Below are 72,089 nucleotides of genomic sequence, written 5' to 3' on the forward strand. Positions count from 1 at the left end.
ATTGAAGTTGGGATTGTTTGGAAAATTATTTGGAAGTGTTTTTAACAGGTTCCAAAGAACTGTTTTCTCCATTTTTAGCCGGTACTCCGCCGGATTTTCTTTAAAATTTTCGGAATCTCAAATAAATAATATTTTCGATAAATGGCTTAAATAAAGTATGTTTCATAAATTATATTCAAAGGCATGATATAAATTAATTAAGGTATATTAGAGTGTGCCGGTACACCGTGTGGCATTACTTACTCGGGTATACTGTACACGGGTAAGGGGTGTCACATTTAGTGGTATCAGAGCACGGTTTAGGCGTTTCTGGGCCTAGATTGAGTCCATACCATGCATTGCATTTGTAAGAGTCGAGGTAACACTAATGCAGATCTGTTTGTTTTTTTTTTCTTATTTTGAATAGGATATGGACCCTTCATCTCAAAGAGCAGTCGAGGAGGAAGTGGAGAGTCATACTCCACCTGCAGCAGCTGAGACTGGGGGCATGGGAGAACCTGCTCTGCCAGCTCAAGAAGAGCCTGCTCAGCCTCCACAGGCCATGTTCCAACAAATGGCCAACTTCTTTAGACAAATGGCCGGGGTAATGCCAGCACCACCACCACCACCACCAGCTCCACAGCAGAAATCACACCTGGAAAGGCTAAGAAAGTTTGGAGCAGTGGACTTTTTCGGTAAGAGAGAAGATGACTGCATTGCGGTAGGAATTGGTTGAGCAGGCAGGCGAGTTCTAAAACAACTCCACTGCACCCCAGAGCAAAACCTAGAGGCTGCCATATCTTTGTTGCAAGATGATGCCTACGAATGGTGGGACACGGTATCCAGTGCAGCCAAAAGCTATAACTTGGGACTTCTTTCTCTCAGAATTCAAGAAGAAATATGTGGGTACTGTATACCTGGAAGAGAGAAGAAGAGAGTTTATTAACCTGAGGCAGAGACAGCTGTTAGTGGCTGAGTATGAGAAGGAATTCGTCCGATTAAGCCGCTATGGAAGGGAGATAGTCCCTAATGAAGCTGAAAGATGTAAGAGATTTGAAGAGGGACTAAATGACAATATAAAGATTCAGCTCACTGCCTTGGGAATCACAGAATTTAGCAAGTTAGTGGAAGTTGCAATAAGGGTTGAAAAAGTGAGAATCAGTGAGCAGACCAGAAGGGATAGATAGCAGAAGAGGGGCCCGGGTCAGTCTAGCTCATCTCTTGCACACAGGAAGAAGTTCAGAGGTCCACCGCATAGAGTTCAGTCAGCCACATGGTCGAGTCGATCGAGGGCCCGAGCCACGATTCACCCCTAGGAGAGGTCGGTCCACACCATCGGTGGGCAGCTCTCGAGGATGGGGTTCGAGGACCAGCCCCAACATCTTCTGCATGTCCACACTGTCTGAAATGGCACAAGGGGGAGTGTTGGAGAGTAACTGGTGCCTGCTTGAGATGTGGGTCGACAGAACATCAGCTGAGGAACTGCCCACGCAGAACTACTACAGCTGCTCCAACACAAGCAGACAGACCTGCTCCTGCACCACAGAGGGGTAGAAAATCTGGCAAGTCTGAGGCTGTAGGACCATCGCAGAGGCCTGCATCTGAGCCAGCAAAGAGGCGGATAACGGACCACTGCCGTAAATTATGCCCCGAGATCTCGGGAGGAGCAAGATGCCCGGGCGTCATCGAGTGCGTTCTCCTCTACAATACTCCTGTGCATGCATTGGTGGATCCGGGATCCACTCACTCATACATCTGCATCAACCTACCGTAGAAAGGGGATCTTGGTAGGGAGAGTGACCAAGACATTCTAGTCACTAATCCATTGGGCCACGATGTAGTGGTGAACAAAGTATACAAGGGTTGCGTTAAGGATTCAGGGTATGAATTCTTGGCGACTGATTGAGTTACCCTTCCACGAGTTTGACGTGATTTTGGGAATGGACTGGTTGTCACGTCATCAGGCAATAGTTGATTGCAAATTGAAGAGAATTTCTCTAAAAACTTCAGAGGGTAATGAGATCACAGTTGTGGGGGAAAGGACAGATTTCTTGTCCAATGTCATCTCAGCCACCGTTGCAAGAAAAATGATGAAAAAAGGCTGTGAAGCCTACCTAGCACATGTGGTGGATACTAGGTAGGCTAAGCCAAACCTGAATGATATACCCACAGTAAGAGACTTCCCAGAGGTATTCCCTGAAGAGTTGCCTGGTTTGCCACCAGAAAGGGAAGTCGAATTTGCTATTGAGACACTGCCGGGTACAGCACCCATTTCTATTGCTCCTTATAGGATGGCACCCACTGAATTGAGGGAGTTGAAAACTCAGTTGCAAGAGTTGCTTGATAAAGGGTTCATTCACCCCAGTGTGTCACCGTGGGGAGCTCCAGTACTGTTTGTGAAAAAGAAGGATGGGACTTTGAGGCTATGCATCGATTACCGGCAGTTGAATAAAGTGACTGTGAAGAACAAATATCCGTTGCCTAGAATTGATGATCTGTTTGATCAGTTGAAGGGAGCAGGAGTATTTTCTAAGATTGATCTCAGATCAGGGTATCATCAGCTAAGGGTGAAGGATGTAGATGTGCCCAAGACTGCATTCAGGACCCGATATGGGCATTATGAGTTTCTGGTGATGCCCTTTGGCCTAACAAATGCACCAGCGGCATTCATGGACCTTATGAACCGTATCTTCCATCCATACCTAGATCGGTTTGTAGTGGTCTTTATTGATGATATTTTGGTGTATTCCAAGACCAGTGAAGAACATGATGAGCATTTGAGGATTGTTCTGCAAACCCTAAAGGAAAAGAAGCTGTATGCTAAGTTGTCCAAGTGTGACTTTTGGCTGAATGAGATTGCATTCCTTGGACACATAGTGTCAGCTGATGGGATTAGGGTGGATCCCAAGAAAATAGAAGCAGTGATGGAATGGAAGCCTCCCAGGAATACAACTGAGGTCAGAAGCTTCTTGGGGCTAGCTGGGTATTACAGAGATTTGTGAAGGATTTTCTTTAATATGCTCCAATGACCAAGTTGTTACACAAGAATGTTAGATTTGGTGGAATGACAAGTGTCGACCAGGTTTGAGAAGTTGAAGGCTATGTTAACAGAGGCACCAGGTGTTAACACAGCCGGTGTCGAGAAAAGACTTTGTGGTCTCTGGTGATGCCTCACATAATGGGCTAGGGTGTGTATTGATGCAAGAGGAAAGGTGGTCGCTTATGCTTCCAGCGACTAAGGCCACATGAGCAATTACCCTACCCATGATCTAGAGCTTGCGGCAATTATCTTCAGATGAAGATATGGAGGCATTACTTGTATGGTGAAAAGTGCTACATTTACACAGACCACAAAAGCCTGAAATATTTGCCAACTTAGAGGGAGCTCAACCTTAGACAGAGGCGATGGATTGAGTTCCTGAAGGATTATGATTGTGTGATTGACTACCATCATGGGAAGGCAAATGTAGTTCTTGATGCTTTGAGCGAAAAGTCCATCACGACTTTGAGATCATTGAATGCCAGTCTATCTTTGTTTCGAGATTGAGCTATTTTGGTGAGTTGCAAGTGAGGCCAAACACCTCTGCAGATTTTAGATGGGCAAAAAGTAGATGAAAAGTTACTGGCTATTATGAGCAAAATCCCAGAGGGAAAAGCAGCTGACTATGAGGTGAAAGCAGATGGGTGTCTGCACTACAAAGGAGGACTGTGTGTACCAGATGATGGGGAATTGAAGGACAGTATTCTAAAAGAGGCACACACCAGTGTATATGCTATGCACCCAGGAAGTACAAAGATGTATCATGATCTGAAGCTCCAGTATTGGTGGCCTGGTATGAAGAAGGACATAGCTGACTATGTGACTAAATGCTTGACATGTCAGCAAGTCAAAGCAGAACATCAAGTTCCATCAGGTTTGCTACAGCCTATGCACATACCTGAATGGAAATGGGATCGGGTCACCATGGATTTTGTAAGTGGTCTACCTCTCACTCAGAAGAAACATGATGCAGCATGGGTGATAGTTGATAGATTGTGAAGTCGGCACACTTTTCTGCCGATTAGGGTGACTACTCACTAGAGAAGTTAGCGCATTGTATATCGATGAGATAGTTAGCGCATGGAATTCCACTTTCCATCATATCTGATCGAGACCTAAGGTTTACATCGAGATTTTGGAAGAAGTTGCATGAATCCTTGGGTACCCAACTCCACTTCAGCACAGCTTTCCATCCTCAGACGGATGGGCAATCAGAAAGAGTAATCCAGGTAAACAATTGAACCAATTGAATTAATACAAATATTGAACTGAAATGATAACAATAACATGAAATATATGTCGAGTCCTTGAGGATATCTTTGAGGAGTTGTGTCATTGAATTTGAGGAAGTTGGGATAGATACCTCCCTTTGGCGAATTTGCATACAACAATAGCTACCAAGCTAGCATCCAAATGGCCCCATATGAAGCCTTTGTATGGGAGAAAATGTAGAACTCTAGTGTCTTTGGGTGAATTGGGCGAAGACAAGCGGTAGGGCTGCACCTAGTGAAACAGGCTGAGGAGAAGGTAAAATCAATCAAAGCCAACTTAAAGGTTGCCTCAGATAGACAGAAATCCTATGCCGACTTGAAGAGAAAAGAAATAGAATACACAGTTGGCGACAAAGTGTTCCTCAAGGTGTCACCGTGGAAGAAGGTATTGAGGTTTGGAAGGAAATGTAAGTTAAGCCCTAGGTTCATTGGCCCATATGAAGTCATTGAACGTGTGGGACCAGTGGCCTATAGGCTAGCTTTACCACCAGAGCTGGACAAGATCCACAATGTGTTCCACGTGTCTATGCTAAGAAGATAGCGCTCAGATCCTTCAAATGTCATCTCCAGGGAAGAAATTGAAATACAACCAGATTTGACATATGAAGAAGAACCTCTATGGATCCTGGCTCGGGAAGTAAAAGAGTTGAGAAATAAGCGGATTCCACTGGTGAAAGTGCTTTGGAGGCACCATAACACCGAAGAGGCAACTTGGGAAAATGAAGAGACGATGAGGCAACAGTTCCCTCAACTGTTTGCATCAGGTAAATTTTGAGGACGAAATTTAAATTAGAGGGGAAGAGTTGTAACACCCTCCCAGTAGCAATTCCGTACATTCTACTGTTCCGATGACCAGTATCGATCCGGACAGCTAGAATGTCCGGAAAAATATTTAAACTTAAGTGAGGGACCATAATCAATTCAAATATTAATAAGAAAAATTTAATAAAAATTTTAGAAATAAAATACAACCAAATTAAACGAGCGGTGCCTAGCGAGGGTAACGAGAGGAAGTTGCGGTTCATAACGAGGAGCCCTAGACAGGGAAAAATTATAAAATAATTTGTGGGACTCCAGATAATGGTCATTGAGTTTACTATGGCATTAGAATGCCAAGAAAATATTTAGGAAAATTTTTCAATCGGTACAGCCAATTTTGACCCGTTAAGCCAAATGGAGGGCATTTTGGTCATTTCGCCTTCAGAGGTGATTTTTGGCCGACTTGTCCAGTTAAGTAAATAATTAATATGACATAAAATATGAAGAAACATTACTAAAAATTAAATTAAAATTGAGTAGTGATGAAAAGAAAAGAAAAATCCATAAAAATGCCAAATATGACATCATTATGATATCATTTGAAAGTCTCCACCAATTATAATTAAACAACCATATTATTAACTAATAAAAGAGACTAAATGAAGACCAAATTAACCAAAAATACAGCAGCCACCTCCTTCAAACCAGCCAAAACGTAGAGAGAGAAGATAGGGTTTCCACCATAGCCATTCTTTGCAAGCTTTCATTCTCATGCTTCCTCACCATATTTCCTCAAGACCCCAACACTAAAATGAATCCTTGGACCTAGAGGAAGTGTTTGGCAGCCAAGAGAGTACAAGAAAAGTGAAGATTAAACTTGGGAAAAAAGTGCCACTTAAAGGTTAGTGCACCTATCTACTTAAAACTTTTATTTTCTATGTTAGGGACTTGAAATCAACAAGTATTTGTGAATGAAATGAACCAAACTCATGTGTATGTCCATTAGAGAATTCGGCAGCCCTATTGAAGGTATAGGAATAAGTGTTTTGTTGGTCTTAGAGTGGACTAAAAATGATGTTTAGGATATATATATATATATGGATGATGAATTGGTATGCTAACTAAGGCATCTTGTAGAAATTATAATGTGAAGCTAGGGTTTTGGGGAGTGAAAATTGGCTTGGCTTATGAAATTGTTAAAGAACATCCTAATGGTCAATTAGTGACCATTTGAAGGAATTTTACCTTAATTGGGACTGAAATAAAGCATGGCAAAGGGAATGAGTGTGCTGCCTAGAGGGTGCAGAATGATGACTGAAATTTCAGTCCACTTAGATAGCCATAACTTTGGCTGTATAGGTCCAATTGGTGTTTGGCCAATTGGACATGAAACTAGGCTTATAATGGCACATTTTTGTTGAAGAAACCATGCCCAAAAGACCAAAGAAAGAGGACCAAAATTTGGCCCCAATCCGGATACCCTGCAACTGATTCTGCAGAATGACCAAATGAACAGTAACTGTTCATTTGGCCATAACTCACTGTAGATGTGGTCAATTGACCTGAAATTTTTACAGCAACAAGTTAAGACATAGAAAAACAACTTTCATGAAGGAACCTACCCCAAATTATGGCCAGAACCCATCCAACCAAGTGATTCTAGTTACTGTTCATGTTACTGTAGATATGGTAATTTCTGCAGAATGGAAATCCGGCTAGCTGTGGTTTTTGGACCATATCTAGAGCTTCAAAACTCCAAATGGAGTGATTCAAAAAAGGAAATTCAACTAGACAAAATAAGGAACAACTTTCATGTTTGCCATTTCTTCAAATTCCCACTGAAACAGTGTCCAATGGAACAGTAAAGTTGAGTTCCAAAAACTGAAAATTCTGCTTCCCTTGGTTTAAACTTTGAAATGGTATAAATGCTTAATGCCAACAAGTTTTGAATGCCAAATGTGGTATGTTGGGAGTGCCAAAGTCAATGTACATATTTTCTATCTAAAAGTCAACATTTTTGTTGACCAATGAGGTGAATAGTGACACAAAAACTTGAAATTCACAAATTGAAGAATTTAAAAGTTTCAAATGCCCTAGTATACCTAACAAGATTGGTTTGGATAGTTTGGCATGCCAATAGGGTTCGATTAGCGATCGTACATAGCAATATGCCATTCTGTGATTTTATGGCTTTTAGCCATTCGACCTTGCATTGAGACTTGGCCTTGTGCACGATATTATTCTGACTTGTTAGCTATTACATTTGCACACCGGAGATGCATATGTGACCGATGGTGTGACGGCGAGGTACTCGATACGATGCCGGTTACCCGTTTATCCAGTCCAGTCATCTAGTGTAGGTTACTTGGGCAACCAAATGAATAAAAGTGGGCAAAGTTAATGAAATAATAGATATACCAATACCAAATAAAGAAATCATACACATTCTATACATACTTACATTCTGCTATTTTCTTTTATTATATTATTGCACCACTAAGCATTATTGCTTAGCGCGTTGCTTTTGCCACGCGTAGGTACTGGAGATACAGATCGTGAGCCTAGTAGACCGCAGACTGGGTGAGTCCATCCTGCGATTACGCACGATGTCCGTGTCACCTCAACTTCTGCGATTGCATTGGTAGGACACTAGGTGTCATTTTTGCATTCTGTATTAAATTTTGATTTTCTCATATGTAATTAAACTTGTGTAATGTATTTTGAGGTTCATGTAAATAATGAAGATTTATGGTTATGTATGGAAGTAATTTGAGTATTTATTTGTTGTTTATACATATGAGTACCCTGAGAAATGATGATTGAGAACTGAAATTGAAATGTTGTTGAGATCTTGATATTGAGACTTTGTTGATGAATTGAAGTTGGGATTGTTTGGAAAATTATTTGGAAGTGTTTTTAACAGGTTCCGAAGAACTGTTTTCTCCATTTTTAGCCGGTACTCCGCCAGATTTTCTTTAAAATTTTCGGAACCTCAAATAAATAATATTTTCGATAAATGGCTTAAATAAAGTATGTTTCATAAATTCTATTCAAAGGCATGATATAAATTAATTAAGGTATATTAGAGTGTGCCGGTACACCGTGTGGCATTACTTACTCGGGTATACTGTACACAGGTAAGGGGTGTCACAATGATTGTGAAATATTTGAACTATGAATTAATGATAAATGTTTTATATTTTGTATTTTATATTTATTGTGCACCACTAAGTATTTTTATACTCAGCGATAGCTTTTTTTGCTATCACAGATAGAGAAAAGGACATAGCAGCAGAGTGAGCTGCTACAGTCAGAGAGGAACACAGTTTGGAGATTTTGTACGGCTATTTGTTATTACCTTTGTAATTAATTTGATGTAAATGGTTTAGTGTCATATATATTAAGGTAGATTGAGCAGTTGTACAGTCAATATATAATAATATTATTTTTGAGATTTTGCGTCTGTAAATTAACTTATGAATGAAAATTAAATATTTAAAATGCAATGTGCATGAGTTTATGAAATGTTTTGAGATATCAATTCTTGATTTGAAATTTGGATTTTGAATTGAAGTGTTGCTATTGCTGTTGATTTGAAGCTTGGTGGTTGCAAATGGGGTTGAAATTAGTTATTTGGAAGTGTTTTTCACAAGTTTTGAAGAACTGTTTTTCCCAAATACAAACGGCATTCTGCCGAAATTTTTATAAAATTTGCAGAAAAATAAAAATGGACAAAAATCTTAACTAGCTTTTAAACTTCAATTAAATGTTTTTATTTCCTACCAAAATGCTCACCACTTCCAAAATGTAAGAAAATGGTTTTAAAATCCCTTGTAGTATATTTAATGGGTTACCTATAGGCGAAGTACAGTAAATCATTAGATGTACTACGGGATCATGTTACATCTTACTAAGCGATAGGGTGTGACAGTTTTCTTTGGAATTTTAATTCAGCAATTTTGAAGATGAATATTAGTGCTGCCCTTCTTGTCCACTAATGTTTAAATAGTCCACTTAGTGCTCCACTTAACCTTAATTAAGTATTTAAATAATCCTAAGTTTCCTAATTGTAATTAACACCCTAATTTCTCACTATTTACATTATATGTCAAGTTTCTCATTTTCATGGCATTTTTAAAATTTAATGCTACTTATTTTTAATGGACATTTAGATCAAAAGTCAACTCTTGGTGTCAAATGACCAAAATGCCTTTCTTCGGGTTGCATTCCGATCATGTCTGTTTATTATCACTGAAGTGTAGTTCCAGACATCCTGACTTGTCCGGACCAACATTAGATCACCGGAGTAGTCGAATGTACGGTGATGATACCTTTACCCTCAGCTGATGATACCTTGATCTGAGATCAATCTCAGAAAATACACCTGCTCCCTTCAATTGATCAAACATATCATCAATTTTGGGTAATGGGTACTTGTTCTTCACTATCACTTTGTTTAGTTGTTAGTAATCAATACATAACCTCAAAGTCCTGTCCTTCTTTTTCACAAATAGCACTGGAGCTCTCCATGGTGACACATTGGGGTGTATAAATCCCTTATCCGATAACTCCTGCAACTGGATTTTCAACTCGTTCAATTCAGTGGACGCCATCCTATAAAGAGAAATTGAGATCGGTGTTGTACCCGGCATTACCTCAATTGTAAATTCTACTTTCCTTTCTGGTGAAAAACTAGGCAACTCCTCAGGGAAGACATCGGGGAAGTCACATACAATGGGAATGTCACGGACACTAGACCTAGCCTTTTTGGTATTAACAACATGTATGAGATAGGCTTCACAACTCTTCCTAATTAGTCTCCTTACAGCAGTAGCTGAGATAACATTGGACAGGAAATCTATCCTTTCACCCACAACTATGATCTCTTCATTCTCAGGAGTTTTCAAAGTAATTCTCTTCAATTTACAATTGACTATTGCCTGATGATGTGACAACCAATCCATCCTAAGGATGACATCAAACTCATAGAAGGGCAATTTAATTAGGTCTGCCGAGAACTCATACTCCTGAATTCTCAATGGGCAACCTCTGTACACTTTATTTACCACCACACTGTGACCGAGTGGGTTAGTGACTAGAATGTCTTGGTCACTTTCCTCTACTTGAATTCTCCTTTCCATAGGTAACTTAATGCAAATGTAGGAATGAGAATGTGACACCCCTTTCTACAGGTAATTTAATGCAAATGTTTCAAATCTAAATAATAATTTCAATTGTGACACCCCCTTACCCGTCAACAGTGTAGCTGAGCAAGGCATATTACATTCAGTGCCAGAGCACCCTATCTTGTCTTGTCATGTACCTTATTAATTTAATGTCCATTTATTTATATTATCCCATATGTAGAAATTTTTTTATCATAATTTATTTTTATGGAGACCCGGATAGAATCTCCTATAATTCTATTAGCGTATGGTGGGTTCTACTATTTACCTGTTAAAATAATTTATATCAATTTCATATTTTCATATATCATTTCATTGCTCATATCAATTTTCCATACATCATATCATATCATAACTCATATAATTTTTAAGAAAATAAATTTCATTTCATTCATATAAAATTTAGATACAATAATTTACAAATTATTTACAATCACAAAATGATTTACATCATTTACTTATATACAATAACCAAAATATAAAATCTAAATATACATGAGCCCTATCAAAATGGACTATTGAGGTGACAACCTACACTGTAGTAGATCTAATCAAAATCCTATCTAAGCACTACTACTGCTGGTGCTGGTCTCCTGTACCTACGCGTGGTAAGAACCAATGCGCAAAGCATATTGCTTAGTGGTACATAAATTGAAATAAAAATAACCAAATAATTAAAATAATTATTCTACGTATAACTTTAGAAAGAAATATAGATTTCATGAATTTGAAGTCTTTTACATGTTTACAGAACTTTGGAAGCAATTAAGATAATCAGGATATTTTCTGTTCATTTATGCCATGTTCAATCTTATTAGATTCATATCAGTTATTTCTCCATATAAGTATAAATTTTTAAAGCATATTACTCATATCTGTGCCTAAGTAACCTATAACAAACTATAAAGACTGCATACACTGGAGAATACTAGTTAAACATCTGTATGTCTAACATGTATACATCTACCATGTCAATCACAAGGCCAGTGGGCAGGCATAAAGCCAGAAATAAAATCAGGCACAATGGCCAACGGGTAGGCATAAAGTCTGTAGAACAATCATATTAGACATATATTGTATATCAATGATCATTCATGTGGATAGTGCTGTAATCTATAGTCCCTAATTAGTGTACCAATCGATCCAAGCTATATACATAAGTTTAGGTATACTTTAGGCAAATTAGTATTATTAAGCATTTATCGTTTTATTATTTTATACTATGTACTATTAAGGGTTCATATCATGTTATTATCTCATTTCATACACTATCTATGCATTATACCATTTTCATGTCATTATAATGGGAACATAGGTCCCAAGTGTATTTTCATATGACTTATATGTTTAGCAAACCATTTAGGTAATTTACATGTTATGTATTAAATGATTTCATGAACCTTTCTTTAGGTTCAGAACTGGTGCCTTAATTTTACCTATCAAATTGGCTAATATGTAGACACTTTTTAGCCACACTTCCTTCATGGAATTTGTTCCTCTATGTCTTATCTTTGTTTTCCTTTTTGAATCATGTAATTTATAGTTTTAGAACTCAAGTTATGGTCAAATTACCATAACTGGTTCATTGGCTCTTTCTAGTTCCAAAATCAAGTAGATTCTAGAGTCAATTTTTGTCTATTCATTTAGGCATACTACAGTCAATTTTAGACCTAATGTTCTTCATATAAGTTGTTACCCTATGTCTTAAGATCACTCAGGTTCAAGAATTATAATTTTTCAGGCCATGTAGGGTGAGTTATAGCTAATTGACTGACCTAGACTCATGAACCCTGTGCCTTCAGGATTTCTGGTTTAGGTCAGTGTTTTTTGTTCTCATTTTAGGGTTCCTAAACTCAACATTTGAGGAAGGTTCCAAAATCAAAGTTGGAGCCCTATTCCTCAGGTTTCCAGAACAGTTTGGCTCATCCCAATTGGAGTTTTCTACTAAAATTTATACTATAAATACTGCTCTAGGGTCAAGTGGTTATTTAGTTCAATTATAGGTTTTGGCATGCTAATTTGTCCTAGCAATTTGACCACGTTCCATTAGGTTCTGGGTTTTGGTCAAAACACCAAAATTGTAGTTATAGGTCTTATAGAGATTTTGGCTTTAGTTTCACTCCATTTGCAGTTTTTTGGACCAAGTTATGGCATTTTTTCCAAAACTGGTCAGATAAGTTCACGTCCAGAATTTCTGGGCATACTTGGTTCTGGCAGTTTTGACAAGCTAAATTTGGTTAGCAATTTGATTTGGTTATGGTCAGAATTTAGGTTTCTGTTCTTTAAGAAAGTTGTTCTACTATGTTTAAGCTTTCTATGGGTTCAAGAATCAGGTCATTCTGACCTTTCTAGAGTAAGTTATGGCCATTTGAACATTTACTATTCATTTGGTCATTTTCCTAGGTCCATATTAGGGTTACCCGGATTCAAGCAATTTTTAGGTCAGGTTAGGGATAGTTTTTAGGCATGGTCTTTTCATGAAAAATGGAGAATTTTGACCCTAGTTTCATCTCCAATTGGCTCACACCAATTGGAGCAATACAACTCTACTTATGGCTCAAAAACTACACTAGACTCATAGGTCCTAAAACCTAAATGAAAATTCAACACTCCCAATTTCAATTCCACCCAACTTCCAAACTTCAATTCACATTCATGGCACTTCTAATAGCCAAAAATCCATTTCAACATCATCAATTTCAAGCCATACGCAAAATTCTCAAGGTTACGTCAAAAACCTAACTGAAAATCACAATCTCATGCATAACACATGCAAATCCATATACAACTCATATCTACTTGTTAATCAACACTACTAATCATAATTATATTCATGAATTCATCAAACCCCTATATTTCCCAAGGCTGCCAAATTTTAGGGTTCCCATTTTTCCATGGTTTTCTTTTAATTTCATGCAATTTCTACTTGATTTAACATGCTTACAATAATTAAAAAAGAAAAGGGTTTGTATAGTGCACTAAACTCACTTGTGTCCAACTTGCCCTTGCCTAAACTTAAATTTTTCTTCACTTCTTGGCTGCCACTATCTTCCTCAAGGTGTGGGATCAAGTTTTAGTGGAGGCACTTAGGGATTTTGAGGTGAGAAAGGGAGAGAAATTCAAGCTTGTGGTGAAAAAAAAAATGGTGAAAGAGAAGAGCCATGGTGGTTCGGCCTATGGTGGTTTAAGGGAGGAAGAAGAAGCTAAAATAATATAAGAAGGAATTAATTGAAGTTGACTTATATATACATATATGTCTAAGTTTAATTGGCTTAATATTTTAATTATGTTACTCCTATGTCATGCTCACATCATAATTTTATTTCTTTTTCCTTTCCCTTTTTCCATTACATAAATTTCTAATTTTAATTCATTTTTAATTATTTCATTCTCACTCATTTTGATTGACATTTAAGTCAAAATTTAACATTGAGGGTGAAATGACCAAAATGCCCTTCGTTGGACTTATAGAGTTATAATTGTCCTTATCGATTGGCTAAATTTTCTTATATTTTTCTTGGCATTTTTATTATCATTTAGACCTTATAATTCCTCTTATTAAGTTCCCATATTTATTTCACAGGGTTTTCCCACGAGTTTGGGGTTGACAACAGTCACACCTTACCCCTCTGTAAGGCATAACATGATCCCATAGAATACCTAATGAACTACCGAACTTCACCTACCGATAACTCATTAAGTACCCTATAAGTGATTTTAAAACCATTTTCTTACTTTTTGGAAGTGGTGAGCATTTTGATAGAAATTAAAAACATTTAATTGAAGTTTCAAAACTAGTAAAATTTTTTTGTCCCATTTTATTTTTCCGTAAATTTTATAAAAATTTTGGCAGAGTGCCGTCTGTATTTTGAGAAAACAGTTCTTCAAATACCTGGAAAAAAAAAAAAAAACACTTCCAATAATATTTTTTTTCACAACTCCCAACCTCCAAATAATCTCAATTCAACTCAAAATTTTCAGATCAAACCATTTCAAAATAATTCCATCAACATTTCATTCAATAAAGCTAATTTACGTTCACAAGTTAAATTTACAGATATAAAATCTAAAAATAATATTATTATAATTTATAAATACAACTGCTCAATTTTATATTAATACATATGAACAATATTTATTTACATCAAACTAAATTACATTGGGTATTGGGTATAAAATAATATCCGCACAAAAATTCAGTGAAGTCCTCGTCAATTCAGCAGCTCACCCTGCTGCTTTTTCCTTGCCATTATCTATGACAGCAAAATAAGCTATCATTGAGTATAAAAATACTCAGTGGTGCACAATAAAAATTTAAAATGCAATACATATAACATTCATTGATAAATCACAATTTAATTATTTCACAATCACATTTCACAAATTATCAAAACTCATTATTGCACAATTTTGGTCAAATAGTTTAATAAATAAAGTGTTGCCAATTCATACACAACTTAAGCCATGACACAAAATTTTTTATCAATGCCGTGTTATACACCATGACAAAGTGATCTATAACCCCACTAATCGAAATCAATGAAGGAGGTGGCTAGCTAGCTAATGAGTACTCATTCGATCTACAACCTCAACTGGTAAACCAGAGAGGGAGGAAAATAATCGATCTCAACCCCATAAATGGAGGAGGAATAATATGGCACTGTCATGCTAAGTGTGAATCCGAAATCAATTTAAAATAATTTATTCAAATATTGCATGCAAAATCAATTCAATTTCCAAAGTCACATTTTCATTCACAAAGTGGCAACACAAAAGTTCTTAAACTCATAATTAACGCGAAAATTTCATTATGCATACTAAATCAAATTTTCAATGAGAAAATACTTAAATAAGGTTTATTATGCACAAACCTGACGTGAGTCGCCTCTAGGCCTTGACTCAGTCTCTTAGACCTTCCGGGTCTTTTTCAGCTGAAACACAAAATTTATAGTGTCTCAGTATCTTTGTCTTACAATAATTCCAATAATTAATCCCAATATGCTTAAACTTCATTCTTGAAAATTTTCATGTTGAGGTTACTATTCATGTCAAAATATTGATTTCTTATGCTTAAATGGTATGGGAAATCCAATTATACCCACATACCACATTTTGGTTACCTAACTTGTTGGTTTGGTTCTTTTCTCAAAACTTCAGTCTTTTAGGCAAAATTTCAAATTTTCAGTTTTGGTGACTTATTTTTGCACTGCTCCATTGGTCATGTTGCTGTTAGAATTTGGCTAAGTTTTCTTCACAGAAATTGTTTCTTATTGTCTTAACTTTATTTCCCTTTTTGAATCACTCCATTTAGAGTTTTTTAGCTCAAGTTATAGCCATTTGAACATGGCTGGCCAGATTGGCCTAACTCAGATTTCTGGGTAAATTTCTGGGTTCTGGCAGTTTTAGGTCACTAAATTTGGGTGGCTAAATGACTTGGTTAAGAGCATAATTTGGATTTGTGTTCTTCATGACAGTTGTAGGGCTATATCTCACCTTTCTACTGGTAAAATTTCAGGTCATTTAGACCTGCCTAGCCCAAGATATGGCCAAATGAACAAACACTGTTCATTTGGTTATTTTTGTACAGGTCAGAACACTCAATTCCGGATTTGGTCAATTTGTTCACTATCCCATGGTCACTTTCTGGGCAGGATTCCTAAATAAAAAATGTGTCATTTTGTGTCTAGTTTCATTCCCAATTGGCCTCACACCAATTGGATTGGTAAATTTTCAATTTTGGTCCCTGAAAGGGACCTTGGTCATGCTGCCTACATAATGACCATATCCAATCCAAATCTCCACTTGATTCCCACACTTTCAATATACCACAATTGGTCACATATGACCATTTTTTAGCTTAAACAAGGTCAAACATATCATTTGACCAATTCTCAAAATTTTGTCTCCCAAACCCTAGGTCCAAAACCCTAACTCACAATTTTTGTTACATTTTATTAATTCAACACATATAAACATACTTCCTCAACTCATTAAAGCTTTCTAACATGTTTAATTCAATCAAACTCATGCATTCACAACTTAATCCCTAGCTGACCAAATTCATACATAGTCCTCCAAAGATGTTTTCTTTTCATTTTAATTATATTTCTAGGTTTATTCAACTATAAACACAATAATTCAACTAGAAATTCAAAGTTTAGATTACTAACCTCACTTTGAATTTCAAATCTTCAAATCTTTCACTCTTCTACCAAACTTTCTTTATCAGTCTTCTTTTCTAATTGTCCAAACAAGGTTTAATCTAAGGAGCTTGCAATTTATATGGCTAACTTTTGGTTTCTTCAAGCTCAAGAATGAGCTTTCATGGAGGATTTTGAGAGGGAGAGGGTGAGAGATGAGAGACCGCAAGATGGAAAGGAAGAAGGCTTTTTCTTTATTTTTTTTTCTTTTCCTTTTTGTGTTTTAATCCACTTTAATCCACAATTATCCAATGAAATTTTCAATTTTTTTTATTATTAAGTTTATTGCATCATGCATGATGTCATGCATGATGTAATAACTTTTTCACTTTTTCTTTTTCTTTTTTTTTCCATTTATTTTTCTATTAGTTCTTTAATTTAATTCCTGATACTGAAATTTATTTTCTCCGATTTTATTTGACAGTTAGATCAGGAGTCAGCTCCAAGGGTTAATTAACCAAATTGCCCCTCGCCGGTTCGACCCGATTTGCAAATAATTCAATATTTCTTCTGGATCTCTTACCTAATTATTTGACCTGTTTAACAATTCTTTTTTATGATTTTCTCTTTTCCACTGTGTTTGCAATAGTCCTAAGGACCGCAACGTCACATTTTACGGTTTGAAATTTGAGTTTAAATCGACCTCGCAGTCGTTCCCGAGAAGGTCACCCATCGCTGTGACTCTCGGCTCATTTAACTTCTCGTATTCTGTTTTTCTTATTTATACTTAACTAATTGACAATTACTAATTATTTGTGTTCAAGGCTTCTCTAGGTGTCTTAGACGTGATTCTACTTCTCTTAATTGTCTGGACTGACAACGGTCACTGGAACAGTGAAATATACTAGGCTATGCAAATAGGGGTGTTACAATTCTCCCCCCCTTAAAATAAATTTTGTCTCGAAATTTTACCTGGTATCAATTTCTGAACAGCTGTGGGTGCTGTCTTCTCATATCCTCCTCTCGTTCCCAAGTAGCCTCCTAGCCTGAATAATGGTTCCACAGCACTTTCACTAATGGTATCTGCTTGTTCCGTAGCTGCTTCACCTCATAAGCCAGAATCTCTATGGGTTCTTCCTCATATGTGAGGTCTAGATTCACTTCAATTTCTTCTACTGGTAGTACATGAGATGGGTCTGATCGATACCTCCTCAACATACACACATGGAAGACATTATGTATCTTCTCTAACTCTGGAGGTAGTGCCAAACGATATGCCAAAGGACCCACTCTGTCCAAAACCTCATATGGCCCGATGAAACGAGGACTCAGTTTCCCTTTTCTACCAAATCTCATAATTTTCTTCCAAGGGGAAACCTTGAGGAATACTGTCTCACCCACTAAATACTCAATATCTCGTCTCTTCAGATCAATATAAGACTTCTGATGGTCTGATGCAGTCTTAAGTCGATCTCTGATCACCCTGATTTTCTCCTCGATCTGCTGAACAATTTTGAGCCCAATCATTTTCTTTCACCTACCTCATTCCAACATAGGGGAGTTCTGCACTGTCTACCATACAAAGCTTCATATGGAGGCATCCCAATGCTTGATTGGTAGCAGTTGTTGTAAGCAAACTCAATCAAAGGCAAGTGTATGTCCCAACTTCCCTCAAACTCAATCACACAAGCCTGTAGGATGTCCTCCAAGATCTGAATTACCATCTCGGTGGCTATCATGCATGGGTGGAATCTTTGTCTTTGAAGTTCAATCTAGTTCCTAGGGCTCTCTGAAGACTACCCTGGAATCTAGAAGTAAACCTAGGATCTCTGTCAGATATGATGGATACTGGCACTCCATGCAGTCTTACTATCTCATCAATGTAAAACTTGGCCAATCTTTCTAAATTATAGTCCATCCGGACAGGCAGAAAGTGAGCAGACTTGGTTAGTCTGTCAATAATGACCCATACTGCATTATGACTTTTCTGTGTCCTCGGAAGTCCCATCACAAAATCCATTGTTATTCTCTCCCATTTCCATTCTGGTACTGATAGTGGATGTAACAAACCAGCGGGTACATGGTGCTCTGCCTTCACTTGCTGACAAGTTAGGCATTTGGAAATAAATTCTTCCACATCTCTTTTCATGCCCATCCACCAGTAATGCTCCTTTAGCCTTCTATACATTTTTATACCACTAGGGTGCATGGCAAAAGGAGACTCATGTGCTTCCTTCAAAATGATCTGCCTCAAATCAACCTTATTAGGAACACACATTCTGCTCTGGTGTAGTAGTAGACCATCATCTCTTATTGAGAATTCTGGTTTTTTGTGCTGCTGGACTTCTTCCAACAGCTTCTGATACTTTTGATCATTCTGAGCAGCCATTCTGATCTGATCAATCAACACTGGCTGTACATGCCATGTAACTGTTGTCTGCCCCTCATCATTAATCTCTAAGCTGGCATGTAATGATCTCAACTCATGTACCATAGACAAAGGAGTAACCTGTAGACTTGCCATAGTCTTGCGACTTAAAGCGTCAGCCATAACATTAGCTTTCCCTGGCTGATAGTCTATCAGACAATCATAGTCCTTTATTAACTCTAATCATCTCCTCTATCTAAAATTTAACTCTTTTTGGGTGCCCAAATACTTCAAACTCTTATGATCTATGTAGATGTAGCACTTCTCCCCATACAAATAGTGTCTCCAGATCTTAAGAGCAAACACTATAGCTACAAGCTCCAAATCATGTGTTGGATAATTTCTCTCATGCGGTTTCAACTAGCGTGATGCATAGGCAATGACATTCCGATCTTGCATCAGTACACAGCCTAACCCATTGTGAGAAGCATCACTATATACTGTGTATTCTTTACCCAGTGTAGGTAAATTCAATACTAAACACCTATTCAATTCATCAAAACTCTGCTGGCATTTATCCATCCACTGAAATTTCACATCTTTCCTAAGAAGCTTGGTCAATGGAGATGCCAACATGGAAAACCCTTTCACAAAACGACGATAGTATCCAGCTCACCCCAGAAAACTGCAAATCTCTGTGATATTTTTGGGTGGCCTCCAATTAAGGATAGCTTTTATCTTGCTAGGATCTACCTTAATACCTTCAGCTGATACTATGTGCCCCAAAAAGGATATCTCCTTCAGCCAAAATTCATACTTTGACAATTTGGCGTATAGCTATTCTCCCTCAAAGTTTACAGTACAATTCGCAGATGTCTATCATTGTGACACCTCTTACCCGTCTACAGTATAGACGAGTAAGATATGTCGCACAGTGTACCAAAACACCCTATTTTATTTCAATCATTTTTTTCCTTCCTAATTTATTTATTTCATAGTTATGAAGCAGAATTCACGAAATATCATTCATTAAAGTCATTTATTAAAATCATAAATTTATTTGAGGTTCCGCAAATTTTATAGAAAATCCGATAGAGTGCCGGCTAAAAATGGATAAAACAGTTCTTCGGAACCTGAGAAAAACACTTCCAAAATTTTCAATCAATCCAAAACTCCATTTCATCAACAAAATCTCAATATTACTCAAATATACTCCCATTTCTCATTCATTCATTTCATAGGATATTCATGTACAAGTCATAAATAAATATTCACTTTTTCATTCATAAACATAATTTCTACTATTTACATTGATAACAAAATATATTTTATGAGTCTCAATTTCATATGAGAAAATAAAAGTTAATTACAAAATACCCAAAATGAAACCTAGTGTCCTACCAATGCACTGATGTCGGTGAGGTGACACGGATACTATGCTGATCTACAGAAGGTCTCACCCAGTCTGGAGTCTACTGGGCTCTCGGTCGGTCTCTCCAGAACCTACGCGTGGCAAAAAGCAACACGCTAAGCAATAATGCTTAGTGGTGATAATAATAAAATAAAAAGAAATAACAGAAAATAAAGATGCAGTGCATGTTCTGATGTCTTATGCAGATAATTTTTCAATCATTATTGGAAATCTTATTTATTTTGTACTTATTATATTTATAATTTCATTAAATTTATCCACTTTCATTTTTTGTTGCCCAAGTAACCTATACTGGATGATCCGTATGGGTTCTTCTTCATATGTCAAGTCCGGTTGTACTTCAATTTCTTCCATGGAGATGACATGTGAAGGATCTGAGCGGTATCTTCTTAGCATAGATACGTGGAACACATTGTGGATCTTGTCCAGCTCTAGTGGTAAAGCTAGCCTGTAGGCTACTGGTCCCACACGTTCAATGACTTCATATGGGCCAATGAACATAGGGCTCAACTTACCTTTTCTTCCAAACCTCAGTACCTTCTTCCACGGTGACACCTTGAGGAATACTTTATCACTAACTACATATTCTATTTCTTTTCTCTTCAAGTCGGTATAAGATTTTTGTCTGTCTGAGGCAACCTTCAGATTGGCTTTGATTAGCTTTACTTTCTCCTCAGTCTGTTTCACCAGGTCTAGGCCTACCAGTTTGCCTTCGCCCAATTCAGTCCAGCACACTAGAGTTCTACATTTCCTCCCATATAGTGCTTCATACGGGGCCATTTGGATGCTAGCTTGGTAGCATTGTTGTATGCAAATTCTGCCAATGGGAGGTATCTATCCCAACTTCCCTCAAACTCAATGACACAACTCCTCAGCATATCCTCAAGGACCTAACATATATTTCATGTTATTATTTTCATTTTAGTTCAATATTTGTATTAGTTCAATTGGTTTTAATTGTTTACCTGGATTACTCTTTCTGATTGCCCATCCGTCTAAGGATGGAAAGCTGTGCTGAAGTGGAGTTGTGTACCCAAGGATTCATGCAGCTTCTTCCAAAATCTCGATGTAAACCTTGGGTCTCGATCAGATATGATGGAAAGTGGAATTCCATGCAGTCTAACTATCTCACTGATATACAATTCTGCTAACTTCTCCAGTGACTAGTCAGTCCTAACTGGCAGAAAGTGTGTTGACTTCATCAATCTATCTACTATCACCCATACTACATCATGCTTCTTTTGGGTGAGAGGTAGACCACTTACAAAATCCATGGTGACCCGATCCCATTTCCATTCAGGTATGCGTATAGGCTGTAGTAAACCCGATGGAACTTGATGTTCTGCCTTGACTTGCTGACATGTTAAGCATTTAGTTACATAGTCAGCTATGTCCTTCTTCATACCAGGCCACAAATACTGAAGCTTCAGATCATGATACATTTTTGTACTTCCCGGGTGCATAGCATAAACACCGGTGTGTGCTTCTTTTAGAATACTGGCCTTCAATTCCCCATCATCTGGTACACATAATCTTCCTTTGTAGTATAGACACCCATCTGTTTTCACTTCATAGTCAGTTGTTTTCCCTTCTGAGATTTTACTCACAGTAGTTATTAATTTCTCATCTACCTTCTGCCCATCTAAAATCTGCTATAGCAAGTTTGGCCTCACTTGCAACTCAGCCAAAATAGCTCCATCTCGAGCCAAGGATAGACGGGCATTCAATGATCTCAAAGCTGTGATGGATTTTCTGCTCAAAGCATTAGCAACTACATTTGCCTTCCCAGGATGGTAGTCAATCACACAATCATAGTCCTTCAGGAACTCAATCCATCGCCTCTATCTAAGGTTGAGCTCCTTCTGGGTTGGCAAGTATTTCAGGCTTTTATGGTCTATGTAAATGTAACACTTTTCACCATACAAGTAGTGCCTCTATATCTTCAGTGCAAAGATAATTGTTGCAAGTTCTAGATCATGGGTAGGGTAATTCTATTCATGTGGCCTTAGCTGCTTGGAAGCATAGGCGACCACCTTTCCCTCTTGCATCAATACACACCCTATCCCATTATGCGGGGCATCACTGTAGACCACAAAGTCATTTCCCGACACTAGCTGTGTTAACACTGGTGCCTCTGTTAACATAGCCTTTAACTTCTCAAAACTAGTCTGACACTTGTCATTCTAGTCAAATCTGATATTCTTGTGTAACAACTTGGTCATTGGAACAGCTATTAAGGAAAATACCTTCACAAATCTTCTGTAATACCCAGCTAGCCCCAAGAAACTTCTGACCTCAGTTGTATTCCTGGGAGGCTTCCATTCCATCACTACTTCTATTTTCTTGGGATCCACCCTAATCCCATCAGCTAACACTATGTGTCCAAGGAATGTAATCTCATTCAACCAAAAGTCGCACTTGGACAACTTAGCATACAGCTTCTTTTCTCTCAGGGTTCGCAGAATAATTCTTAAATGCTCATCATGTTCTTCACTGGTCTTGGAATACACCAAAATATTATCAATAAAGACTACTATGAACCGATCTAGGTATGGATAGAAGATACGGTTCATAAGGTCTGTGACACCCCTTACTCGGCTACAGTGTAGCCGAGCAAGTTATGCCACTCAGTGTGCCGGAGCTCTCTATTTTATCTTAATTCATTTTTATCATAGTTTTGAACATAACTTGTGAAATATAATCCATTTTAAACCATTTATCGAAATTATAATTTATTTAAGGTTCCGAAAATTTTAAAGAAAATCCGGCGGAGTACCGGCTAAAAATGGAGAAAACAGTTCTTCGGAACCTGTGAAAAACACTTCCAATATTCATATATTCGTATTCAATTACTCTCAAACTCCAATAATCATCATCTCAACATTTGTCAACCATTCATTTCTCAATTTCAATTTTTCAATCGTTCATCTCATTTGATAGTCATGTAACAATCACATATCAATATTCACTTTTCCATTTACAAACACAAATTTGCATTATTTACATGAAAATCAAAATACATTACATAAGTTTCATTACATATGAGAAAATCAAAATTTATTACAGAATGCCAAAATGACACCTAGTGTCCTACCAATGCTCTACTGAAGTTGAGGTGACACTGACACTATGCGTAATCGTGAACGCCTTACCGAATCTGTGGTCTCTGGGCCCTCTGTCCAAATCTTGATACCTACGCGTTGCAAAGCGGACGCTAAGCATAAAGCTTAGTGGTGCCAATAATACAAGAAAATATAATATGCAAATAAAAATAATAATTTCCTTGCTATTGTGTTCATAAGAAATGAAAAATTACTAACTTATTGTTTAGTCGAGGGCTAATAATGTTTTATGATATTAACTTTTTCATGCATTTCGTTAATTATTTTCTTCATGATCTTGAGCTTCTTTGTATTTTTGTAATCATTCCTGATACTTAATTTTCGTATTTTCTTTAATAATCAGTTCAATCACAGTTATACTTTTCCATGCCCAAGTAACCTATCTTTGGGCGATCGGATGGATAACGGTCGTTGGCTTTGGACACGCGGTGCCTCGGGCTGTCATACCATGGGACACAGAACGTCAACCACGTATGCAGTCAGTATGGCTAAAAAGCCATGATATCACATAATTGGCATACAAGCCATGAATACGGGCATAAAAGCCATGAATACGGGCATAAAGCCATGAATACAGGCATAAAGCCTTTCGCGATCGCTAAAACAATACCCTATTGGCATGCCAATCTATCCAAACCAATCACATTAGGCCTACTAGGGCATTTTGCACTTTTAAGTTTCACAATTTTTGAATTTCAAGTTTTCATGTCACTATTCATTTCATTAGTCAACTAAAATGTTGACTTTTGCATAAACAATAGGTACATTGGTTTTAGTACTCCCAACATACCACATTTTGTATTCAAAACTTGTTGGTTTTAGTCACTTTCTCAAAGCTTAGGTCATTTTGGCAAAATTGCCAATTTTTGGTTTTGGTGTCACTATTCACCTCATTGGTCAACAAAAATGTTGACTTTTGGATAGAAAATAGGTGTATTGGTTTTAACACCCCAAACATATCACATTTTGTATTTAAAACTTGTTGGAAGTGATTACCATTACCATTTCTAGGCTTAAACCAAGGGAAACAAAATTTTCGGTTTTTGAAGCTTAACTTTACTATTCCATTAAGCACTGTTACAGTGAGAATTTGAAGAAATGGTGAACATGAAAGTTGTTCCTTATTTTGTCTAGTTGAATTTCTTTTTTTGAATCACTCCATTTGGAGTTTTGTAGCTCAAGTTATGGCAAAAATAAGTTTACTGTTCACGCAGTCTTATTCTGCTGAAATTTTGGGTTTTGGCAGATTTTGGTCCAACTTTGGTCAGTAATTTGACCAAGTTAAGTTCATAATTTGGTCTAACTTTCTTCATATGAAATGTTCTACCATGCCTTATGTTTCCATCGGTTCACGAATCGCCTAAATCCGAGTTTTCTAGAGAGAGTTATAGCCATCCAAACATTACTGTTCAAATGTAAATCTGCAGAGTTGCAGGTTTGATAACTCAAATGTGTTCAATAATTTGAATGGGTTAATGGCATAATTTGGGGTAGGTTTCTTCATGAAAGTTGTTTGTCTATATCTTATCTTGTTGCTGTAAAAATTTCAGGTCAATTTGACCACTCTACAGTGAGTTATGGCTAAATGAACAGTTACTATTCATTTGGTCATTTCTACAGGGGCTGTTTGTAGGGTATCCGGATTGGGGCCAAGTTTTGGTCCTCTTGCTTTGGTCTTTTGGGCATGGTTTCTTCAGCAAAAATGTGCCATTATAAGCCTAGTTTCATGTCCAATTGGCCAAACATCAATTGGACCTACACAGCCAAAGTTATGGCAGTGCAAGTGGACTGAATTTTCAGTCCCTCTGCTGCTGTCCTAGGGCAGCCTACAACTTCACTTTGCAATCCTATTTTTCAGTCCATAATATGGTCAACTTACCTAAAATGGTCACTGATTGACCATTAAAATGTGCTCTAACAATTTCATAAGCCAAATCAATTTTTCACTTCTCAAAACCCTAATGTCCAATTCAATTTGCCCATAAACCTCAATTAGCACACTAGTTCAACATCCATGCATATTTATACCTTAAACATCATTTCTATCCACTCTAAATTCATTAAAACAATCAAACTCATCCTTCCTTAGGGCTGCCAAAAATTCAAGGGATGCATACACTTAACTTTTATTCATTTAATTTACAATTTCTCACTTATTTCAAGCTTCTAACATGGAATCAAAGAAGTATATATATAAGTAGGCACTAACCTCACTTTAACCTCTTGTACGGCAGATTTCTCCAAGTGAAATCTTCATTTTCTTGTACTCTCTTGGCTGCCAAACACTTCCTCTAGGTCCAAGGATTCATTTTAGTGTTGGGGTCTTGAGGAAATATGGTGAGGAAGCATGAGAAATGAAGCTTTTGTTTGAAAATCAATGGAGGGAAAAGAGGGAGAGATTCACGTTTTGGCTGAAGAAGAAGAAGGAAACAGCAGAATTTTGAGTCCATTTGTATATTTTAATTGTTTAAAAAGACTTATTGAATGGTGAGTGGTGGAGGGTATGTAAATGACATCATGAGATGTCATTATCCCTAATTTCCTTCATTTTTCTTTTCTTTTCTTTTCTACCACATTTCAATTTAATTTTTAGCAATATTTCTTCATATTTTATGTCATATTAATTATTTACTTAACTGGACAAGTCGGCCAAAAATCACCTCTGAAGGCGAAATGACCAAAATGCCCTCCGTTTGGCTTAACGGGTCAAAATTGTCTGTACCGATTGAAAAATTTTTCTAAATATTTTCTTGGCATTCTAATGCCATAGGAACCTCAATGACCCTTCTCTGGAGTCCCAAAATTATTTTATAATTTTTCCCAGTCTAGGGCTCCTCGTTGCGAACCGCAACTTACCTCTCAGTTACCCATCGCTTGGGCACCTCTTTTGACTTAAGCGTATTTTATTTCTAAAATTTTTACTAAATCTTTCTCATTAATATTTGAGTTAATTTTGGTTTCTCACTTAAGTTTAAATATTTTCTGGGCGTTCTAGGTATCGGACCGACCAGATCCAGGAGCAGTAGAATGTACGGAGTTGCTACCGGGAGGGTGTTACAAGGTCCATGAATATCACTGGTGCATTTGTTAGGCCAAAGGGCATCACTAAGAACTCATAATGCTCATACCGGGTCCTGAATGCAGTCTTTGGCACATCTGCATCCTTCACCCTCAACTGATGATACCCTAATCTGAGATCAATTTTAGAAAATACTCCTGCTCCCTTCAACTAATCAAACAGATCATCAATTCTAGGCAACGGATACTTATTCTTCACAGTCACTTTATGCAACTGCTGGTAATCAATGCATAACCTTAAAGTCCTATCCTTCTTCTTTACAAATAGCACTGGAGGTCCCCATGGTGACACACTGGGCTGTATGAACCCCTTATCCAGCAACTCTTATAACTGGATTTTCAGTTCCTTCAATTCTGTGGGTGCCATCCTATAAGGAGGAATAGAGATTGGTGCTGTACCCAGCAGTATCTCGATAGCAAATTCGACTTCTCTTTCTGGTGGCAAGCCAAGAAATTCTTCAAGGAACACATCTGGGAAGTCTCTTACTGTGGGTATGTCACATAGATCTGGCTTAACCTGTCACACCCTACCCCCCTGTAAGGCATAACATGATCCCGTAGTATACCTAATGACTTACCAACTTCGTCTACTGATAACCCATTAAATACACTACAAGGAATTTTATAACTTTTCTTACTTCTTTTTATAGTGGTGAGCACTATTTACAGGTGTTAAAAACCTTTTTGAACTGAAGTGAAACAGCTAACACATTTGGACTATTAATAATTTCTGTAAAAATTTTGGCAGAGTGCCATTTGTATTTTGGACAAAACAGTTCTTCAAAAACCTGTAGAAGCACTTCAATATTTTTCTCAATCTCAAACTCCAACATAATTCAACACAATATGTTTTTCAACTCAAATCCACAATAATTTTTCAAGGATTGAGATAAAAGAAACACAGTACAAATTTTACAAGCCAAAACAACTTATAATTTACTTTACAACTTCAATGTACCATTTTGATTTACAACTGCTCAAAACCAAGAACAATATATGCATACAGTGAACATACATTATAGTACAAAATGCAAAATGTGGTATACTCAATATACCCGATGATCTCTCGCTGAATCTACTAGCAGCCTAGTCTGCTGTCTGTCTGTCTGCACTACCCGCAATAAGAATGAAAAGCTATCACTGAGACAATGTCTCAGTGGTGCACAACATTAACCAAATACAACTTTAAATCACAGTTCATAAATCATATAAATGATGGATACATAAAACCATAGTTAAATTCAAGACAATGAATGTCATAAGGAATTTAACACAATATCACAATAAATCTCAGTAATCAAAACGTAGTTAAATTCAAAAGACAGTGAATATCAATAAGAATTTAAACTCCATTTCACAAATTATCAAAACTCATAATAACACAATTTAGTCAAATAATTTACGAACACAGTGTTGTCAATTCATACACAACTTAAGCCATGACATAAAATTTCCGATCAATGCCTCGTTGTACACCACGACAAAGCAATCACAACTCCACTAATCAAAATCAATGAGGAAGGGAGCTAGCTATATAATGAGTACTCATCCGATCACCTCAACTGGTAAACCAGAGAGGGAGAAAAATAAACGATCACGACTCCATAAATGGAGAAGGAAAATAAACAATCACAACCCCATAAATAGAGAAGGAATGATATGATACTGTCATGCTAAGTGTGAACACAAAATCAATTCCAAACATTTTATTTAAATGATTCGTGAGAATCCAATAAATTTCTAAAGTCATAAATTCATTCACAAAATGGCAACACAATTCATAATTAACTTCAAATTTTCACAAATCACACTAAATAAATTTTTTCACAGTTTCAAACTATTTACAATGCTTTTCAAGCAATAAGTATCTATTCAAACACATTTCCATAATTGAAAACAATAATATACAAATAGTCATAATTTATTTCAATTGAAAAATTCAAAAGAAATAATTGTTATGCACAAACCTCTGATAACTGTCTCCTGGTCTTGATTCAGTGTTTCCTTCCCCTTCCCTGAGTCTTTGCTAACTGAGAAACACAATTTGAAGTGTTTCAGTACTTAATTAAACTATCTCTAACGATAATGCTTGATAAGTAATTCACTGAATGCTATTATTTGCTTAATCAACCTAATATATCGACCCTCGATGCGTTCTAGGTAAATTAGGTTTTAATGTTATTAATATGTCACATTCGATAGTATTTTAGAGTTGGTACATGTTACCATGTTCATTTCCGTGTATACTGCATTTTCTTGCAATTTGCTGGATTCCGGGATAATAGTTTAACCTAGCCGGAAAACCTAGTTCCCTCGGTTTTCGAGTTTCGGTCAAAACTACAAACTTGTAGATCTATGTCTTATGGAACGCCGGGAAAAATTTTAGGTAATTCTGAGTTATGTAGACCAAGTTATGGTCATTTTACTATTGCTGGTCAAATTGCACCAAAATTTGTCATTTTAGGTCATTTTAGGTCATTTTAGGTTCGGCCAATTTTTGGACCCGAACTTGTGCAAGCTGTTTGACATGCTTTTGGTCATTTCTGGGCTTTGGTGTCTTCATAAGACTTGTAGATATGGGTCTTAGCTATTCATGGTCAAAATTTCAGGTCAATTGGACCTGTTTTGAGTGAGTTATGGCCTAAACACTAACTGCTGCCCAAATGGTCAATTTTCAGGCCTCAATTGCACTTAATCCGGATTTGGTCATTTTTCAAGCTACCTTAACAACTACTGCAATTCAACATTAATATTTAATCAATACTTTAATCCACCATTTACAAGCAAAAATAAACTGTCTTCAAAGAGTTTCCATGGCTGCCAAAAATACAGCTCTCCCTTTAAACATCAAACCTCCAAAATTCTTTCCACAATTCAAGTACCCATAACCTCCTTACTAACTTTAATGAAGCACTAACCAAAAACACAAACTTACTACTTTGGAAACTCTTCAAAATCTCTCCAAAACTTGGTCTTCTTGCTGCCAATCTACTGCCCAAGTGGTGTAGACTAACTTTAATGAAGGAACTTAGGAAGAAATTGGCTTACTTCATGCATGCATGGAGCTTGGCCATGGATGGTCATGGAGGAACTCTAGAGAAAAAGAAGAATTCGGCTGGTTCTGGTTTGGGAGGTTGAAGATGGTAGTTTCAGTCCACTAATGCTTAATATGGGTCCCTTAAGAGGTCACTAGTGGAGCACTAACTTGGTTAAATAAGTCATAAATCTAAATTTCCTTAATTTTGCTCATTTGCCACTAATCTTTTACTATTTACATAATGTATCTCAATTTAATTTTTCATGTCATTTCTAAAGTGTTATATCATTTATTTTTAATGGACATTGAGGTCAAAAGGCAGCTCGGGGTGTCAAATGACCACAATGCCCCTGTTTGGGTTGTATTCCCGATTTTTCGGTAACACCAGGTTTTGTCCGTTTTTCAATTTCTCACTTTTCTTTGTACTAATTAATTTTTTTTTTTGATATTTCTAATGGCATTTATACTTCAATTGATGTCTCTATAAGTCTTAAAAATGTTTTCCAGGGTTCCCCGCAGTCCAGAGCTAGTCAACGGTCCACGCCGTGACTTCCCGGTGCGGTCACCCATCGCTAGGGTTCTCGGCTCGCTTAACTTGATTACATTTCTTTAATATTATTTTTCTTTTATTTTTCTTGTGTTTTCTTTTCTTGTATTTCATTATTTTATGTCTCCTCAATCATAACGAAGTGTAGTTCTAGGCATCCTAGCTGTCCGGACAACTCTGATCACCGGAACAGTAGAACGCACTACCGAACATAGGGGTGTTACAATTCTCCCCCCTCCCCCCTCAAAATAAATTTCGTCCACGAAATTTTACCCAATAGCCATCTTACAATAGTCATACGCTTATTTTCTCCTTTCTATATGATCGTATAATCTTCTTTTCCTCAAATTTGTATAAGACTTTTAATAATCTAATACAGCGTTTAATTTGTTTGTATAACACCAATCTCCTCTTACTATTGTGCTGTCTAATATTTCGATTCATGTTCCTTCTTGAATGACCCTTGAGGTCATGTTAGAATCATTTATCTAGTCATTAGTCCTCTGACCATTCTAGTCATAGTCTTCCTCACATTCGTAACATTTCTTTATTATATTTGAACCAACAGTTCGAATTTTTACGTCCATAACTCTTTTTATCTTTCAATATTCTATAACTTACTTCCTTTTGTACTGAACTATAACCTTTCGATAATCTAACTTTTGAGTTTTAAATCCCTAAGTAGGATTTTCAAACTTATTTCGAGCAATAAAATTCTGTCCTGGCATAACTATACTAAAACAGATGCCATTGGCAACTATTCTCATCTTGGTGTACTATCGATTAGTACGTAGCTCTACACAATAATCTTAAGTCAATACTGTAATCTGCAGCTTACAGTATAAACATCAAGAACATTGCATAGTTACTACGATACATTCCAATAGATCAGACTTTCCTATCTTTTATCCTTTTCGAATTCACTGATATCCAAACTTATTCTAATTACAATATCCATTAGCAATTACTAACAATAACATCCTTGCCCTCATCTAGAGCAATTCCATTACTGCATCTTACTTTTACGTCCTCATGGCTTACATTAACTAGGCTCGCCAATTAGCTTTATAATTTATGGTGTGTCAGAAAATACTTTTCGCCGATAAACTCTTTCAAAACTAATTTCACTTATTATCACAATCCTTATCTTAAAGGACTAATCACTAATGCATCAAAATTTATTCCCCTGTAAAGGAATAACAACAGAACATATAGTTCTAACACTAACATAAAAGTATTCAGACTCCAGGTCAAACAATACATAAACGAAGAGTGCCATCCTTCTTCTTAACAAACAATACTGGCACTCCCCAAGGTGACACACTAGGGCGGATAAAGCCATTTTCAAGTAATTCTTGCAACTATATCTTCAACTCCTTCAACTCTGCTAGTGCAGCCAAAATGATGTTGGATGGCAATAGCTACCTCTCCCCATGTATTACCACATCATTGTACTAAGGGAGTCCAAAAGTGACTGTCTTTAGCCTACAGTCAATCATGGCATGATGCCTAGCTAACTAATCCATGCCCAAGATGATATCATAATCTCTGAAGGGCATTTCAATAAAATCAGATAGAAAAGTGTGTCCTTGGATCACCAAAGGACAATCTCTATACATTTTATTAACCCTCACCTCCTGTCCTAACGGACTTGTTACTAGCACCTCAAAGTCCATTTTTGTATATGGAACAGCAATGCAATCAATAATGCTAGCACTCACATAAGAATGGTTAGAACCCGGATCAAATTATACAAACACATCTTGATTAAAAGTTGAGAAGGTACCAGCCACAACATCAGATGTCTCGGCCTCTTCTCTCTGTCTCATTGCATAGATTCTGACTGGAGCACTATCTTGCTCTGAATGTTTCACTGTGCCTTGGTGGCCTGATGGGCTACCTCTACCCCTGCCTCTACCTCTGCTGGGTGGTTGTGAACTTCTGGTGACAGGACTCTGAACTGACCCTTCTACAGTAGTAGGAGGTGGTCCAACTCTGCGACTACTGGTGCAGTCCTTGGCAAAGTGTCCTATGCCTCCGCAGTTATAACAGGCTCCTATGGCCTTGTAGTATACCCCACCATGATTTCTACCACAAGTTTCGCATTGGCAGGGAGGGTAGGAACTTCTAGTTGTTTGACGACTGGACTTTGGTGGTCTCTGTCTTGATGATCCACCTCTGTTATATCCCTGAGCTTGGGGCTCCTCATATTCTTTTCTCTTTCTCAAATTACTGCTTGAGCTCTAACCCATAGGTTTCTCCCTCTTCTCTATTTCATGTTGCCCTTGTGGGGGTTGGGTCTGTACTTGGGCTTGGGCTGACAGATTATCAGCCATTTGCTGAAAGAAAATGGCCATTTGATGGGCTATTTGTGCAGTAATTTGTACTGGTAAAACTGGTACAGTTGGGCCTTCGACACTTTGTGGAACTGGGGCCTCAACTTGCACCTCAGCCTCTATTGATTGATCGACTGAACGATCACTCTCTTCCATAGTAAATTCGAGGATCTTAGACCTCCTGAATAATTAACACAAGGAGATTTCTTCCCGTTAGTGCATATTTATAATGTAATGTACTGTATGTATCAAATAATGATATTGAGCAGTTGTACTATGAAGAAAGAATATTCAAATTACAGGTGAAAACATAATTTAAAAACTTGCTCTGATACCACTAAAACATGTCACACCCTACCCCCCTGTAAGGCATAACATGATCTCGTAGTATACCTAATGAATTACCAACTTCGTCTACCGATAACCCATTAAACACACTACAAGGGATTTTAAAACTTTTCTTACTTCTTTTTATAGTGGTGAGCACTATTTACAGGTGTTAAAAACCTTTTGAATCAAGTGAAACAATGAACACATTTGGACTATTAATAATTTCTATAAAAATTTTGGCAGAGTGCCATCTATATTTTGGACAAAACAGTTCTTCAAAAACCTGTAAAAGCACTTCAATATTTTTCTCAATCTCAAACTCCAACATAATTCAACACAATATGTTTTTGAACTCAAATCCACAATAATTTTTCAAAGACTGAGATAAAACAAACACAGTACAAATTTTACAAGCCAAAACAACTCATAATTTACTTTACAACTTCAATGTACAATTTTGATTTACAACTGCTCAAAACCAAGAACAATATATACATATAGTGAACATACATTACAGTACAAAATGCAAAATGTGGTATACTCAATATACCCGATGATCTCTCGCTGAATGTACTAGCAGCCTAGTCTGCTGCCCTGTCCGTCTGTCTACCTGCGACAGCAATGAAAAGCTATCGCTGAGACAATGTCTCAGTGGTGCACAACATTAACCAAATACAACTTTAAATCACAGTTCATAAATTATATAAATGATGGATACGTAAAACCATAGTTAAATTCAAGACAATGAATGTCATAAGGAATTTAACACAATATCACAATAAATCTCAGTAATCAAAACGTAGTTAAATTCAAAAGACAGTGAATATCAATAAGAATTTAAACTCCATTTCACAAATTATCAAAGCTCATAATAACACAATTTAGTCAAATAATTTATGAACACAGTGTTGCCAATTCATACACCTTAAGCCATGACATAAAATTTCCGATCAATGCCGCGTTGTACACCACGACAAAGCAATCACAACCCCACTAATTGAAATCAATGAGGAAGGGAGCTAGCTATATAATGAGTACTCATCCGATCACCTCAACTGGTAAACCAGAGAGGGAGAAAAATAAACGATCACGACTCCATAAATGGAGAAGGAAAATAAACAATCACAACCCCATAAATGGAGAAGGAATGATATGATATCACATGCTAAGTGTGAACACAAAATCAATTCCAAACATTTTATTCAAATGATTCGTGAGAATCCAATAAATTTCTAAAGTCATAAATTCATTCACAAAATGGCAACACAATTCATAATTAACTTCAAATTTTCACAAATCACACTAAATCAATTTTTCCACAGTTTCAAACTATTTACAATGCTTTTCAAGCAATAAGTATCCATTCAAACACATTTCCATAATTGAAAACAATAATATACAAATAGTCATAATTTATTTCAATTGAAAAATTCAAAAGAAATAACTGTTATGCACAAACCTCTGATAACTGTCTCCTGGTCTTGACTCAGTGTTTCCTTCCCTTTCCCTGAGTTTTTGCGAACTGAGAAACACAATTTGAAGTGTTTCAGTGCTTAATTAAACTGTCTCTAACGATAATGCTTGATAAGTAATTCACTGAATGCTATTATTTGCTTAATCAACCTAATATATCGACCCTTAATGCGTTCTAGGTAAATTAGGTTTTAATGTTATTAATATGTCACATTCGATAGTATTTTAGAGTTGGTACATGTTACCAAGTTCATTTCTGTGTATACTACATTTTCTTGCAATTTGCTGGATTCTGGGATAATAGTTTGACCTAGCCGGACGACCTAGTTCCCTCGATTTTCGGATTTCAGTCAAAACTACAAACTTGTAGATCTATGTCTTATGGAACGCGGGGCAAAATTTCAGGTAATTCTGAGTTATGTAGACCATGTTATAGTCATTTTACTATTGCTGGTCAAATTACACCAAAATTGGTCATTTTAGGTCATTTTAGGTTCGGCCAGTTTTTTGGACCCGAACTTGTGCAAGCTGTTTGGCTTGCTTATGGTCATTTCTGGGCTTTTGTGTCTTCATAAGACTTGTAGATATGGGTCTTAACTATTCATGGTCAAAATTTCAGGTCAATTAGACCTGTTTTGAGTGAGTTATGGCCTAAAAACTAACTGCTGCCCAAATGGTCAATTTTCAGGCCTCAATTGCACTTAATCCGGATTTGGTCATTTTTCAAGCTACCTTAACAACTACTGCAATTCAACATTAATATTTAATCAATACTTTAATCCACCATTTACAAGCAAAAATAAACTGTCTTTAAAGAGTTTCCATGGCTGCCAAAAATACAGTTCTCCCTTTAAACATCAAACCTCCAAAATTCTTTCCACAATTCAAGTACCCATAACCTCCTTACTAACTTTAATGAAGCACTAACCAAAAACACAAACTTACCACTTTGGAAACTCTTCAAAATCTCTCCAAAACTTGGTCTTCTGGCTGCCAATCTACTGCCCAAGTGGTGTAGACTAACTTTAATGAAGGAACTTAGGAAGAAATTGGCTTACTTCATGCATGCATGGAGCTTGGCCATGGAGGAACTTGAGAGAAAAAGAAGAATTCGGCTGGTTCTGGTTTGGGAGGTTGAAGATGGTAGTTTCAGTCCACTAATGCTTAATATGGGTCCCTTAAGAGGTCACTAGTGGAGCACTAACTTGGTTAAATAAGTCATAAATCTAAATTTCCTTAATTTTGCTCATTTGCCACTAATCTTTTACTATTTACATAATTTATCTCAATTTAATTTTTCATGTCATTTCTAAAGTTTTATATCATTTATTTTTAATGGACATTGAGGTCAAAAGGCAACTCGGGGTGTCAAATGACCACAATGCCCCTGTTTGGGTTGTATTCCCGATTTTTCAGTAACACCGGGTTTTGTCCGTTTTTCGATTTCTCACTTTTCTTTGTACTAATTAATTAAATTTTTTTTGATATTTCTAATAGCATTTATGCTTCAATTGATGTCTCTATAAGTCTTAAAAATGTTTTCCAGGGTTTCCCGCAGTCCAGGGCTAGTCAACAGTCCACGCCGTGACTTCCCGGTGCGGTCACCCATCGCTAGGGTTCTCGGCTCGCTTAACTTGATTACATTTCTTTGATATTATTTTTCTTTTGTTTTTCTTGTGTTTTCTTTTCTTGTATTTCATTATTTTATGTCTCCTCAATCATAACGAAGTGTAGTTCTAGGCATCCTAGTTGTCCGGACAACTCTGATCACCAGAACAGTAGAACGCACTATCGAACATAGGGGTGTTACATAACCTGCCTAGTATCCACCACATGCGCTAGTAGGCTTCATAGCCTTTTCTCATCAGTTTTCTTACAACGGTGGCTGAGATGACATTGGATAAAAAATCTGTCCTTTTCCCCACAACTATGATCTCATTACCCTTAAGAGTTTTCAAAAAAATCCTCTTCAGTTTACAATCAACCATTGCCTGATGACGTGATAACTAATCCATTCCCAAAATCATGTCAAACTCATGGAAAGGTAACTCAATCAAGTCTGCCAAGAATTCATACCCTTGAATCCTTAACGGGCAACCTTTGTATTCTTTGTTCACCACTACACTGTGGCCCAATGGATTAGTGACCAGAATGTCTTGGTCACTCTCCCCTACTTGTATCCCCATTTCTACGGGTAGGTTAATACAGATGTATGAATGAGTGGATCCTGGATCCACCAATGCATGCACAGATGTATTGTAGAGGGAGAATGTACCCCTGATGATGTCTGGGGCATCTTGCTTCTTCTGAGCTCTTATGGCATAGGCTCTGGCAGGTGCTCTGTCCTCAGGCCTCTCTGCTGGCTCAGATGCAGGTCTCTATGATGGTCCCACTGCCTCAGATTTTCCAGATTTCCTACCCCTTTGTGGTGTAGGAGCAGGTCTGTCAGCTTGTGTTGGAGCAGCTATAGCAGTTCTACATGGACAGTTCCTCAACTGATGCTCTGTTGACCCACACCTTAAGCAGCACCAGTCACTCTCCAACACTCTCCCTTATGCCACTTCAGGCAATGTGGACATGCAGAAGATGCTGGGGCTGGTCCCTTGAACCCCATCCCTAAAAAACTGCCCACTGATGGTGTGGACTGACCTCTCCTAGGGGTGAACTGTGGCCTGGGCCCCTGAGACTGACCCTGACCTTGTGGTTGACCTAAACTCTGTGCAGGTGGACCTTTGAACTTCTTCCCAGGTACAGGTGATGAGCTAGACTGACCCGGGCCCCTCTTCTGTTGTCTCTCTCTTCTGGTCTGCTCACTTATTCTAACCTTTTCAACTTTTATAGCAGCTTCCACTAACTTGGTGAAGTCTGTGATTCCCAAGGCAGTAATCATGATCTTTATGTTGTCATTTAATCCCTCTTTAAATCTCTTATACCTTTCGGCTTCATTAGGGATTATCTCCCTTCCATATCGACTCAGTCTAACAATTTCCTTTTCATACTCGGCCACTTTCAGCTGTCTCTGCCTCAGGTTAATGAACTATCTTCTTCTCTCTTCTAGGTATACATTACCCACATATTTCTTCTTGAATTCTGAGAGGAAGAAGTCCCAAGTTATTACTTCTGGCTGCACTTCACTAGACATTGTATCCCACCATTGGTAGGCATCATCTTACAACAGAGATACAGCAGCTTCTAAATTTTTCTCTGGAGTGCAGTGGAGTTGTTTTGAAACTCTCCCTGTTCTGTTCAACCAGTTTTCGGCTGCAACAGAATCATCTTCTCTCTTGCCAAAGAAATCCATTGCTCCAAATTTTCTTAATCTTTCCAGATGTGATTTCTACTATGGAGGTGGTGGTGGTGGTGGTGGTGGCATTAGCCCAGCCATTTTTCTGAAGAATTCAGCCATTTGCTGAAACATGGCCTGTGGAGGCTGAGCAGGCTCTGCTGGAGCAGATGGAGCAAGTTCTCCTTACCCCCAGTCTCAACTGCTGCAGGTGGAGCATCACTCTCCACTTCCTCCTCAACTGCCCTCTGAGATGTGGGTCAATATCCTAATCAAAATAACAAAGACAAACAGATCTACATTAGTGTCACCTCGAATCTTACAAATGCAATGCATGGTATGGACTCAATCTAGGCCCAGAAACGCCTAAACCGTGCTCTGATACTACTAAATGTGACATCCCTTATCCGTCTACAGTATAGATTAGTACGATATGTCACACAGTGTACCGGAACACCCTATTTTATTTCAATCATTTTTATCCTTTCTAATTTATTTATTCATAGTTATGAAGTATAATTCGTGAAATATCATTCATTGAAGTCATTTATTGAAATCATAAATTTATTTGAGGTTCCACAAATTTTATAGAAAATTCGGCAGAGTGCCGGCTAAAAATGGATAAAACAATTCTTCGGAACCTGAGAAAAACACTTCCAAAATTTTCAATCAATCCAAAACTCCATTTCATCAACAAAATCTCAATATTTCTCAAATATACTCCCATTTCTCATTCATTCATTTCATAGGATATTCATATACAAGTCATAAATAAATACACTTTTTTATTCATAAATATAATTTCCACTATTTACATTGATAACAAAATACATTACATGAGTCTCAATTTAACATGAGAAAATAAAAGTTAATTACAAAATACCCAAAATAAAACCTAGTGTCCTACCAATGCACTGATGTTGGTGAGGTGACACAGACACTATGCTGATCTGCAGAAGGTCTCACCCAGTTTGTAGTCTACTGGGCTCTCGGTCGGTCTCTCCAAAACCTACGCATGGCAAAAAGCAATACACTAAGCAATAATGCTTAGTGGTGCCAATAATAAAATAAAAAGAAATAATAGAAAATAAAGATGCAGTGCATGTTCTGATGTCTTATGCAGATAATTTTTCGATCATTATTGGAAATCTTATTTACTTTGTACTTGTTATATTTATAATTTCATTAAATTTATCCACTTTCATTTTTGGTTGCCCAAGTAACCTATACTGGATGACTGGACTAGATAAACAGGTAAACTGGCACTAGGTATCAAGTACCTCGGGCCGTCACACCATCGGTCACATATGTGTCTCCCGGTGTGCAACAGAACAGCTAATAAGCTGTAATAACATCAGGCACAAGGCCAAGTATCAACATAATGACAGAATGGCTAAAAGCCATGAAATCATAGAATGGCATAATGCCATGTGCAGTACTGCTAACTGAACCCTATTTGCATGCCAATCTATCCAAACCAATCTTACTAGGTGTACTAGGGCATGCTGCACTTTTAAATTGTACAATTCTTGAAATTTAAGTTTAGGTATTACTATTCATTTCATTAGTCAACTAAAACGTTTAATTTTGCATAGGCAATAGGTACATTGGTTCTAATACTCTCAACATGCCACATTTTGCATTCTAAAGTTGTTGGCATTGGTTGCCAATACCATTTCTAAGCTTAGTGTTAGTTGTTCAAAATTTTCAGATTTCAAGCCTTGTGTTTACTGTTCCATTGGTCATTTTTACAGTAGGAATTTGGCAAAGTTGTCAACATAAAAGTTGTTCCTTATTGTGTCTAGTTACATTTCTTTTTTTGAATCACTCCATTTTGGAGTTTTGTAGCTCAAGTTATGGCCTAAACACCATAACTGGCTGGATTGCAAACTTTCCAGATTTTCTGGACTGACCAAATCTACAGTGTTTTGTGCAGTGACTGCAGGTCACTTTTTGAACATCTTATGATCAAAATTTGGGTTAGGTTTCATCATGAAAGTTGTAGGTCTATATCTCAGCTTGCTTTTGGTAAAATTTCAGGTCAATTGGACCTTTCTACACTGAGTTATAACCAAATGAATAAACACTATTCATTTGGTAATTTTGCCCAAGCAAAATGCAGGTCACCCGGATTAGGGCAATTTTTAGGTTAACTTGGTTTGGTTTTCTGGGCAGGATTTCTATACCAAAGTTGTGCCATTATGTGTCTAGTTTCATGTTCAATTGGCCTTACACCAATTGAACCTCTACAACTCAATTTATAACTACCCAAACCTGCTGGACTCATGCTCAATCCTGCAGGTCAGCCAAGGCAGCTCACCCATACACAAATGCCAAGCCTCAACTCACTTCATTTCCTCATCATGCATAGCCACATGGTCACTAATTGACCATTTAAACTTTCAATCACCAAGATATGAACAAAATCCAAGTTTTGTGCCTCAAACCCTAACTCCAACAACTAAAATTTTTATACACATACAATCCATGAATTTCAACACCAAAATCATGTTCAATGGCAGCCATACACAAAATTTTTAGAAGAAATTGGCACTAACCTTGACTTAGGCACTTTCCAAGGCTTCAAAACTTCACTTTCTTCCCTTCTTTTTGTTGTCCAAAGCTTGCTCTAGGTGTGAGGATGAGTTTTTGTGAAGGGAGGCTAGGGTTTTGAGGTAGTTTGATGGGTGAACCAAAGCTTGGAAAAGCTTTAATGGAGGAAGAGGATGGAGGTGCTGGTTCGGCCAAAGGAAGAAGATAAGGGAATTTTGATTTTTTTTTTCTTTCATCTGCTGCCTATTTATTTATTTTAAGTGAGTGCTAACCATGTGTCATCATGTGATTGGTTAAAATTGTTTTAATGACATTATAATGATGTCAAAATTCTCTTTTTTTTTATTTTCTTTCCTTTCATTTTTTACTCATTTTCAATTAAATTTTTAGCAATATTTATTCACATTTTATTTCAAAATAATTATTTACTTAATTGGACAAGTAGGCCAAAAATCATCTATGAAGATGAAATGACCAAGATGTCCTCCGTTTGGCTTATCGAGCCAAAATTGTCTGTACTGATTGAAAATTTTTTCTAAGCATTTTCTTGGCATTCTAATGCCATAGAAACCTCAATGATCCTTCTTTGGAGTCCCAAAAATTATTTTATGAATTTTCGCCCAGGTCTAAGGCTCCTAGTTGTGAGAACCGCAACTTTCCACTAGGTTACCCATCACTAGGGCACCGGCTCATTTAACTTGGTTGTATTTTATTTCTAAAATTTTTTCTAAATTTTTCTTATTAATATTTGAGTTAATTATGGTTCCTTACTTTAGTTTAAATATTTTTTCGGACGTTCTAGCTGTCTGAACCCACATTGGTCACCAAAATAGTAGAATGTACGGAGTTGCTACAGGGAGGGTGTTACAATCATGCTCTTCTGCACTCCTCGAATAGACCAATATATCATCTATGAATACAACTACAAGCTGATCGAGGTATGGTCTAAAGATAGTGTTCATCAGATCCATAAAAGCAGCCTGAGCATTAGTTAACTTGAATGGCATGACCAAGATCTCATAATGGCCATAGCGGGTTCTGAAGGCAGTTTTAGGAATACTTTGCTCTTGTACTTTCAGCTTATAATAACCTGATCTCAGGTCAATTTTGGATAACACAGTTGCACCCCCTCAACTGATCAAACAAATCATCAATGCGAGGCAATGGGTATCTATTCTTTATTGTCACCTTATTCAACTGTCGATAGTCAATGAATAACTAGAGAGTGCCATCCTTCTTCTTTACAAACAACACTGGCGCTCCCTAAGGTGACACACTAGGGCAGATGAAGCCTTTGTCAAGCAGCTCTTGCAACTGCACTTTTAACTCTTTTAATTCTGCTGGAGCCATTCTATATGGTGTTATGGAGAATGGGTCCACACCAAGCATAACATCAATCTCAAACTGTACCTCTCTTTTCGGAGGTAATCCTGGCAATTCATTAGGGAACACATCCAAAAAGTCACATACTGTGGGGATGTCCCTTAATGCTGGACTACCCATTTGGGTGTCTATCACATGTGCCAAGTATGTCTCACACCCCTTTCTAATCATTTTTCTGGCCAGTGCAGCTGAAATGATGTTTGACGGTAATAACTGCCTCTCCCTGTGTATTACTACATCACCATACTGAGGGAGACCAAAAGTGACTGTCTTCAGTCTACAGTCAATCATTGCATGATGCCTGGCTAACCAATCCATGCCCAAGATAATATCATAATCTCTGAAGGGCATTTCAATCAAATTTGATAGAAAAACATGTTCTTGAATCACCAAAGGACAATCTCTATAGATTTTGTTGACCCTAACCTCCTGACCTAATGGACTAGTTACTAGCACATCATAGTCCATTTATACACACTGAATAGCAGTAGAACACATCACACTAGCACTGATATATGAATGTGTGGAGCCAGGATCAAACAACACATATACATCTTGGTCAAGGATAGAGAAAATACCAGCTACTACGTCTGATGTTTCAGCCTCCTCCCTCTGACACATTGTATACACTCTGCCTGGTGTGCCACTGGGTACTGGATGGTTAACAGTGCTTTGACTTCCAAGAGTGTTACCAGGACCCCTACCTCTGCCTCTACCTCTACCCTCTAGGTGTAGAGACTTGGGCTGATCCCTCAGATGTAGCAGAAGGTCCAGATCACCGCAGACTAGTACAATCCTTAGCGAAATGTCTGCTCCCTCCACAGTGGAAACATGCACCTGTGGCCTTGAAACACACCCCCACCGTGTGTTCTACCACAAGTCTCACACTGCCGGACTGATAAAGCTCCTCGAGATGCCTGTTGGGTCTACTGACCAGACAGGGGTGGTCTTTGGCCAGAGTATCTGCCTCTGCCAGATCTGCGAGAACTGGATCCCCCAAACTGTTTCCTCTTCCCATAACCACTCTCAGTAGCTTGACCCGTAGCCTTTTCAGTCTTCTCTTTCTCTTGTGTACCCTTCTTCACCGCCCCTTCTAATTCTATCCTTTCCAGTTCCAGGGCTTGTGAAATCAGCTCAGAAAAATTCTGGTGTCTGAATCCCACCACTTGCATTCTTAAGCTAGGCCTCAACCCAACCTCAAACCTCTTACATCTATCTCTGGGGGTGGAGACTAAGCTTCCAGCATAATGACCTACCCTTGAAAAGTCCTGCTCATACTTTGCTATTGTTCTGTCTCCTTGCTTCAAACTCAGGAATTCTTGTAACTTCATATCCACATAAGCATCAGGGACCCACTTTTGTCGAAACTCCCTCAAAAAGTCTAACCAGGTCAGCACAGGTGGCTCAACCAGGCTGTGGGGGATGGTCTTCCACCATTCATATGCATCCCCTTGTAATAAAGAAACAGAGTACTCAAACTTCAGCTCTTCTACACACTACAACTTTCTGAAAACCCATTCCATTCTTTCTAACCATTGTTTCGCCTCCAGTGGATCCATAGTGCCCTTAAACTCGATGGCCCCAAATTTTATTAATTTTTCATATTGCCGAGCCGAGGGCTGTGGTTGTGCTGCAGGTGCTTACATCTGAGCTTTAGGTGGCACTTGTCCTGCCATTTGTTGGAAAAATGCAGCCATCTGCTGTGCAAACTGAGCAGGAAACTGTGGTGCTGGAGTAGGAGCTGGAGCGGTTGACCCACTCACATTCTGGAGTGCTGAGGCTTCCCCTTGGACCTCATCCTCGACAGATTGCTCCACGGAATGATCTCCCTCTTCCATTCTATTTCTTAAAAATTTCTACTTCCTAATATTAAACACAAGGAGGTTGACCTCCTTTAGTACATATTCATGTTGTAAATATATCATATGTATCAATTGAAGACACTTGAGTAGTTGTACTTATCAAAGAAATATTCACATACATAGTCAAAATTTATTACAAAATCATGTTTTGATACCACTAAAACAAATCACACCTTACCCCTCTGTAAGGCATAACATGATCCCATAGAATACCTAATGAACTACCGAACTTCACCTACCGATAACTCATTAAGTACCCTATAAGGGATTTTAAAACCATTTTCTTACTTTTTGGAAGTGGTGAGCATTTTGGTAGAAATTAAAAACATTTATTTGAAGTTTCAAAACTAGTAAAAAAATTTTGTCCCATTTTATTTTTCCACAAATTTTATAAAAATTTCAGTAGAGTGCCGTCTGTATTTTGAGAAAACAGTTCTTCAAATACCTAAAAAAAAAAAAACACTTCCAATAAATTTTTTTTTTCACAACTCCCAACCTCCAAATAATCTCAATTCAACTCAAAATTTTTAGATCAAACCATTTCAAAATAATTCCATCAACATTTCATTCAATAAAGCTAATTTACGTTCACAAGTTAAATTTACAGATATAAAATCTAAAAATAATATTATTACAATTTATAAATATAACTGTTCAACTTTATATTAATACATATGAACAATATTTATTTACATCAAACTAAATTACATTGGGTATAAAATAATACCCATACAAAAATTTAGTGAAGTCCTCGTCAATTCAGCAGCTCACCCTGCTGCTTTTTCCTTGCCCTTATCTGCGACAGCAAAATAAGCTATCGCTAAGTATAAAAATACTCAGTGATGCACAATAAAAATTTGAAATGCAATACATATAACATTCATTGATAAATCATAATTTAATGTAACACCCTCCCGATAACCACTCCGTACATCCTACTGTTCCGGTGACCGGTGTCGGCCCGGACAGCTAGAATGTCCGGAAAAATATTTAAACTAAAGTCAGGAACCATAATTAACTCAAATATTAATAAGAAAAATTTAGTAAAAATTTTAGGAATAAAATACAACCGAGTTAAGCAGTAGGTGCCCTAGCGATGGATAACCAGAGGAAAGTTGCGGTTCTCGCAACGAGGAGCCCTAGACCCGGGGGAAAAATTATAAAATAATTTTTGGGACTCCAGAGAAGGGTTATTGAGGTTCCCATGGCATTAGAATGCCAAGAAAATACCTAGAAAAATTTTTCAATCGGTACAGACAATTTTGACCCGTTAAGCCAAACGGAGGGCATTTTGGTCATTTCGCCTTCAGAGGTGATTTTTGGCCGACTTGTCCAGTTGAGTAAATAATTAATATGACATAAAATATAAATAAACATTACTAGAAATTAAATTGAAATTGAGTAGTGGAGGAAAGAAAAGAAATTGAGGAAAAAGGGCTATTTATGACATCATGGTGATGTCATTTATAATTACCAACCAATCACAATTAAGCCCTTATTTGACTAACTAATAAAGAGACAAATTGAAGACTAAATTCATCAAAGATCCAGCAGCCATCTCCTTCCCCAAAACCAGCCAAAAACGTAGAGAGAGAAAAGAGAGGGTTTCCACCATAGTTCAAGCTTCCAAGCTTCGAAACCTTGCTTATCTTGCACCAAAAACCCTAGATCCCTTCAATAAAAATTACCCCCACACCTTGTTGGAGTGTTTGGCAGCCAAGAAAAGCCAAGAAAGTGAAGGAATTGCTTGGGAAAAATCTGCCCTAATCAAGGTTAGTGCATTAGACACTTAAAACTCCTTTTTTTTCATGATTTGCAACTTGAATTGAGTAAGAATTGTAACTAAAATGAACAAGAATTTTGTGTACACATACTATGAATTTTTGGCAGCCCTTGTGAAGGAATTATTTTGATTGTTTTGATGTACTTAAAGTGGGCTATAGATCAAGTTTAAACCATGTGTGTATGTGATTATTGAAGGAGCTAATAATTAAGGTGTTGTGAAAACCTATAATGGAACTAGGGTTTTGAAGAGTAAAAAATTGGCTTGGCTTGGGAAATTGTTAGAGCACATTTTAATGGTCAATTAGTGACCATTTTAGGTAAGTTGACCATAATTAGAACTGAAAAATAGTATGGTAAAGTGAAGGTGAAATCTGCCCTAGGACAGCAGCAATGGACTGAGATTTCAGTCCAATTACACAGCCATAACTTTGGCTGTGTTGGTCTAATTGGTGGTTGGCCAATCGGACATGAAACTAGGCTTATAATGGCACATTTTTGCTGAAGAAACCATGCCCAAAAGACCAAAGCAAGAGGACCAAAACTTGGCCCCAATCCGGACACCCTGCAACTGATTCTGCAGAATTGACCAAATGAACAGTAACTGTTCATTTGGCCATAACTCACTGTAGATATGGTCAATTGACCTGAAATTTTTACAGCAACAAGTTAAGACATAGAAAAACAACTTTCATGAAGAAACCTACCCCAAATTATGGCCAGAACCTAACCCAAATGGCAGTGGAAGTTACTGTTCATGTTACTGTAGATATGGTAATTTCTGCAGATTGGCAATCCGGCCAGCTTGGGTTTTTGAGCCATATCTGGAGCTACAAAACTCCAAATGGAGTGATTCAAAAAAGGAAATTTAACTAGACAAAATAAGGAACAACTTTCATGTTTTACATTTCTTCAAATTCCCACAGTAACAGTGTCTAATGGAACAGTGAAGTTGACTCACCAAAACTGAAAATTCTGCTTGTGTGGGTTTACACTTTGAAATGGTATTAACACTTAATGCCAACAAGTTTTAAACACCAAATGTGGTATGTTGGGAGTGCCAAAGTCAATGTACATATTTTCTATCCAAAAGTCAACATTTTTGTTGACCAATGAGGTGAATAGTAACACCAAAACATGAAATTCACAAATTGAAGAATTTAAAAGTTTCAAATGCCCTAGTATACCTAACAAGATTGGTTTGGATAGTTTGGCATGCCAATAGGGTTCAGTTAGCAGTACTGCATATGGCAATATGCCATTCCGTGATTTCATGGCTTTTAGCCATTCTGACTTTATATTGAGACTTGGCCTTGTGCCTGATATTATTCTGACTTGTTAGCTGTTACATTTGCACACCGAGATGCATATGTGACCGATGGTGTGGCGGCGAGGTACTAGGTACCCAGTGCCAGTTTACCCATTATCCAGTCCAGTCATCTAGTGTAGGTTACTTGGGGCAACCAAATGAATAAAAGTGAACAACGTTAATGAAACAATGAATATATCTATACCAACAAAGAAAGCATACACATTCTATACACATTCATTTTCTTGCTATTTTCTTCTATTATATTATTGCACCACTAAGCATTATTGCTTAGCGTGTTGCTTTTGCCACGCGTAGGTACTGGAGATCCCGATCGTGAGCCCAGTAGACCACAGACTGGGTGAGTCCATCCGGCAGTTCTGCTCAGTGTCCGTGTCACCTCAACTTCTGCTGTGCCTTGGTAGGACACTAGGTGTCATTTTGACATTTTGTAACTTAATTTTGATTTTTCTTCATATGTAATTAAACTTGTGTAATGTATATTGATGTTTATGTAAATTATGAAAATTGTATTTGTTAATGGAAAAGTAAATGTTTACTTGTGATTTATATGTGATCATCACATGTGAATGATGAATGAGAGTTGAAATTGAAATGTTGAGATCTTGATATTGGAATTGAGAATGATTGAATTTGTTTATTGGAAGTGTTTTTAACAGGTTCCGAAGAACTGTTTTCTCCATTTTTAGCCGGTACTCCGCCGAATTTTCTTTAAAATTTTCGGAACCTCAAATAAATTATAATTTCAATAAAGGAACTATATTTCACAAACTATATTCAAAACTTTGACAAAAATTAATTAAGGTAAAATAGAGTGTGTCGGTACACCGTGTGGCATAGCTTACCCGCCTACACTGTAGACGGGTAAGGGGTGTCACATTTAGTGGTATCAGAGCACGGTCTAGGCGTTTCTGGTCCTAGATCGAGTCCATACCATGCATTGCATTTGTAAGAGTCAAGGTGACACTAATGCATATCTGTTTGTTTTTCTTATTTTCAATAGGATATGGACCCTTCATCTCAGAGGGCAGTTGAGGAGGAAGTGGAGAGTCATGCTCCACCGGTGATTGAGGCTGGGGTAGGGGAGAACCTACTCCGCCAGCTCAGGCAGAGCCTGCTCAGCCTCCACAGGCCATGTTCCAACAAATGGCCGACTTCTTCAGACAAATGGCCGGGGTAATGCCAGCACCACCACCACCACCAGCTCCACAGCAGAAATCACACCTGGAAAGGCTAAGGAAGTTTGGAGCTGTGGACTTCTATGGCAAGAGAGAAGATGACTCTGTTGCAACCGAGAATTGGTTGAACAGAACAGGCAGAGTACTAAAACAACTCCACTGCACTCCAAAGCAAAACACGAAGCCGCCATCTCTTTGCCGCAAGATGATGCATATGAGTGGTGGGACACCGTGTCGATGAAGTGCAGCCGTAAGTCAGAATTTGAGACTTCTTTCTTTCGAATTTAAGAAGAAATATGTGGGTCTTGTATATCCGGAAGAGAAGAAGAGAGTTTATTAACTCAAGCGAGACAAGTGTCGGTGGCCGAATATGAGAAGGAGTTTGTTCGATTAAGCCGTTACGGAAGGGAGATAGTCCCTAATGAAGCTGAAAGGTGCAAGAGATTTGAAGAGGGACTAAATGACAACATCAAGATCCAGCTCACTGCCTTGGGAATCACAAAATTTACCAAGTTAGTGGAAGCTGCAATAAAGGTGGAAAAAGTGAGAATCAGTGAGCAGACCAGAAGGGATAGACAGCAGAAGAGGGGACCGGGTCAGTCTAGTTCAGCCCCTGCATTTGGGAAGAAGTTCAAGGGTCCTCCTGCACAGAGTTCAGCTCAGCCACGAGTGGTCGTGGTCTCGGGGCCCAGCCACGATTCACCCCGAGGAGAGGTCAGTCCACACCATCAGTGGGCAGCTCTCTAGGGATGGGGTTCAGGGGACCAGCCCCAACATCTTTTGCATGTCCACACTGCCTTAAATGGCACAAGGGGGAGTGTTGGAGAGTAACTGGTGCCTGCTTGAGATGTGGGTCAACAGAGCATCAGTTGAAGAACTGTCCACGCAGAACTACTACAGCTGCTCCAACACAAGCAGACAGACCTGCTCCTGCACCACCAAGGGGTAGAAGGTCTGGTAAATCAAGTCGTGGGACCATCTCGAGGCTCTGCATCCGAGCGTGAGAGGCGGATAATGGACCACTGCCGGAAATTATGCCTTGAGAGCTCGGGAGGAGCAAGATGCCGGGCGTCATCGAGTGCGTTCTCCTCTCTGATACTCCTGTGCATGCATTGGTGGATCCAGATCCACTCATTCCTACATTTGCATCAACCTACCAGAAATGGGGATACTAGTAGGGAGAGTGACCAAGACATTACGGTCACTAATCCATTGGGCCACGCAGTGTGGTAGTGAACAAAGTATACAAGGGTTGCGTTAAGGATTCAGGTATGAATTCTTGGCGCACCTAATTGAGTTGCCCTTCCATGAGTTTGATGTGATATTGGGAATGGACTAGTTGTCACGTCATCGTGCAATAGTTGATTGCAAATTGAAGAGAATTTCTCTAAAAACTTGAGGGTAATGAGATCACGGTTGTGGGGAAAGGATGATTTCTTGTCCAATGTCATCTCAACCACGATTGCAAGAAGAATGATGAGAAAAGGTGTGAAGCCTACCTAGCACATGTGGTGGATACTAGGCGTGCTAAGTCAAACTTGAGTGACATACCCACAGTGAAGAGACTTCCTGCAGGTATTTCTGAAGAGTTGCTGGTTTGCCACCGAGAAGGAAGTCGAATTTGCTATTGAGACAACTGCGGCTGACACCCATTTCCATTGCTCCTTATAGGATGGCACCTACTGAATTGAGAGAGTTGAAAACTCAGTTGCAAGAGTTGTTAGATAAGGGGTTCATACGCCCCAGTGTGTCACCATGGGGAGCTCCAGTGCTGTTTGTGAAAAAGAAGGATGGGACTTTGAGGCTATGCATCGATTACCGGCAGTTGAATAAAGTGACTGTGAAGAATAAATATCTGTTGCCTAGAATTGATGATCTGTTTGATCAGTTGAAGGGAGCAGGAGTGTTTTCCAAGATTGATCTCAGATCAGGGTATCATCAGTTGAGGGTGAAGGATGTAGATGTGCCCAAGACCGGTATGGGCATTATGAGTTCCTAGTGATGCTCTTTGGCCTAACAAATGCACCAGCGGCATTTATGGACCTTATGAACCGTATCTTCCATCCACACTTAGATCGGTTCATAGTGGTCTTTATTGATGATATTTTGGTGTATTCCAAGACCAGTGAAGAACATGATGAGCATTTGAGGATTGTTCTGCAAACCCTGAGAGAAAAGAAGCTGTATGCTAAGTTGTCCAAGTGTGACTTTTGGCTGAATGAGATTGCATTCCTTGGACACATAGTGTCAGCTGATGGGATTAGGGTAGATCCCAAGAAGATAGAAGCAGTGATGGAATGGAAGCCTCCCAGAAACACAACTGAGGTCAGAAGCTTCTTGGGGCTAGCTGGGTATTACAGAAGATTTGTGAAGGGATTTTCCCTAATAGCTGCTCCAATGACCAAGTTGTTACACAAGAATGTCAGATTTGACTGGAATGACAAGTGTCAGACCAGTTTTGAGAAGTTGAAGGCTATGTTGACAGAGGCACCAGTGTTAACACAGCCAGTGTCAGGAAAGGACTTTGTGGTCTACAGTGATGCCTCTCATAATGGGTTAGGGTGTGTATTGATGCAAGAGGGGAAAGTGATCGCCTATGCTTCCAATAATTCCAATAATTAATCCTAATATGCTTAAACTTCATTCTTGAAAATTTTCATGTTGAGGTTACTATTCATGTCAAAATATGACTTTCTTATGCTTAAATGGTATGGGAAATCCAATTATACCCACATACCACATTTTGGTTACCTAACTTGTTGGTTTTGGTTCTTTTCTCAAAACTTAAGTCTTTTAGGCAAAATTTCAAATTTTCAGTTTTGGTGACCTATTTTGTACTATTCTATTGGTCATGTTGCTGTTAGAATTTGGCTAAGTTTTCTTCATAGAAATTGTTCCTTATTGTCTTAATTTTATTTCCTTTTTTGAATCACTCCATTTGGAGTTTTGTAGCTCAAGTTATAGGCATTTGAATATGGCTGGCCGGATTGGCCTAACCTAGATTTCTGGGCAAATTTCTGGGTTCTAGCAGTTTTAGGTCACCAACTTTGGGTGGCTAAATGACTTGGTTAAGGGCATAATTTGGGTTTGTGTTCTTCATGAAAGTTGTAGGGCTATGTCTCAGCTTTCTACTGATAAATTTCATGTCATTTAGACCTGCCTAGCCCAAGATATGACCAAATGAACACTATTTATCTGATCATTTTTGTACAGGTCAGAACACTCAATTGCAGATTTGGTCAATTTGTTCACTATCCCATGGTCACTTTCTGGGCATGATTCCTAAGTGAAAAATGTGTCATTTTGTGTCTAGTTTCATTCCCAATTGGCCTCACACCAATTGGGTTGGTAAATTTTTAGTTTTAGTCCCTGAAAGGGACCTTAGTCATGCTGCCTGCATAATGACCATATCCAATCCGAATCTCCACTTGATTCCCACACTTCCAATATACCACAATTGGTCACATATGACCATTTTTCAGCTCAAACAAGGTCAAATATACCATTTGACCAATTCTTAAAATTTTGTCTCCCAAACCCTAGGTCCAAAACCCTAACTCACAATTTTTGTTACATTTTATTAATTCAACACATATAAACATACTTCCTCAACTCATTCAAGCTTTCTAACATGTTTAATTCAATCAAACTCATGCATTCTCAACTTAATCCCTAGCTGGCCAAATTCATACATAGTTCTCCAAAGATGTTTTCTTTTCATTTTAGTTATATTTGTAGGTTTATTCAACTATAAACACAATAATTCAACTAGAAATTCAAAGTTTAGATTACTAACCTCACTTTGAATTTCAAATCTTCAAATCTTTCACTCTTCTTCCATTCTTGATCAATCTTCTTTTCTAGTTGCCCAAACAAGGTTTAATCTAAGGAGCTTGCAATTTCTATGGCTAACTTTTGGTTTCTTTAAGCTCAAAAATGAGCTTTCATGGAGGATTTTGAGAGGGAGAGGGCGAGAGATGAGAGATGGCAAAATGGAAAGGAAGAAGGCTTTTGCTTTATTTTTTTTTTCTTTTCTTTTTTGTGTTTTTAATCCACTTTAATCCACAATTATCCAATGAAATTTTCAATTTTTTTTTTTATTATTAAGTTTATTGCAACATGCATGATGTCATGCATGATGTAATAACTTTTTCACTTTTTCTTTTTCTTTTTTTTTTCCATTTATTTTTTCATTAGTTCTTTAATTTAATTCCCGATTCTGAAATTTTCTTTTCTCCAATTTTATTTGACAGTCAGGTCAGGAGTTAGCTCCAGGGGTCAATTGACTAAATTGCCCTTCGCGGGTTCGACCCGATTTACAAATAATTCAATATTTCTTTTGGATCCCTAACCTAATTATTTGACCGGCTTAATAATTCTTTTTCGTGATTTTCTCTTTTCCACTATGTTCGCAATAGTCCTAAGGACCGCGGCGTCACATTTTACGGTTAAAAATTTAAGTTTAAATCGGCCTCGCAATCCTTCCTGAGAAGGTCACCCATCGCTGTGACTCTCGGCTCATTTAACTTCTTATGTTATGTTTTTCTTATTTATACTTAACCAATTGACAATTACTAATTATTTGTGTTCAGGGCTTATTTAGTTGTCTTAGATGTAGTTCTAATCCCCTTAATTATCCAGATCGACACCGGTCACAAAAATAGTGAAATATACAAGGCTATGCAAATAGGGGTGTTACAACAACTATCTTCACAGTCGCTTCCCATTAAGGTCACTAATCGCTATGACTCTAGCTCCTTTAACTGAATTGCACTTCACTTCTTTTATTTTTCCTTGATTTTACTTGGTCTCTATTCAACCATCTTATGACTCCTCACTCTACTTCAAGTGTAGTTCCAAACATCCTGGTTGTCCGAATAGACGTTAGTCGTTGGAACAGTAAAATGTATAAACTACCTAAAGTGAGGGTGTTACATCAATAATATAAATTTTTCGCAATTTTAGACTCCATCTCATATTTTCCAATCAAATATTTCATCTCTCTTCTCAATTCAAATCCATAATATCATCCAATCACACTTATTCATAAACAATTCATATATGAAATGTTCAAATATTATTAATTTACATCATGTACAAAATTAATGTACAAATTTATTATTTACATTACATGTGCATAATTAATTACAATGTCTAAAAATAAAATACAAAGCTAGTGGACCCTACTAAAATATGCACTGTAGAGAGGTGACACTCTGGACACTGTGCAGATCAAAATCTCCAACTCCCAGTCTAAGGTTTATTGGGCTCTCTCTCCTGATCTCCAATACCTGCGCGTGACAAAAAGCGACACATTAGGCATAATGCTTATTGGTGGAATAATAATAAAAAAATAAACTAAATAATTAAAATAATAAAAGTTTGTCATTATGCCATACAAGATGTATTTTTGTGATATTTGTTTGAAGTATCCTTAATTTATTTCTTTTTCTGTTAGTTATTTGTTATTGAATTCTTAAAACTTATTTTGATGCCCAAGTAACCTATACAGATTAACTGGACTGAATAAATGGGTAAACTGGTACTGGGTATCAAGTACCTCAGGCCGTCACACTATCGGTCACATAGTGTCTGCCAGGTATGCAACAAAATGGCTAAAGAGCCATAACATCAATCGGTCATAAAGCCACGTGTATCAAAGAGTAACGGAATGGCTAAAAGCTATAAGTCACAAAATGGAAATAAAAGCCATAAATCACAGAATGGCATGGATCCATAAGCAGTATTGCAAGTCAAAACCTTATTGGCATGCCAACCTATCCAAACCAATCATAAAACTAGGCATACATGGGCACATTAACATCTTAGGTATTGATTCTTTTCATTTTGTCATTATGGTTACTATTCATAACACTATTCATGCTAAATCTTGGTTATACCATACATAATGGGAACACAAGTCCCAAATTCATCTTCATCCCACATTTTAGTTTATTAAGTTGTTGGCATTAATTGTCAACCATAATTCAAAGTCCTTCTAAGAGTATTTCAAAAATTTCAGAATTTGGAGCTCAAGTTCACTATTATATTATACTAATCTACAGTAGAAATTTAACTAACCTTTCTTCATCAAAGTTATTCCTTAATATGTTAAATTTAATTCTCTTTTTGAATCACTCAATTTGGAGTTTTGTAACCCAAGTTACGGCATTTTTGCCATAACTGGTCGGGTAGGTCAATATCCAAGATTTTCTTGTCAGTTTAGTTCTAGCAGTTTTGTTAGGCTAAATTTGGTTAGCAATTTGATTGGTTTAAGGTCAGAATTAGAGTTCCTGATCTTCATAAAAATTGTTCTACTATATCTAAGCTTTTTATGGGTTCAAGAATCAGCTCAATTGGAGCTTCCTACAGTGAGTTATGGCTATTTGAACATTTATTGTTCATATGGTCATTTTTCCATGTCCAGCATATGGTTACCTAGATTCAAGCCAATTTTTAGTCATTTTGTTTTTGGTTTTTGGGTAGGGTCTCTTCATGAAAAATGTGGTATTATATCCTAAGTTTCATCTCCAATTGACTTCGCACCAATTGGAGCTACACAATTCAACTTATAATCACACAAACCTACTGGACTCATAGGTCCAACATCCCAGCAACAAGCAACACTTCCCATTTAATTTATTCATTTCCACCAACACATCAATTCATCATCAATACACATAGATTGGTCATTATTTGGCATTAATAACACTAATTATGCATCATAGCACTAAACCGTAAATTTCTCCAAGAACCTAATTGAGCATCTCTCCCAATTCATGCAATTTCTTCAAACTTCCATTCTAATTCATGTATATGCATTCATCAACATCCCTAAACATGTTTAAACTCATCAAACACCTCAAACCAACACCTCATTAAGGCCTGGCCGAAATTCATATGAACTTTTCCATGATCATATTTCATCAATTCCTTTCAAATTTTGATACATCTTAACTTAGATTCAAATGAAGTTTAAGAATCTAAAACTAATTTGCACATACCTCTTATAGCAAGATTTCAAGCTTCCCAATTCTTTAATTTACCATCTTCTTTTTGTTCCCAATCTCTTTAGCAAGATGAGAAATTAAGATTTAATGTTAGAACTTAGGGATTTTATGGTGAGAATAGGGAGAAAATTAAGCTTGAAAAGTTAAAAATGGTGGAAGGTGTGAGAGAGGAGTGGTTCGACCACTCTAGAAGAAGAAGAAGATAATTTCTTTTGATTTTTCATAATTTTGTCCCTTCTTATATATTTATCTCCATTTTATTTAATTAAATTTTTAATGACATCACCTCTTAGTCATGCTTATGTCAAAATTCTTATTTTATTTTCTTTTCTTTCTTTTTCCATTTCCATTTCACAATTCTTGATTTTTAGTTCATTATAATTGTTTTGTTTTCACTCATTTTGATTGACATTTAGGTCAAAATTCATCTCTAATGCCACACCCTACCCCTTCGTAAAGCATAACATGATCCTATAGTACACCTAATGAATTATTGTACTTCGTTTACCGATAACTCACTAAATATACTACAAGGGATTTTAAAATAATTTTCGTTCATTTTGAAAGTGGTGGATAAATTTTTCATAAATATTAAAAATCTTTATTTGACACTAAGTCATAAATCAAATTTTTAGGTAAATAAAATTTTTATAATTTTTACAAAAATTTCAGCAGAGTGCCGGCTGTATTTTTGAAAAAACAATTCTTCAAAACCTACAAAAAAACACACTTCTAATATTTTTGCTCAACCATAACTCTATTTCAAATTCTCAACACAATTCAATCTCAAAAATGTATAAATCATTTGCATCAACTATCTCAATTCATTTTCAACCCAAACTCATCATAAAGGAAACCATACATAAATTTAAACTCAAGAAGAAATTAAATAGTACATTCATTAAAGTACTAAAATTAATATTACAAATAATTTTCAATTCAATTACACACTAAAATAACATTACAAAAGTTTTTGTACAACTGCTGAAATAATTTACATACATATAATTACATACATACATCAAAATCTATGCACAAGGGTATACCTATGATATACCCGAAGCTAGTCCCAATGTGTCTTCAAGGAAGCTTACTCAACTGCTCTATGCTCTTTTCACCTACGATAGCATGCAAAGCTATCGCTGAGTGGTGAACTCAGTGGTGCACAACTATAAATTAAAATGTAATACAATATACATTCACAAAATTATAACAATTAATTTGGAAGTCTCGAAATTCAAAAAAGTTTCAAAAGTCAAAATCTTCGTTGCCAGTAATATAAATCATTTGTTAAAGTGACCTTGATCAAGAAATTCAATTTATCAAATCATAACTGAGCATTTAAAGTAATTTCAGCAATTTATGAAAATAAATATTAATTTCAATAAAATCAAATATGCATAAATCCTAATTAAAATCACAATTCAAAAACCATTCTTTATCTCACTAACTCTGCAAGACTAATCCGAAAGGGCCATCTCCGGGGCGATTCTAACTCCTTATGGTCAGGGAGGTCGAATCGGGATTCTAACTCCCTATGGTCGAGGAGGTCGAATCATCATGCATAGTATACACCACAATAATGAAACTTCCTAAAGGGTCATGAAAACTTAGACCTAACCTCTAATAAGAGGAGAATCTAAGCCTGTTCATGTACCATGGTAATCAACATAAAGCTAACTCCATTGTCTCCTCAATAAATGAGAGAGACAGATAATAACCTAGTCAAGCATCTATAGTGATATATAAAATAATATCATAAATCTCTTTGTCCTTTTTGTGAGCATAAATCACAATACAATTCAATCCAAAGTCAATTCTAATATCCAATAATTTTTATACTCATCACAATTCAAAACATATTTTATCACAATTTTTCCAAAACTAATTTATTCAATCCACAACAATGCTCAATAATTATTGAAATACCATTTTACAAAGCTAAATTCATGCATACTATAACAATTTCAATAATCACTGAAATAAATCCAATACGTGATAACATGATACATAAGGAAAATAACATCATTTAATCATATGAAATATTCAGAACAAAATTAATTAAAAACTAGTTGTGCATAAATCTCTTATGTTGACTCAATTTACTTCAATTCTCATTTTTCCTTCGAAGATCCCTTTCCAGTCTCTTTTTCAACTGAAACACATAATTTTTAGTGTTTTAGTACCATATTCACAATTAATCTAATAATTTATTTCATGTCTACTTAATTATAACTTTAAATTTGCTTAAAATGGTGTCCTTTGAATTTTGCATTTTGGGGTTACTATTTATTGCATTCAAGTCAAATGTTGACTTTTTCCTACTAAATAGGTTTATTAATTCTAATTGCACTCATATACCACATTTTAGGTGTTAATTTTGTTAGCATTGATTGTCAATTCAATTTCTACTTTCCCTAGGTGAAATTTCAAAATTTCAGTTTTGGTTCACTGTATTATACTATTCTATTGGTTTAGTTACTGTGGGAATTTTGTGACACCCCTTACTCATCTACAGTATATCCGAGTAAAATATGTCACACAGTGTACCGGAACACTCTATTTTATCTCAATCATTTTTTTTCTTCCTTAATTTATTTTTATCATAGTTTTGAATATAATTTATGAAATATAATTCATTTAAGTCATTTATTGAAATTATAATTTATTTGAGGTTCCAAAAATTTTATAGAAAATCCGGCAGAGTACCGGCTAAAAATGGAGAAAACAGTTCTTCGGAACCTATGAAAAACACTTCCAATATTTTCAATCAATCCCAAACTCCATTTCATCAACAAAATCTCAATATGTTTTCAACAACATTTCCATTTCTCAATCATTCATCTCATATGATAATCATGTAAAAATCATAAATAAATATTCACTTTTTTATTCATAAACACAATTTCCACTATTTACATTAATACCAAAATACATTACATAAGTTTCAATTACATATGAGAAAATAAAAGTTAATCACAAAATATCAAAATAAAACTTAGTGTCCTACCAATGCACTGATGACAGTGAGGTGACACGGACACTATGCAGAGCTGCAGGAGGTCTCACCCAGTCTGTGGTCTACTGGGCTCTCGATCAGTATCTCTAGAACCTACGCGTGGCAAAAGCAACGCGCTAAGCAATAATGCTTAGTGGTGCCAATAATAAGATAAAAAGAAATAACATAAAGTAAATATGCAGTGAATGTATTGATATCTCATTGCAAATAAATTTTCATTGAGTATTTGTAGACTTACTTATTTTACACTTGTTATATTTATTATTTCATTAAATTTATCCACTTTCATTTTTGGTTGCCCAAGTAACCTATACTGGACGATTGGACTAGATAAACAGATAAACTGGCACTGTGTATCAAGTACCTCGGGCCGTCACACCATCGGTCACATATGTATCTCGATTGTGCAATGAGCGGCTAATAAGCTGTAATAACATTAGGCACAAGGCCAAGTCTCAACACAATGTCAGAATGGCTAAAAGCCATGAAATCACAGAATGGCATAATGCCATGTGCAGTACTGCTAACTGAACTCTATTGGCATGCCAAGCTATCCAAACCAATCTTGTTAGGTATACTAGGGTATTTCACACTTTTAAATTTCACAATTTTTGGAATTTAAGTTTTAGTATTACTATTCCATTCATTGGTCAACAAAAATGTTGACTTTTGCATAGGCAATAGGTACATTGGTTTTAATATCATCAACATATCACATTTTGCATTCAAAATTTGTTGGTATTGGTTGCCAATACCATTTCTAAGCTTAATGTTAGTTGGGCAGAATTTTTAGTTTTTACTCCTTGTTTTTACTGTTCCATTGGTCAATTTTGCAATAGGAATTTGGCAAAATGATCAACATGAAAGTTGTTCCTTATTTTGTCTAGTTGAATTTTCTTTTTTGAATCACTCCATTTGGAGTTTTGTAGCTCAAGTTATGGTCTAAAAACTACAACTGGCCGGATTGAAATTTTTCTGGACTGACCATATCTACAGTGCAGTGAACAGTGACTTCAACTCACTTTTTGGATAGGTTATGGTTATAATTTGGGTTAGGTTTCTTGATGAAAGTTGTTGGTCTATATCCCAGCTTGTTGTGGGTAAAATTTCAGGTCATTTGGACCATTCTACACTGAGTTATGGCCAAATGACCAAATACTGTTCATTTGGTCATTCTGCAGAAACAGACTGCAGGTCACCGGGATTGGGGCAAGCTTTTGGTCCACTTGGTTTGGTCTTATGGGCATGGTTTCTTCACCAAAGTTGTGCCATTATGTGTCTAGTTTCATGTCCAATTGGCCAAACACCAATTGAACCTCTACAATTCAAGTTATGGCTACCCAAACCTGCTGGACTCATGTCCAATTCTGCAGGTCACCTAGGGCAGCCACACTAAACCTAAATCCTATCACTAAACACGCTTCATTTCTTGTTTACCAATAACCAAATGGTCACTAATTGACCATTAAACTCACTTTCATCATTACATGAGCAAACCCTATTGTTGTTAATTGTCCACATTTTCCATGTTCATACATGCCTAAACTTTGTATTTCACTTACACAATTAGGTTCAATTAATCATTTAACACCAAGGGCAGCCTATGAACCACTTTACTTCAAGCAAAGTCATCAACCCTAATCAACCCTAAGCTGCCAAAATTATAGGAAATAAATACACATAATTTTTATTTTTTTTTCTTACTTTTTCTACTTATCTCATGGCATTAAGCATGAATTAAGTAAAAATAGTAAGAGTTTGAACACTAATCTTTAATGGAGAAATTTTCAAGCTTGCAAAAGCCCTTCTTTGTCACTTCTTTTTGCTGCCTTAACCTTGCCCAAGGTGCAAAGACAATTTTTTATGAGGGAAATTGAAGTAAATCAAAGCTTAAAGAAAGAAAAAGCTATGGAGGAAGAGAGAAAAGTTCGGCAACAAGAGAGGAGGAAGAGAAATCAGATTGTTTCTTTCATTTTCTGCTCCATTTATTCATTTTAAATGGGTTATAGCCATGTGTCACCATGTAATTGGGTGAAGGCACACTAATGACATCATGTGATGTCATAAATTTCCATTTAATTCATTTTTTTTCTTTTCTTTTCTACTTATTTTCAATTCAATTTTTAGTAATATTTATTCACATTTTATGTCATAATAATTATTTACTTAACTGGACAAGTAGGCCAAAAATCACCTCTAAAGGCAAAATGACCAAAATGCCCTCCGTTTGGCTTAACGGGCCAAAATTGTCTGTACCAATTGAAAATTTTTCCTAAGTATTTTCTTGGCATTCTAATGCCATAGAAACCTCAGTGACCCTTCTCTGGAGTCTCAAAAATTATTTTATGAATTTTCCCCCAGGTCTAGGGCTCCTAGTTGCAAGAACTGCAACTTCCCACTAGGTTACCCATCGCTTGGGCACCGGCTCATTTAACTTGATTGTATTTTATTTCTAAAATTTTTCCTAAATTTTTTTTATTAATATTTGAGTTAATTATGGTTCCTCATTTTAGTTTAAATATTTTTCCAGACGTTTTAGCTGTCCGGTCCGACACTGGTCACCGAAACAGTAGAAGGTACGGAGTTGCTACAGGGAGGGTGTTACAACTCTTCCCCTCTAATTTAAATTTCGTCCTCGAAATTTACCTGATGCAAACAGTTGAGGGAACTGTTGCCTTATCGTCTCTTCACTTTCCCAAGTTGCCTCTTCGATGTTGTGGTGTCTCCAAAGCACTTTCACCAGTGGAATCTGTTTATTCCTCAACTCTTTCACTTCCCGAGCCAGAATCCTTATGGGTTCTTCTTCATATGTCAAATCCGGTTGTACTTCAATTTCTTCCATGGAGATGACATGTGAAGGATCTGAGCAGTATCTTCTTAGCATAGACACGTGGAACACATTGTGGATCTTGTCTAGCTCTGGTGGTAAAGCTAGCCTGTAGGCTACTGGTCCCACACGTTCAATGACTTCATATGGGCCAATGAACCTAGGGCTCAACTTACCTTTTCTTCTAAACCTCAGTACCTTCTTCCACGGTGACACCTTGAGGAACACTTTGTCGCCAACTGTGTATTCTATATCTTTTCTCTTCAAGTCGGCATAGGATTTCTGTCTATCTGAGGCAACCTTCAGATTGGCTTTGATTAGTTTTACTTTCTCCTCAGTCTGTTTCACCAGGTCTGGCCCTACTAGTTTATCTTCGCCCAATTCAGTCCAGCACACTGGAGTTCTACATTTCCTCCCATAGAGTGCTTCATACGGGGCCATTTGGATACTAGCTTGGTAGCTATTATTGTATGCAAATTCTGCCAGTGGAAGGTATCGATCCCAACTTCCCTCAAACTCAATGACATAACTCCTTAGCATATCCTCAAGGACCTGACATATATTTCACATTATTATTATCATTTTAGTTCAATATTTGTATTAATTCAATTGGTTTCAATTGTTTACCTGGATTACTCTTTCTGATTGCCCATCCGTTTGAGGATGGAAAGCTGTACTGAAGTGGAGTTGTGTACCCAAGGATTCATGTAACTTCTTCCAAAATCTCGATGTAAACCTTGGGTCTCGATCAGATATGATGAAAGTGGAATTCCATGCAGTCTAACTATCTCACTGATATACAATTCTGCTAACTTCTCCAGTGAGTAGTCAGTCCTAACTGGCAAAAAGTGTGCTGACTTCGTCAATCTATCTATTATCACCCATACTGCATCATGTTTCTTCTGCGTGAGAGGTAGACCACTTACAAAATCCATGGTGACCGAATCCCATTTCCATTCAGGTACGCGTATAGGCTGTAGCAAACCCGATGAAACTTGATGTTCTGCCTTAACTTGTTGACATGTCAAGCATTTAGTCACATAGTCAGCTATGTCCTTCTTCATACCAGGCCACCAATACTGAAGCTTCAGATCATGATACATTTTTGTACTTCCTGGGTGCATAGCATACACACTGGCATGTGCCTATTTCAGAATACTGGCTTTCTATTCCCCATTATCTTGTACACATACTCTTCTTTTGTAGTACAGACACCCATCTGCTTTCACCTCATAGTCAGTTGCTTTTCCCTCTGAGATTTTGCTCATAATAGCCATTAAATTTTCATCTGCCTTTTGCCCATCTAAAATCTACTGTAGCAGGTTTGGCCTCACTTGCAACTCAGATAAAATAGCTCCATCTCGAACCAAAGATAGATGGGCATTCAATGATCTCAAAGCTGTGATGGATTTTCTGCTCAAAGCATCAGCAACTACATTTGCCTTCCCAGGATGGTAGTCAATTACACAATCATAGTCCTTCAGGAACTCAATCCATCGCCTCTGTCTAAGGTTGAGCTCCTTCTGGGTTGGCAAGTATTTCAGGCTTTTGTGGTCTGTGTAAATGTAGCACTTTTCACTATATAAGTAATGCCTCCATATCTTCAGTGCGAAGATAATTACTACAAGCTCTAGATGATGGGTAGGGTAATTCTGTTCATGTGGCCTTAACTGCCTGGAAGCATAAGCGACCACCTTCCCCTCTTGCATCAATACACACCCTAACCCATTATGAGAGGCATCACTGTAGACCACAAAGTCCTTTCCTGACACTGGCTGTGTTAACACTGGTGCCTCTGTCAACATAGCCTTCAACTTCTCAAAACTGGTTTGACACTTGTCATTCCAATCCAATCTGACATTCTTGTGTAACAACTTGGTCATTGGAGCAGCTATTAAGGAAAATCCCTTCACAAATCTTCTGTAATACCCAGCTAGCCCCAAGAAACTTCTGACCTCAGTTGTATTCCTGGGAGGCTTCCATTCCATCACTGCTTCTATTTTCTTGGGATCCACCCTAATCCCATCAGCTGACACTATGTGTCTAAGGAATGCAATCTCATTCAACCAAAAGTCACACTTGGACAACTTAGCATACAGCTTCTTTTCTCTCAGGGTTTGCAGAACAATCCTCAAATGCTCATTATGTTCTTCACTGGTCTTGGAATACACCAAAATATCATCAATAAAGACCACTACGAACTGATCTAGGTATGGATGGAAGATACGGTTCATAAGATCCATGAATGCCACTGGTGCATTTGTTAGGCCAAAGGGCATCACCAAAAATTCATAATGCCCATACCGAGTCCTAAATGCAGTTTTTGGCACATCTCCATCTTTCACCCTCAACTGATGATACCCTGATCTGAGATCAATTTTGGAAAATAATCCTGCTCCCTTCAATTGATCAAACAGATAATCAATTCTAGGTAATGGATACTAATCCTTCACAGTCACTTTATTCAACTGTCGATAATCAATGCATAACCTCAAAGTCCCATCTTTCTTCTTTACAAATAGCACTAGAGCTCCCCATGGTGACACACCAGGGCGTATAAACCCCTTATCCAGTAACTCCTGTAACTGGATTTTCAGTTCCTTCAATTCTGTGGGCGCCATCCTATAAGGAGCAATAGAGATTGGTGTTGTACCCGGCAGTATCTCAATAGCAAATTCAACTTTCCTTTCTGGTGGCAAACCAGGCAATTCTTCAGGAAACACATCTGGAAAGTCTTTTACTGTGGGTATATCACTCAGGTTTGGCTTAACTTGCCTAGTATCAACCACGTGTGCTAGGTAAGCTTCACAGCCTTTTCTCATCATTCTTCTTGCAACTGTGGCTGAGATAACATTGGACAGGAAATTTGTCCTTTCACCCACAATAGTGATTTCATTACCCTCAGGAGTTTTCAAAGAAATCCTCTTCAGTTTACAATCAACCATTGCCTGATGACGTGACAACCAATCCATTCCCAAAATCACGTCAAACTCATAGAAAGGCAACTCAATTAGATCTACCGAGAATTCATACCCCTGAATCCTTAACGGGCAACCCTTGCACACTTTGTTCACCACTACACTGTGGCCCAATGGATTAGTGACCAGAATGTCTTGGTCACTCTCCCCTACTAGTATCCCCCTTTCTACGGGCAGGTTGATGCAGATGTATGAATGAGTAGATCCTGAATCCACCAATGCATGCACAGATGTATTGTAGAGGGAGAACGTACCCCTGATGACTTCTAGGGAATCTTGCTCCTCCTGAGCTCTCATGGCATAGGCTCTGGCAGGTGGTCTGCCCTCAGGCCTCTCTGCTGGCTCAGATGCAGGCCTCTGTGATGGTCCCACTGCCTCAGATTTGCCAGATTTCCTACCCCTTTGTGTTGCAGGAGCAGGTCTGTCTGCTTGTGTTGGAGCAGCTGTAGTAGTTTTGCGTGGACAGTTCCTCAGCTGATGCTCTGTCGACCCACACCTTAAGCAGGCACCAGTCACTCTCCAACACTCCCCCTTATGCCACTTTAGGCAATATGGACATGCAGAAGATGCTGGAGCTAGTCCCCTGAACCCCATCCCTGGAGAGCTGCCCACTGATGGTGTGGACTGACCTCTCCTAGGGGTAAACTGTGGCCTGGGCCCCTGAGACTGACCCTGACCTTGTGGTTGACCTGAACTCTGTGTAGGTGGACCTTTAAACTTCTTCCCAGGTGTAGGAGATGAACTAGACTGACCCAAGCCCCTCTTATGCTGTCTCTCCCTTCTAGTCTGCTCACTTATTCTTACTTTTTCAACTTTTATTGCAGCTTCCACTAACTTGGTGATGTCTGTGATTCCCAAGGCAGTGATCATGATCTTTATGTTGTCATTTAATCCTTCTTCAAATCTCTTACACCTTTCAGCTTCATTAGGGACTATCTCCCTTCCGTAGCGGCTCAATCTGACAAATTCCTTTTCATACTCGGCCACTGTCAACTGTCTCTGCCTCAGGTTAATGAATTCCCTTCTTCTCTCTTCTAGGTATACACTACCCACATATTTCTTCTTGAATTCGGAGAGGAAGAAGTCCCAAGTTATTACTTCTGGTTGCACTTCACTAGACACCGTATCCCACCATTCATATGCATCGTCTTATAACAGAGATATGGCAGCTTCTAAGTTTTGCTCTGGAGTGCAGTGGAGTTGTTTTAAAACTCTGCCTATTCTGTTCAACCAATTTTCGGCTGTAATAGAATAATCTTCTCTCTTGCCAAAGAAATCCACTGCTCCAAATTTTCTCAATCTTTCCAGGTGTGATTTCGGTTGTGGAGGTGGTGGTGGTGGTGGTGGCATTACCCCAGCCATTTGTCTGAAGAATTCGGCCATTTGCTGGAACACGACCTATGGAGGCTGAGCAGGCTCTGATGGAGCTGGCGGAGCAGGTTCTCCCCTACCCCTAGTCTCAGCTAGTGCAGGTGGAGCATGACTCTCCACTTCCTCCTCAACTGCCCTCTGAGATGTGGGATCCATATCCTATTCAAAATAACAAAGACAAACAGATCTGCATTAGTGTCACCTCGACTCTTACAAATGCAATGCATGGTATGGACTCGATCTAGGCCCAGAAACGCCTAAACCGTGCTCTGATACCACTAAATGTGACACCCCTTACTCGTTTACAGTATATCCGAGTAAAATATGTCACACAATGTACCGGAACACTCTATTTTATCTCAATCATTTTTTTTCTTCCTTAATTTATTTTTATCATAGTTTTGAATATAATTTGTGAAATATAATTCATTTAAGTCATTTATTGAAATTATAATTTATTTGAGGTTCCGAAAATTTTATAGAAAATCCGGCAGAGTACCGGCTAAAAATGGAGAAAACAGTTCTTCGGAATCTGTGAAAAACACTTCCAATATTTTCAATCAATCCCAAACTCCATTTCATCAACAAAATCTCAATATGTTTTCAACAACATTTCCATTTCTCAATCATTCATCTCATATGATAATCATGTAAAAATCATAAATAAATATTCACTTTTTCATTCATAAACACAATTTCCACTATTTACATTAATACCAAAATACATTACATAAGTTTCAATTACATATGAGAAAATAAAAGTTAATTACAAAATATCAAAATAAAACCTAGTGTCCTACCAATGCACTGATGATGGTGAGGTGACACGGACACTATGCAGAGCTGCAGGAGGTCTCACCCAGTCTGTGGTCTACTGGGCTCTCGGTCAGTATCTCCAGAACCTACGCGTGGCAAAAGCAATGCGCTAAGCAATAATGCTTAGTGGTGCCAATAATAAGATAAAAAGAAATAACATAAAGTAAATATGCAGTGAATGTATTGATATCTCATTGCAAATAAATTTCCATTGAGTATTTGTAGACTTACTTATTTTATACTTGTTATATTCATTATTTCATTAAATTTATCCACTTTCATTTTTGGTTGCCCAAGTAACCTATACTAGACGACTGGACTGGATAAACGGGTAAACTGGCACTGGGTATCAAGTACCTCGGGCCGTCACACCATCGGTCACATATGTATCTCCCGGTGTGCAACAGAACAGCTAATAAGCTGTAATAACATTAGGCACAAGGCCAAGTCTCAACACAATGTTAGAATGGCTAAAAGCCATGAAATCACAGAATGGCATAATGCCATGTGCAGTACTGCTAACTGAACCCTATTGGCATGCCAAGCTATCCAAACCAATCTTGTTAGGTATACTAGGGTATTTCACACTTTTAAATTTCACAATTTTTGGAATTTAAGTTTTAGTGTTACTATTCCATTCATTGGTCAACAAAAATGTTGACTTTTGCATAGGCAATAGGTACATTGGTTTTAATATCATCAACATACCATATTTTGCATTCAAATTTTGTTGGTATTGGTTGCCAATACCATTTCTAAGCTTAATGTTAGTTGGGCAGAATTTTTAGTTTTTACTCCTTGTTTTTACTGTTCCATTGGTCAATTTTGCAGTAGGAATTTGGAAAAATAATCAACATAAAAGTGGTTCCTTATTTTGTCTAGTTGAATTTCTTTTTTTGAATCACTCCATTTGGAGTTTTGTAACTCAAGTTATGGTCCAAAAACCACAACTGGCCGGATTGAAATTTTTTTGGACTGACCATATCTACAGTGCAGTGAACAATGACTTCAACTCACTTGTTGGATAGGTTCTGGTTATAATTTGGGTTAGGTTTCTTCATGAAAGTTGTTGGTCTATATCTCAGCTTATTGTGGATAAAATTTCAGGTCAATTGGACTATTCTACACTGAGTTATGGCCAAACGACCAAATACTGTTCATTTGGTCATTCTGCAGAAACAGACTGCAGGTCACCGGGATTGGGGCAAGCTTTTGGTCCACTTGGTTTGATCCTATGGGCATGGTTTCTTCACCAAAGTTGTGCCATTATGTGTCTAGTTTAATGTCAAATTGGCTAAACACCAATTGAACCTCTACAATTCAAGTTATGGCTGCCCAAACCTACTGGACTCATGTCCAATTCTGCAGGCCACCTAGGGCAGCCACACTAAACCTAAATCCTATCACTAAACACGCTTCATTTCTTGTTTACCAATAACCAAATGGTCACTAATTGACCATTAAAACTCACTTTCATCATTACATGAGCAAACCCTATTATTGTTAATTGTCCACATTTTCCATGTTCATACATGCCTAAACTTTGTATTTCACTTACACAATTAGGTTCAATTAATCATTTAACATCAAGGGCAGCCTATGAACCACTTTACTTCAAGCAAAGTCATCAACCCTAATCAACCCTAAGCTGCCAAAATTATAGGAAATAAATACACATAATTTTTATTTTGTTTTTCTTACTTTTTCTACTTATCTCATGGCATTAAGCATGAATTAAGTAAAAATAGTAAGAGTTTTAACACTAACCTTTAATGGAGAAATTTTCAAGCTTGCAAAAGCCCTTCTTTTTCACTTCTTTTTTGCTGCCTTAACCTTGCCCAAGGTGCAAAGACAATTTTTTATGAAAGGTTTAAGAGGTTTTATGAGGGAAATTGAAGGAAATCAAAGCTTAAAGAAAGAAAAAGCTATGGAGGAAGAGAGAAGAGTTCGGCAACAAGAGAGGAGGAAGAGAAATCAGATTGTTTCTTTCATTTTCTGCTCCATTTATTCATTTTAAATGGGTTATAGCCATGTGTCACCATGTAATTGGGTGAAGGCACACTAATGACATCATGTGATGTCATAAATTCCCATTTAATTCATTTTTTTTTCTTTTCTTTTCTACTCATTTTCAATTCAATTTTTAGTAATATTTATTCAAATTTTATGTCATAATAATTATTTACTTAACTGGACAAGTAGGCCAAAAATCACCTCTAAAGGCGAAATGACCAAAATGACCAAAATGCCCTCCATTTATCTTAACGGGCCAAAATTGTCTGTACCGATTGAAAAATTTTTCTAAGTATTTTCTTGGCATTCTAATGCCATAGAAACCTCAATGACCCTTCTCTGGAGTCCCAAAAATTATTTTATGAATTTTCCCCCAGGTCTAGGGCTCCTAGTTGCGAGAACTGCAACTTCCCACTAGATTACCCATCGCTTGGGCACCGACTCATTTAACTTGATTGTATTTTATTTCTAAAATTTTTTCTAAATTTTTTTTATTAATATTTGAGTTAATTATGGTTCCTCACTTTAGTTTAAATATTTTTCTAGACGTTCTAGCTGTCCGGTCTGACACTAGTCACTGGAACAGTAGAAGGTACGGAGTTGCTACAGGGAGGGTGTTACAAATTTGGCTAAGTGTCCTGCATTAAAGTTGTTTCTTATTGTCTTAGCTTTAATCTCCTTTTTGAATCACTCCATTTGGAGTTTTCTAGCTCAAGTTATGCTTAAAAGACTATTATAGACTCAATGATTACTTATGCAAATTTCCAGATTTTGTATGTTGATTTGATCTAGCTAAATGTTCTATTTCCTTTAGTTTTTAGGTTCTGGTCAAAAGAGCAATTTTATAGGTCTATGTCTTATTGAATTTTTGCCACTAATTTCATGTCATTCTGAGTTGTATAGACCAAGATATGGTCATTTTACTAAAATTGGACAGATTGCATTCACATTGCAAGTTTTAGGTCATTTTAGGTCAATTCAATTCTGGCAAATTTGGTACCCTAATTTAGGCAAGCAAATTGACTTGATTCTCGTCATTTCTGGGCTTTGGTGTCTCCATAAGAGTTGTAGCCCTATGTCTAAGATTTCTAACGGTATAAATTTTAGATTATTTGGACCTGTTTTGAGTGAGTTATGGTTAAAAGACTGACTACTGTTCATATGGTCAGATTTTAGGGTTACCATTTCCGGATTAGGTCAATTTTATGAGTAGTTTTCGGACAGAATTTTGGCAATATTTCTCCATGAAAGTTGGTCTATTTTATGTCTAGTTTTGCCTTCAATTGGCCTCATACTAATTGGGGTCACACAATTAGGGTTATAAGCTCAATTACATACTGCCCTTAAACACATTGCTCAAACACCTATCGATTGCACATTCACCTTGCTATAAGTCCATTTCTCATACCCAATTCTGAATTGGTATCATATCATAACCATTCACCATATCACATTTTGGTCAACTTAAGCAGAATATAATAATTCTCAATACATCAATTACAACTCAGAATTTCAAGTCCCATTTCAACAATATATACACATGAATATACCTAATTAACACATCTAATTCCCAACAATAATTTACATACCTATTTCTTAATCCTTGGTACATAATTCACCAAACAATTTTCATGAAATTAAACACTCTTTCATGCACCACAAGGTTGTCGAATTGCTCAACTTACCAAGCCCTCATAATTCCTTCCAAAAACCCTAAAATTCAGTTGTTCAAATACTCAATTGAAACACATATATACTAATTACACTCTTATACATTTAAGCACTCTAATCCACCATTTACATAAAAAAATTAACTAAACTTCCATGAACATGAAACTGCCAAAAATGGAGCATCTCCATAACTCAAATCCCACAATTTCTTCCACAATCTAACTCACCACAACCTCAATTACAACTTTAATGAAGCAAGTAAAGAAAAACATGTACTTACCTCTTTTAAAGCTTGATCAAACTTCAACAAAACCTCTTGAAATTACTATCAACTTCTTCCTTGCAAGGTGGGGAGTAACTTTAATGAAGAAAAGCTATGGAAATTATGGCTTGATCATGGTGTTTAGACTTGAAAAGTGAGGCGACCATGAGAGATTTCTCTCAAGTTTGGTTCGACAATGGTGAAGATTAAGTGAAGAAGATGAATTGCAGAATGTTAGTGGAGAATTTCTGATTTCTTAAGCTTTATATAGTCCATAGTTGTTCACTAATATTAAGATAATATTAGTTTAATTAAACTTTTAATTATTCAAAATCTTACCCCATAATTTTTCTTATTTATACATTTCATTTTCAATTTCATTTTTCATATGATTTTCAAAATTTAAGATCACTTTATTTTCATGGGCATTTAGGTCAAAAGCCAACTCTAGGTGTCAATTGACCAAAATGCCCCACTTCAGGTTGTATTCCTGATTTTTGGTAACACCGATTTTTATCGGTTTCTTGATTTTTCTTTTTTATTTGTACTAATTCATTAATTTTTTTTAATATTTCTAATGTTAATTACGCCTCTATAGGCCTTTAATTATATCCCAAAAATTATTTCCGAGGGTTCCCCGTGGTCCTGGGGTCGACTATTGCTTTCACTTTAACTTCCCGGTGCGGTCACCTATCGCTACGGTGCCAGCTCGTTTAACCTAGTTTCATTTCCTCTCTTTTATTTTTTCTTAATTTTTTTTGTATTTTCTTATTATTTATTTCATCATTTTATGCCTTCTCACATTCACTGAAGTGTAGTCCCAGACATCCTGACTTGTCCGAATAGACATTAGGTCATCGGAGCAGCAACATGTACGGACTATATAAAGTGAGGACATTACAATTCTTCCCCTCTAAATAAAAATTTCGTCCTCGAAATTTACCTAATGTATCTGTTACGTCCTTGCTTCTTCATTTCCTTGTGTTGTTTCGTCAATATCTAGGTTCGGCTCCTCTCTAGCCTTCATGGCATACACCCATGGTGTCACTCTGACTTCGGGCCTTTCGACCGTCTCAGAAATAGTCTTCTATGAAATCTCAGTCGTCTTTGCTCTGACTACACCTCACTGGATATTGTGTCTCACCATTGATATGCATCATCTTGGAGTAGAGACACAGCACCCTCCAAGTTCTTTTCTAACCAATTCTCATATTTACTTTCCTATTTACTTCTCTTCTATTCCACAACTTAACTTTAATTATTTCATTCCTCAGTCTTATCTTCCTCCTTGACTCAATTCCTTAATTCGACTGTCGAGTCAAAATTTAGCACCGCTTATCACCCCTAAAAATCCGTTATACTTTGGTATTACTCTGATTTAGCCCTCTAGCCATTCTAGTCAACGCTTTTACTAATATTCATAACATTTCTTTGTTACATTTGAACCAGCTATTCAAATTTTCACTTCCACAACTCTTTTATCTATCAATATTCTATAACTTACTTCTTTTTGTACTGAACTATAACCTTTTGATATTCTAACTTTTGAGTTTTAAATCCCTAAGTAGAATTTCCAAACTCATTTCTAACAATAAAATTCTGTCCTGGCATAATTATACCAAAACAGATGCTGTTGGCAATTATTCTCATCTTGGTGTACTATCGAGTAGTACGTAACTCTACACAATAATCTCAAGTCAGTACTGTAATCTGTAGCTTATAGTATAAACATTAAGAACATTGCATTGTTACTACAATACATTCCAATATATCAAATTTTCCTATATTTATTTATTATTATTATAATATATATATATATATATTTTTTTTTTTTTGAATTCACTAATATCCAAAACTTATTCTGATTATAATATCTATTGATAATTACTAGGAGTAACATCCTTGCCCTCATCTAGAGCAATTCTATTACTATAACTTACTTTTAGATCCTCTTGTCTTACATTAACTCGGCTTACTAAATAGCTTTATAATTTATGGTGTGTTAAAAAATACTTTTCGCTGACAAACTCTTCCAAAACTAATTTCACTTGTTATCATAATCCTTATCTTAAAGGACTAATCACTAATGTATCAAAATTTATTTCCATATAAAGAAATAGCAACAAAACATATAGTTTTAACACTAACATATAACTAAGTAGTGCTGGGATCAAATAATAACTAATTGTTTTTTTCAAAAATTAAGAACTTACCAGCAGCTACATCCGAAGTTTCTGCTCTTTCTCCTTGGTGCATAGTGGACGCTCTGACTAGTGTGCTACTATATTCGGGTTGATTCACTGTGTTATGGTTGTGAGGAGTACCAACTCTATTTTTATCTCGACTTTGACCTTCTGTCTGTGAACTCCTAAGAGCAGATAGAGGTGCTCTAGTACAATCTATAGCGAAATGTCCATGTTCACCACAATTGTAGTAAGCTCCAGTGGCCTTACGACAAATACCCCCATGTAACTTGCCACAAACATGGCAGATACAAGCAGAATAGGCACTTCTGGTTGTTCGACGACTAGATCTTGGTGGCCTCTGCCCTGATGATCCTCCTCTGTCATCTCCTTGAGCTTGGAACTCCTCAAATTTTTTTCTCTTCCCCAAATTATTGCTCGAGTTCTAACCCATAGGTTTCTCCCTCTTC

The sequence above is a fragment of the Hevea brasiliensis genome, chromosome 12 (genome assembly GCF_030052815.1).
Source record: "Hevea brasiliensis isolate MT/VB/25A 57/8 chromosome 12, ASM3005281v1, whole genome shotgun sequence".
Lineage (NCBI taxonomy): Eukaryota > Viridiplantae > Streptophyta > Magnoliopsida > Malpighiales > Euphorbiaceae > Hevea > Hevea brasiliensis.